The sequence below is a fragment of the Gastrolobium bilobum genome, unplaced genomic scaffold (assembly GCF_033153095.1).
Source record: "Gastrolobium bilobum isolate Gb01-03AN ecotype WA unplaced genomic scaffold, APGP_CSIRO_Gbil_v1 utg609, whole genome shotgun sequence".
Classification (NCBI taxonomy): Eukaryota; Viridiplantae; Streptophyta; class Magnoliopsida; order Fabales; family Fabaceae; genus Gastrolobium; species Gastrolobium bilobum.
Genome location: NW_026899102.1, coordinates 2,295 through 73,647, shown reverse-complemented (window position 1 = coordinate 73,647; position 71,353 = coordinate 2,295). Strand labels below are relative to the sequence as shown.

The 71,353-nt window shown below is 34.4% G+C and overlaps 7 protein-coding genes across 11 annotated transcripts; 3 read left to right on the top strand and 4 right to left on the bottom strand.

The window, feature by feature from the left end:
- The first annotated feature begins 26,210 nt into the window (after nt 1-26,210).
- LOC133287225 (glycosyltransferase BC10-like) lies at nt 26,211-32,897 on the top strand. Of its 3 annotated transcripts, none has more exons than XM_061484790.1 (11): nt 26,211-26,281; nt 26,439-26,712; nt 26,793-26,909; nt 27,557-27,657; nt 27,832-27,903; nt 28,049-28,130; nt 29,493-29,573; nt 29,790-29,831; nt 31,193-31,252; nt 31,468-31,614; nt 32,328-32,897. In XM_061484790.1, the coding sequence occupies exons 2-11, from the start codon at nt 26,464-26,466 to the stop codon at nt 32,388-32,390; spliced, it is 1,014 nt and encodes a 337-aa protein (XP_061340774.1). In that variant the 5' UTR covers nt 26,211-26,281; nt 26,439-26,463; the 3' UTR covers nt 32,391-32,897. The 3 variants fall into 3 exon arrangements, with proteins under 3 accessions (XP_061340774.1, XP_061340772.1, XP_061340773.1); XM_061484788.1 differs by having other exon boundaries at nt 32,302-32,897; XM_061484789.1 differs by having other exon boundaries at nt 26,261-26,712; nt 32,302-32,897.
- A 1,055-nt stretch (nt 32,898-33,952) lies between these two features.
- On the bottom strand, nt 33,953-35,868 carry LOC133287233 (uncharacterized). The gene is made up of 3 exons (XM_061484799.1): nt 35,663-35,868; nt 34,765-34,788; nt 33,953-34,278 (listed from the first exon to the last, which is right to left on the bottom strand). Exons 1-3 carry the CDS (start codon nt 35,844-35,846, stop codon nt 33,953-33,955), a joined length of 534 nt encoding a protein of 177 aa, XP_061340783.1. The 5' UTR covers nt 35,847-35,868.
- Nucleotides 35,869-37,396: 1,528 nt separating this feature from the next.
- On the bottom strand, nt 37,397-39,864 carry LOC133287232 (pentatricopeptide repeat-containing protein At4g04370). Its single transcript, XM_061484797.1, has one exon. It carries the CDS (start codon nt 39,862-39,864, stop codon nt 37,561-37,563), a length of 2,304 nt encoding a protein of 767 aa, XP_061340781.1. The 3' UTR covers nt 37,397-37,560.
- Nucleotides 39,865-40,111: 247 nt separating this feature from the next.
- LOC133287257 (uncharacterized) lies at nt 40,112-43,552 on the bottom strand. 3 transcript variants are annotated; one of them, XM_061484823.1, is made up of 7 exons: nt 43,169-43,552; nt 43,007-43,073; nt 42,827-42,873; nt 41,699-41,786; nt 40,855-41,014; nt 40,682-40,787; nt 40,112-40,578 (listed from the first exon to the last, which is right to left on the bottom strand). In XM_061484823.1, exons 1-7 carry the CDS (start codon nt 43,391-43,393, stop codon nt 40,477-40,479), a joined length of 795 nt encoding a protein of 264 aa, XP_061340807.1. In that variant the 5' UTR covers nt 43,394-43,552; the 3' UTR covers nt 40,112-40,476. The 3 variants fall into 3 exon arrangements, with proteins under 3 accessions (XP_061340807.1, XP_061340808.1, XP_061340809.1); XM_061484824.1 differs by having other exon boundaries at nt 40,682-40,780; nt 40,884-41,014; XM_061484825.1 differs by having other exon boundaries at nt 40,112-40,590; nt 40,688-40,780; nt 40,884-41,014.
- A 3,809-nt stretch (nt 43,553-47,361) lies between these two features.
- Nucleotides 47,362-47,811, top strand: LOC133287252 (stigma-specific STIG1-like protein 1). Its single transcript, XM_061484817.1, has one exon. It carries the CDS (start codon nt 47,362-47,364, stop codon nt 47,809-47,811), a length of 450 nt encoding a protein of 149 aa, XP_061340801.1.
- A 1,097-nt stretch (nt 47,812-48,908) lies between these two features.
- On the top strand, nt 48,909-51,567 carry LOC133287231 (putative pectate lyase 2). The gene is made up of 4 exons (XM_061484796.1): nt 48,909-49,577; nt 50,879-50,982; nt 51,083-51,221; nt 51,349-51,567. The coding sequence occupies exons 1-4, from the start codon at nt 48,909-48,911 to the stop codon at nt 51,565-51,567; spliced, it is 1,131 nt and encodes a 376-aa protein (XP_061340780.1).
- A 10,080-nt stretch (nt 51,568-61,647) lies between these two features.
- Nucleotides 61,648-62,928, bottom strand: LOC133287215 (LEAF RUST 10 DISEASE-RESISTANCE LOCUS RECEPTOR-LIKE PROTEIN KINASE-like 2.7). Its single transcript, XM_061484775.1, has 3 exons — nt 62,145-62,928; nt 61,923-61,967; nt 61,648-61,819 (listed from the first exon to the last, which is right to left on the bottom strand). Exons 1-3 carry the CDS (start codon nt 62,926-62,928, stop codon nt 61,692-61,694), a joined length of 957 nt encoding a protein of 318 aa, XP_061340759.1. The 3' UTR covers nt 61,648-61,691.
- Between the last annotated feature and the right edge of the window lie 8,425 nt (nt 62,929-71,353).

Here is a 71,353-nt window from a genome sequence, read left to right as displayed (position 1 = left end):
ATGTTCATCAAAACGACGTTGTTTTGGGGTTGAAAAATTAAAAAATTAAAATGATAAAGACTATTATAACCCTGAAATAAATTAAAATTACAAAAACACCATGATTTTCGTCCCAAAACGACGTCGTTTTGATGAACATTAGATAAAGTTATCTAAAATAACTTTAGAAAACACAAACCCATATTATATTGTTGTGACTTGTGACGTCGGTGCCCGTGGGGTGTTGGAGAGGATGCATTATCTTAATTTCTTATTATATTATCCCGATTCTCTTTCTTAACAGTGGTTAAAAAGCCGGCATGTCTACATCATTTTTATGATTTAGCAATAAAGTGTCAACACTGAATTATATTATGGTTTTTCAGAAATTGCGTTTTTGCTTTATAGTATAGTTAGGTTGCTTTGAAGCAGTATTTCCTGTTTCATGCTTATGAATGCGGTAGTGATGAACTTATGCTGGTAGTATGTACAGGTTTATGAATTGATATTCCATACTGACAGTTAATAAATCGATAATCTATATTATAATATCAGGATTTATGTAATTTGATCTATCTGGTGAATAGAGATTTACAGTCAATGACTTATATATTGATCATGGATCTAAGTATTCTCTCAGACTTGTTGTTAAAATCGCGAGCAAAATCGAAGGGCTGTTCGTTCCAGCAATCTGAAATGCACATGGAATCGTTCTGCTCTAGGATCGACTAGCATTGCTTTGCACCCGTAGTTGAGCTTGAACGGAGTTTCTCCCGTTGTGGATTGGGTAGTCATCCTGTATCCCTATAGGACAAAGTGTAGTTATTGGATCCAATTTCCTTTGGCATCATCCAACCACTTTCAGAGGCCGTCTACAATTACCTTATTTGCAGCTTTAGCTTGACCATTTGACTATGGATGCTCCACTCAAGCAAAACGGTGTTTAATCTAAAAGTTGGCCATTATCACGAGTTGCAGATAATAATGAAGCAATGCTTCCAAACCAAAAGCCTATGGCAAAATGAAAACCAAATCTCGGGAGTTAAGCAAAACTTGTAAAACAAAAAACTATTTCCACGATTTGACATATGTATAAAATATAAATTGTGTTATGTTTGATGAATACATCGTATTGAAACACACCTTTCGAAACATATTGAATCTTTTGATCAAATATGCGATAGATTAATTGACGAATACATATATGCAATTCAATTATTTTCACATAACAATCAATTCAAAAATTGGAAACCCACAGTTCTTGTTCTTTTATCTCCAATGGTCAAAATACAACATTCTTTCAAATTTTAAAATTTCTTTTAAAGTAAAAAAAAAACTATAAAAGTCACAAAATTAGACCCAAGAACTTTTTTTTCATTCAAATAAAAAATTGCCGATAACAAATCATGCGATTTGGATTATGAGATCAAGAAATCATTGATTACCATACATGGAAAACCATAAATTTCCAAACACAAACTTTGATACCATATGTTTGTATAAATTTGTGTCCTCTACTTTAGGTTCATCATACACGAACACAATTGAATGTTAGAAATTCATTATTTGATATTTATAAAAATTAGGAATGCTAACCTTATAAATGATTCTTGTAAATTTTAATGGGTTCGCTTTTTCTGCAGTCACTGCAGATAAGTTATCTGTAGTAAACCCAATACGACGTCGTTTTGGGACGAAAATCATGGTGTTTTTGTAAATTTAATTTATTTCAGGGTTATTATAGTCTTTATAATTATAATTTTTTAATCTGTCAATCCCAAAACGACATCATCTTGGGAGTAAATGCAGATAACTTATCTGCGGTAACTGCAAAAATATTTTTCTCAATTTTAATTGCACAGGGTCTTTTCAACTCTGCCTTTAGTTTGACCTATTCCAAAAATGGTTCATAGGACATAATCCCAATATAAATAGAATAGAGAGGGACCTAACTAGATACCCAAGAAGGAATTTGTGTTCTCTAGGTGTGCATGACAATCATTCTGTTTTCCAGCACTGTTTCTGAGATGAAAATAGTTTTTTCTGATTCTATGCTTTGGAAGAGTTCTGAGAATCAGAAGAATTACGTTTCTTAACATTTTTTTATTCCGAAAATCAGAATTACGTTTGATAACACAATACAAATCTATTTCTTTATTTTTGTTACAAATTTCATCAACTGCATAAAAATAACAAATTGCAATAAATTTTAACCAAAATACCAACATTTCATATTTTACAAAAATTATCTAAGAAATTATACTATTTTATTGTGTAATTTTTTTTTACAATAAATGCTAAAATATAGTCTTAATCATTATTATATAGAAAAGTTTAGGGTTTAGGGCTAATATAAATAACAATTTTATATTATATCTCTTTGATTATTAGTCTTTTGTTACGTAATTCATACACTGCTGCTAAAGTAGGCCTGACATAGAAAGAGAAAAAAAAACAATTTTAATATTATAACTATGTATTCCCAAGATTACATAGTTATAGTGGATGATATAAGATAACTTTTTTCAGCAACATGAGAAAAAATGGTCTCCATAAATTTGAAAAAGAAAAAATCATGTAAAAAAGCATGTCCATAGATGTATATATCATGTGTTTTGTTAAGTTATCTAGTTCACATACATTTGATGAGAAAACCTAATATAAAAAGTATATCCATAACATTTCATTAGTTTTTAATTTAAAAAATCCATATTGCTAAAATATTTATCAATAAGGTATTGGAGGAAAATTAATATTTTTGAACGATGACATATTTTTAACCTTGCAGTCATGCACACAAGTTGATGCAAACTTTGGGGTGAAGAAAATGTCCAAATAATTGTTAAGCAGTAGGTTGCTGTTTACCGTTGTGAAATCTAAGCATTCTGCAAGCTCTAGCTGTAGTTCCTGATCCGTTGATGGCTTGTGTTCTATCGGAGCTAAGATTATTACAGTCTTCGACAAAGGAGTAGAGGCAGAAATTGCATCTTCACTGAATTTTTAAGGGATCACATTTTTTAAGAATTAAAATTATAGAGGAACAAAAAAATAAATTTTTTTGTAAAAGACAAAATTGAGAATTGTTTTTATGTTAAGGACCAAAAAAGACTTTACTCTATATTTTAAGATATCAATTTTATTTCTTTTACAAAACCAGCATCAATTTTGATGAGCAACATAATATAGCACCACGGAAACGTTGAAGACAGACTACAATTATCAGCCATCAAGGCTGAATATTTTCTACAGTTCAGAACATGATGACCAAGAGGGTAAATTAAATGAACCTATTACATCATCAATCAATTTACTCGTTATATGAGATTAATGGGGTAAATTAAATGCACCTATTACATTACGATTAAAATTAAGGGTAATTTATTATTTTCCTCTCATTTTTAAAAAATAACCCACGTCAAGGTTTTTTTTTTTACCATTTAATTCTTTAACTTAAATCAAGCAACCAATGAGGCTGTGTTATGTATCCCAAATGTCCTTGCTCCTGGTTCATATAAATTTTTTTTGAAAATTGTTCCAATGGTATCCCTAGCTAGTTGAAAGTCATGGACTAATCCTTTCAAGACAAAAAAATCACACGATCGTGAGTACATGTACAACCTCTTCCAGTGAAGCCTTAAATTAGTACTTGCCTCATTAAATCATCAAATTAAACACAGCTCTTCTAAATTGAACCGTTTACCTGAACTTGGTTTGAAAAATATTCCACAATATTAAAGATCTCTGCTTGAGAATCTTCGTTGCCCATCATGTTAATAGCCGCGGCAATATCATTTTGCCCAAAATATCAAATGTGAAGATAGCCTTGGCAAAGTCCTTTGACCCTGGAAAGTTTTTTTCTGTATGAATTTTTATTTGCTGCAAATCACATACACATAACTAAGTGACTATAAAAAGATAATAATATAAAAACGTTAGTAATATATTGGTATCAAATATTTTATTATCTTACTGAAATTATTGAAATTAACCGGTGCATAAACGGAAGTGTTCCTTTTTTGCCCCCTCATAAACGGTGCATGTGTCTTTCATATATAATACCAATATATGGAATACGTGGGTTCTTGTTAATATTCATGCACAAAATCACATGAGATTGGTTATTATATTTGGATCCTTATTATATATACTCAGTATGCAATACTATGTTTTTTTATTAAATGAAAGAAAACTTTTCTCCATTTATCTAGGACATATAACATACAACGATTGATAATTCATATGCAAATAACATGATAGTATAAGACCTAATAGTATAATGTCTAATTGGATAAGATTTGATTAAATTTTGATACTATCTAGTATTTGACATAGTATTGTATAAGATAATATATTATATAAGATAATATCACATAGTATTTGATAATGCACTATATAATACCAGATAGAATAAAAATAAATATTTTTGAAAAATATACCTTTTAATAAAGAGTTTATATAATTTTTTCAAATATGTCATATGATATTAATTTTTATAAAAATCTATTGATTAATGTGTTCAAAATATATATTAATTTATATAAAAATTAAAATCTCGAATATTTTAAAAATTATATATTGAAAATTTATTTTTTATTTTAATATATTAATATTAAAATAATATAATAATTATTGAGAATTACACTGGTTAATACATCAATTCCTTATCAGGCCTAATTTCATCTCCGTAGGCCTGATTAAGTTATATATCAGTTTGATGTATAAAGAGATCCTGTTGTATAAGCTTATATTATACGATGATCAAACTAATACGATGATCAAAATTGTTATAACATATAATATAAACTTACTATTTGATTTGCCTTCGGATTTGACTTAGGAAGTAAAGCGTCTTTTCCAAAAAGAAGACAATGTGTCTTTTCCTTTTGTTGATATTAGAAGTGAACAATAAAAATAGATATATTGGATCTCGCCTAATTTAGGCGAGACTGTTCACCAAAATGGGCGAGAGTGTTTCCGCTTAAATTGGACGAAACTAAATGTAATAGATTATATTTTCATAATAATTATATGTTCATAATTTTTATTAAAATAATAATATATATATTTTTGCCCGTACCCACACACAAAAAAAAGAAGAAGAGAAAGAGGTGCCTATTAAACCAAACTAATAACTAATTCAAACTCCTTTATTAAACCAAACAAATAACTAATTCATGAGATTTCATTTATATGTTCAAGCTCCTTTATTAAACCAAACAAAAAACTAATAACTAATTCAAACACCTTTATTAAACCAAACAAATAGCTAATTCATGAGATTTCATTTATATGTTCAAAATCCTTTATTAAACCAAACAAACAACTAATTCAAGCCATGTTCCTGTGCTTGATAAGATTCAACCATCAGCGTTATCATTCGCTAAGATACATAGCGCAAATTATCAATCTGGTTTTTCATTTTATTTTATTTTTTTATATAATGAGAGGGAGGCAAGTCTCATGCAAGGCCACCAAAATCATATATTACATACTAAATAGATAACCCAATCAGTATCTATTTATATTAACTTATTTTGTAATAATTTCCAAAAAAAAAAAAACTTATTTTGTATTTAAAATTACTTGTCATTAAAATCTCACGGCATGGAGCTTTGGAAATTAAAAATAAAAATAAAATTAAATGACTCAAAATCAAACATGTACTTAATGCTTAATACTATCTGGGTAAAAAGTAGATTTATTCAAACTTTATATATAGAGTAAATACTTTTTTTTCGTCCCTGACAATTTTCACGAAGTCCCTTTTGGTCCCCAACAATAAAAAAGGCTCATTTTGGTCCTTAATTTTACAAAAATAGGGCCATGTTTGTCCTTCCGTTAGTTGGCATCCAACGGCTCAACTAACGGAGCACACGTAGAACGTTAGTTTGCTGAGTCATCGTTAAGTATGCCAGCGTGGAAGTAATACGACGCCGTTTTGAATATGTCTTATGTCTTCTTGGAGTTTTGGAATGCTGACCCTAGCATCGAAGGCCCTATTTGGTCCCTGACAAATTTATCGAGACCCTATTTGGTCTTTACTACTAAAAAAATAGACATGAACACTGAAATTGCAAGGCATATTGCAGCGAACCACCAACCACAAACCTTTCAAACCACCAACCACAAACCTTTCAAACCACCATTGCAGCAATCCAATGGCCCTATTAATTTGAATCTCACCAACAGGCAACAAAGATTTGGTCAAATCAACTACATATTCTTATGAATTTCATAGGTAACCTATTATACACACCTCTACTGCATGTGAAGCAATTCAACATTGTATAACTGGTAACGCCAAAAAATAAAAAAGTCAACTTATAGTAACCCGAGAGAATCATTGAAAGGTGTCAAAAGCACAGCATCTTCTTGAGACTGAAATTTCTATGTCCGAGTCCTCAAAGAGTGAGTGAACTTTCTATCAAGTGCGTGACATGCAACTTGGTAAGATGTATAGTGAGTCTTCATATATGACCACAAATGTACAACGAGAAACAACATTATGTGAATGTGCTCCACCCCTGAGGCAGTCTCCATTTCTTATGCCAATAGATAGAAACTCTTGACCAAAATGGGAATCCAAAATCGTACTCAGGTTACTTGGATTCCATCTATCTGCCATGAAAATAAATGAACCTGGGATTCTGGGAACCTAGGTAAGGGAAGCACAAAAGTTCTCTGAGCAAGGAAGGTAGCAAGTCTAAACATTTTGTTTCCTCCAATGCATGGATTTCCCATAGTTTTCCAAGGCCCCAAGATTGAATCAGCTACATGAATCAGTGCCTCATTTGGGGGCCATCCCTTGCATCCTGATGTGATCATGTAATGGTTAGTTGAAAAAGATTATTACAGTAGGGCATAGGCTCAAATTAGAATGTTGCCACAGGATGTTCACAAGACGACTTTTAGGACTCATGAGGGGCATTATGAGTTTCTTGTGATGCCATTTGGTTTAACAAATGCTCCCGCAACATTTCAAGCTGCCATGAATGATATCTTTCGCCCTTTCTTGAGGAAATTTGTCATTATTTTCTTTGATGACATTCTTATATATAGTGCCACATTTCCTGATCATATTCATCACTTGGAACTAACACTTTTATGTTTGCAGCAACACATTTTTTTTGTTAAACTTAGCAAATGTGCATTTGGGGTGCCTGAGATTTCTTATCTGGGCCATATTGTGTGTGCTGAGGGAGTAAAGGTTGATCCCAAAAAGATTGTTGCAATGGTAGACTGGCCTCAACCTCACTCGATCAAATAGCTACGTGCCTTTCTTGGGTTGACTAGTTATTACAGGAAATTTGTGAACCACTATGCTGCTATTGCTCAGCCTCTTACAGATATGTTGAAATCCGAGAAGCTCTTATGGTCACCTGAGCAAAGGCTGCTTTTTTGGCACTAAAATTAACTATGAGTTCCACTCCAATTTTGGGATTACCTGATTTTTCTACCTCTTTTATTGTGGAATCTGATGCATCTCAGTTGGGGATTGGTGCTGTTTTAATTCAGAATGGCAGGCCCATCTCATTTTTCAGCAAAAAGTTGGGTTTCCGAATGTCGAAGGCATCTACTTATGTTCGGGAATTGTATGCTATAACGGAGGCGGTGAAGAAATGGAGGCATTATCTTCTAGGGGCTCATTTTATAGTCCGAACTGACCACCAAAGTATTCGCAAACTGCTATCCCGGACTATTCAAACTCCTGAACAACACCGGTATGTCCATAAACTTTTGGGCTATTCATTTTCAATTGAATATAAACCTGGCACCTCTAATGTTGTGGCTGATGCCTTGTCGAGACAATTTGATGATAATGATGCTGGCTCTTTAATGGCCTTGTTGTCTGAGCCAAAGTTTGAGCTTATTGACAGCATAAAGGCAGAAAATGGGTCTGATCCAGAGTTGCTATCCTTGCACAAGAAATTATCAGAAGGTCTCTTACTGGATTCTTGTTTTACCTGTAAGGATGGTATCATTTATCACAAAGGGCGATTCTATTTAGGTTCTCAATCCCTTTTGAAGACAACACTCATGGAGGAAGCTCATTGTAGTCCATTGGGTGGACATGCTGACTCCCTTAGAACATTTCTCCGCTTATCTGCTTCTTTTTATTGGCAGCATATGCGCAGAGATGTAACTCTTTTTGTTCAAGAATGCATCATTAGCCAACAAATAAAAACATCTACTTCAGCTTCTTTGGGTTTACTTCACCCATTGCCAATTCTGGAAGCTATTTTTGAGAATTTAACACTGGATTTCATCACTAGTTTGCCTCATTCGAATGGCCTTTCTACAATTTTAGTGGTGGTGGACCGTTTGTCCAAGTATGCTCACTTTGTTGGTCTTCCACAATCATTTACAGCAGCGGTTGTGGCTCGCGTTTTTTGTGAGCAGATCATCAGGTTACATGGCTTCCCTCGTTCCATTGTTTCTGATCGCGATCCGGTCTTTATGAGTAAATTCTGGCAGAAGCTCTTCTCTTTGAGTGGTACCAAGCTCTAGTTACCACCCCCAGACTGATGATCAATCGGAAGTGACCAATAGATATTTAGAGCAATATTTGAGGGCATTTTGCTCTGAGCAACATCACTGTTGGTCCTCATTTCTTTGCTGGGCAGAATTGCACTACAATTCCTCAGTGCATTCGGCAATTGGCATGTCTCCATTTCAAGCAGTTTATGGGTGTCTTCCTCCTATGATACCACATTACCCTCGTGGCCTAGTTTCCATTGAAGCTTTAGATACACTCCTTTGTCAACGAAATGAAGTGTTGCCTGGTCTGAAGAGTAACTTGCTGCGAGCTCAAAATCGCATGAAGAACCAAGCTGATAGGCATCGCCGAGATATCACTTTTTCTGAAGGAGACTTAATACTGGTTAAATTACAACCATACCATCAACTTTCTGTGATACGTAGATCCAATCAAAAGCTTGCTAAACGCTTCTACGGCCCCTTCGCTATTAAGAAGGTTATTAGCCCGGTGGCTTATCAGTTGGACTTGCCTGCCTCTTCAAAGATTCATCCCACATTCCATGTTTCTTGCCTGAAGCCATTTCGTGGTCAGATAGATGTTCAAGTTGCTCCTCTACCTCCCCACGCTGCTGACAACAGACCTGTGCAGCTCCCCATTGCAATCTTGGCAACCCGTACTATTCCAGTTGGAGGTAAGGACCAGAAACAATTTTTGGTCCAATGGTCGGATACAGTTCCGGAAGATGCAAGCTGGGAGTCAAGTGAAGATTTTGTTGCAGCATATCCACACATAGACCTTGAGGACAAGGTCTCTCAAGAGGGAGGGGTAGTAGTTACAAGCCCAAAGGAGGTTGGCCCAAGTAGGCCCATCAGAAGAAGGGTGAAGCCAGCATGGTTAAGAGACTTCAAGTGAAGACAACTAGAATAGTTAAAGGCTGACATGTGTAATAGGGCTTAGGTTGCTGGTATACACGTGTGGTCAATAGTTGTACATGTATTACTTACCTGTTGATATATAAACTGAATGTTGTATTGATTGGAAAGCATCTTGAGAATAATACAGAAACTTCTTTTACCCATTTTCTTTGATTTCTCTATTCCTTCCTCTTCTCTTCGATACTGTGTGTATCAACTAGTTGTTACAAGCCCAAAGGAGGTTGGCCCAAGTAGGCCCATCAGAACAAGGGTGAAGCCAGTATGGTTAAGAGACTTCAAGTGAAGACAACTAGAATAGTTAAAGGCTGACATGTGTAATAGGGATTAGGTTGTTGGTATACACGTGTGGTCAATAGCTGTACATGTATTACTTACCTGTTGATATATAAACTGAATGTTGTATTGATTGGAAAGCATCTTGAGAATAATACAGAAACTTCTTTTACCCATTTTCTTTGATTTCTCTGTTCCTTCCTCTTCTCTTCGATACTGTGTGTATCAACTGGTGCTTCCATTTTCGAACTCTACATCACTATGAGACTCCAAGAAGTGGCCGAGGAATTGCGCTCTGAGTTCCAATCAGAACTTCAATCCACTCGTTCGGATCTGAACCAGAAACTTGATCAACTAACGGAATCTGTTCTTGGCCTTGATTCTCGTTTGCGAAAATTCATGTCCAAAACCCATAATTCTACCCCGCTGAGTTCTAAACACCAGAGCTCTAATTCAGATTCAAATGGCCCCAATTTCGTCCACCAGAAACACCTGAACAACAAGTCTTGAAGTCGATCAAAGTGGAGATTCCCCAATTCCATGGATCTGATCCCAACAACTGGATCTTCAAAGCTGAGATGTTCTTTCAGATGCAGCAGGTTCCTCCATGCATGAAGGTTCAACTTGCTGGTTTGAAGATGGAGGGTCAAGCCTTTCCATGGTTTCAGTGGATGTATAACACGGGACTGATCAATCAATGGGATGATTTTACACGTGCATTGCGACAGAGATTTGGAGCTTCAGCTTTCATCGATCTCAAGAGGGCTCTTTCGAAACTCTCCCAATCTGGTACGTTGAGGGAATACATTAGGGAATTTGAGGTATTGCTGAACCAAGTGCCTGGGTTCAGCGATGATGTGTTGATGGGTTTTTTTGTCTCTGGACTCCATCCTAATTTAAAAGGCGCAATCCAACTTCAATGGCCAACTTCTCTCCACCATGCAGTGCAACTAGCCTATGCTCTTGACACACATCATGAACAGTTGCGTGCTTCCCTGACAAATAACTAGAAGAAACCTTCCTTCAATTCTTCGCAAGTAGCAAACCCTTCTAAAACAACCACATACAACCAACCCTCAAACTCAACTACCTTGACTAACCAATCTTCTACCCTTGCCAATTATCAACAAAAACCAATTCCTTTGTCGTCAACTCTTCCAGTAAAAAAATTATCACCTGAAGAAATTCAGAGACGCAGAGACATGGGAATATGCTTTACCTGTGAGGAAAAGTGGAACTCCAGACATAGATGTAAAGAAAAAATGCTTTTTTGGTGGGAGATTTGGAGGAGGAACAAGAAACAGAAGAGGAAATTCTCTGGTCACCGGAAATTAAGGAAGTGTCCTTAGAAGCCACAATGCACTCCTTATCAGGTTCAGTTTAAGAAACATTTTTGCATGTTTAAGTCAATTAAATTGTCATAGCTGAATTTTAATACCTTGAAGACCTGTTTTTCCATCGCTTCTCCTCTTGCCAAATTCTGAAGTTGATTCAAAGCATGGCTCCATTGATCAATGCCCTTTACCCCTTTCATGCTTCTAGCCATTACGCTGATTCCAAGCGGTAAACCTTCACATTTCTTTGCAACAGATTTTGCAATCTCTTCAACTTCAGAAGGAAGCGTTGCAGGCGTTCCATTGTATCCAAGTTTTAGCAAAAATAACTCCCAAGCTTCATCATCAAAGAGAGGTTCCATGCTTATCATATTATTCGGAGGGCAATCCATCTGTTGACACACATGTTTCAATCGACTTGTTAAAATCAATTTAACTCCATTCACTCTGAAAGGAATTCCCACTTCGTATAGATCAATATAATGCCAAACATCATCCAAAATAAGCAAGCATTTTCCTCTTTCCTCCAACGCAGATGACAACATTTCTGCTCTTATTATCTCATCATCTTCATCAAGCTTTATGCCTATTCGCTTGGCAATGTCAATTTGCAATTTAAAAATGCTAAAATTTTGGCATACAGTGACCCAAAAGACATGCTTAAAGTTAAAAGTACCCAATTTCCTTGTTATTTCGTACTTGATATTCCCCACTCCTCCCATTCCATGTATGCCAATTATGAAGACTTTGTCATCCCGTAGGAGTTTCAACACCCTCTTAAAATTTTCCTCAACTTTCACAACCAATTCATTTCACAACACCAAAGGCTTTTCTGCTGTATGATACCGCAATGCATCGATCAAATTCTTCATTTCCTCTTCCGGGAATGTCAACGTACCCTTACCCAGTAACTCAATAATTTGACGAGCTCTTTCTTTCAAATCCCCAGCTTTTTGTAACCAATAATCATCATCAAAATCAACAACCAATTTTGTTATTTCACTGCGCTCCCTCTCAAAAGCGTTATTGCCACTACCAATCACATGCTCCATCGGTGCCAAACCTGTTTCATTTATACAAATAAATTAAAAATTGGCATGCACTTAATTTGCTTCTTTATGATAGTTAAATTACAAGAGATAAGAATATAATAGTACGGGTCAAAATTGAAAAGTATTTTTTTCCTAAATTCAGATCCATCAATAAGGAGTTTTATTGGTTCAAATTTAGTTAACAATATTACTTTTAATGCTTTTTTACAACCGACCAATAGTGTATTTAATGATCACATTTAATATGTTATAATGAAAGTTGATGTATGAACCATATCAAACTTTTTAAAGGCATCTTTGATTTGTCAAAAACAAGGTAAAACAAATTAGAAAAACAATTATAATTTGTTTAATTTATAAAATAGTATAACTATTAGATAAAATAGTATAACAATTATCATCATATAACATTAATGAGTGCTGAAAGCTAGGTGGGAAAAACATTATAGCATGGCATACTTAGTCACGAGGAAGAAAGAATGAAATCTGATTATTTGGAACTCAGAATGTCAATAATACAGTGCAAGAGCACAAGAAATCTGGATCATTTCAACTCAAAGCTTAATCCTCAAACCAATCTCTCACTTCTGCGGACTTAATTCATGAATGAAGCTATTTCCCACTATAAAAATATTAATGTATGTTTATGATTAAGTTTTTACCTCCATTCTTGGAGTTGTATCAGGGTAGAGGCATATACATAAAATAACAACTCTAGAGGTACTTTACATGGCTTCATTACGAAATTTACGTTTAATTCCATATGTGCTTTACTTTGTAGGTGATTAAGCAGTGTCTCTGGCCCTGAATATGACACTATCAGTACCTATCATGAAATTAACAAAATGAAATGTACAAAAGGCCACAAATAAAAAAGAAATTAAAAAAAGGGAAAAAAACCTTAAATGAAACAAAACAATTACGCTTTTGTCTTTTGTAGGACCGTGGGGTGAGGAATGAGCTATGCACGTGCAAAAGTAAAACAAGGTATCATAAATCTGAAAGAACACCCAAAAGGAAGGAGGTGATGAACTTGGATATGGCACTTCATTTGATACACTTAATTCAACACCGAACACAAAAAATTAAAATTGTGGGAAACACATGCCTTGGGAAATTGCCACAAAAGCAAGTCATGCAAGTATATCATCAACCGATTAAGAACCCAGAACACAAAATTAACGATCTGGACCAACACATATCCCAATTCCCACACTCAAAAATCGAAACTTCAATGAGAAAATCCAATAACCCAGATACACACACACACAAAAAAACCCCAAAGAACACAGAGAAAAAAAATTCATAGGCACAAGAAGTTCAGTGTCGTAAGGGAAATATAAGCACAGCGAACCAAAACACAAATTGAAGGAAAAAACGAAAAAAAAATACCCAGATGAAATTACACACATGAAAGGTTGAAGCCATTTTTATCAACGACCACATAAATAAGGAGCGACATCGATTACCTCAATGAGTCACACGTTGCGACAAAGACAAAGAAAAAAACACATAAAGCTATTGAGGAGAAAAAAACATTTGTGAAAAAAGCATACCTCTGTAAAGAAGAAGAAGAACAAGGAGAAGAAATCAGAAGAGCTATCGAACGAGCCTAGCCTATGTGAAGAAGAAGATATCGGAACAGCTACAGAGATGGTGAAGAAGAAGAACGATGAGAAAAAAGAGAACTCAGGGTTTTGATAAAAAAAAAAATTGGGTAGCCAAAGCCCGTTTCGAGATTTAAAAAAAGAAAGAATATTGAGTGATCCTCTCGCCATGTATTGAGATTTAAAAAAATATTGAGATTTAAAAAAAATATTGATCCTCTCGCCGTTTTGATAAAAAATATCGAGATTTAAAAAAAGAAAAAATATTGAGAAAAAATTGATTAGGATTTTAAAAGATTTTCTTAAAATAAAAAATCTCATTGATTTTAAAGACTATTTAGAATTCGAAATACTTTTTTAAAAGATTGTTTTACAATCAAGATTTTGTAAGATTGAATTTTAAAGGATTTTAATAGAATTTATAAGATTTAAAAGGATAATACCTTTCTAAGGTGTTTAAAGCCTTAATCCTAGACCCGCCCCGAATCGGATTAGTTGCGAAGCGATGAACCGATTGAAATATTTCCAAAAAAAAAGACAATATGGATTTATAAGATTTTAAAAAATAATATAAACTTTTAACAAACATTCAAAATTACAAGAGTCAATAAAAAAACAAAGAAATACAATGAAATTAATAAAAAAAGTAAAACCTAATATAATTTTCTCAATTAGTAAAATATAATATAATTTTTAACAAACATTCAAAATTACTAAGTAATAGCTCTTTACATATCTAAAGTTATACTAGTCCTCACGTATTAACATTTTCTCGTTCATGCTCTTGGGTTTGATCAATGAGTTAAAAATTATTTTCTTCATTTGATATCAAAGCTAAGCACATATGATTATAAGACCCAATTTTTTTCAATTATTAAAATAATTATAAAATTGCATATAGAACTTAAAGTTCATGATAAATTTTAATTTGAAATTTTTTACAATTGATCTTGAAAACCTTGAGGTTTTTGTTCTACGTGATAAAAGTTTTCTAACCTTATGGGCATGTTTGGTGCATAGTATAGGATAAACCTGATAGTATAAGACCTGATAGTATAAGGGCCTGTTTGGTGTGACGTATAAGGCATGATAGTATAAGTTTATACTATATGTTATGACATTTTCAGCTGTTTGGTGTGACCATCGTATAGTATAAGCTTATACAACATAATCCCTTAATACATCAAAATGATGTATAACTTAATCCGGCCTAAGGGTGAGGGATAAGGCCTGATAAGAGATTGATGTATTAATATCGTTGACCAATGTAATTCTCAAAAATTAATATATTATTTTAATATTAATCTATTAAAATAAAAATTAATTTTTCAATATATTAATTTTTAAAATATTGAATATTTTTATTTTTATAAAAATTAATTTATATTTTGGACACACTGATTAATGAATTTTATAAAAATTAATATCATATGACTTTTTTGAAGAATTATATAAATTCTTTATAAAAGGATATTTTTATTAAAAATATTTATTTTTATCATATATAGTATTATATAGTGCATTACCAAATAATAGATGATATTATCTTATACAATATATTATTTTATACAATACTGTGCTAAACGCTGGATAATATTAAAATTCAATCAAGTCTTATACAATCAGGCCTTATACTATCAGGTCTTATACTATTAGGTTTTATCCTATACTATGTACCAAACATGCCCTAAGACTTGATAGTATAAGACCTGATTGTATAAGACCTGATTAAACTTTAATACTATCCAGCGTTTGGTATAGTATTGTATAAGATAATATCCTCCAATATTTTAAAAATTAATATATTAAAAAAAACTATTTTAATATATAAATATTGAAATGATATATTAGTTATTGGGAATTGTATTTGTAAGCAATATTAATACATTAATCCCTTATCAGGCCTAATCCACCACTCTTATGCCTGATTAAGTTATACATCATTTTGATGTATAAAATGATCCTGCTGTATAAGCTTATACTATACGATGGTCACATCAAACAATTGAAACTGTTATAACGTATAGTATAAGCTTATACTATCAAGCATTATACGTCACACTAAACAGACCCTATATCATATGCATATTTTCATTGAATATTTTAAGAAAAAATCGAATATGAATTTCTAGGTTTTATTATATAAAAGTTTAGAAAATTTCTCAAATTTTTTTCAATCGATACATTGAAACCTTAAATTGCTTCAGAACTTTTAAAAAATAAATTTTTAGTTATCTATTGACACACAAATTATTTGAAATTGTTTCTTATAGTGAAAGAATTTCGTTCACGAATGTATTGTTACAAAATATAGGGTTCATATAATGAAAGTTTCAATCTTTTTTTAAATTGATATTATTTTATTGATGTAAAACAAAAATTGATTTGAGGATTTTAGTTTTCATGTTATTTTTCCAATATTTTATGTTATTTTTAATACAAAAATCACACCTTTTTGTGCTAAGAAAAACCATGACCTATAGCTTGAAAAATCATTTTTTAAACTTCCAAATTTTTTCAAAATTGGCTAAAAAATATTCTGTTTTTGATATAGATTATAATAAAATCTCGTTGATTTGTTTTTTATGGATCATTTTGTGATGAAAATAGCTCAAAAATATGTTATTTTTGAGTTTTGGCGAAGCTCCCATGGCGGAACCCGATTTCGAGCGAGTCAACCTGCCAAAAGAAGAAGAAAACACTGTAATAGAGAAATTTCAAGAAATCCTAGGAGTTAGGATGAGATTGTAAGAGAGGCATCCTATTTATATTTCTTACTAAAAAGTCTAACAAAATCCAGACTAATAGAAAATCTATTAAAATCATTAGATTTTTTGATACCACAATATTGTTTTCCATTGTTTAAAATCTTGATTGAATACCAACGGATTTGGACGGACTCTAAAATAATCTTTTAAAGTCCTAATCGAATAACACATGACTTTTTTTCAATCCATTAAAATCCTAATTGAATACCAATGAATTTTTTTGTCCAAAAATAATCCATAAAAATCCTTTGAAATTCCAATCCAACACACCCTCAATTCTAATAGTATTTTAAAATCTATAAGATTTTTTATCTCAAAAAAAGTCTTTTAAAATCATAGTCCAATACACCCCAGTAGACTCTTACGAGTCGACCCACAAATCATGTTTTGCACCTCTAATATACTTCAATGGAGGCGAGTATACTACAAGGGAGTTTGAAAGTTATAGCTTTAAAATCTATAAAAAAATTTTTATCTCAAAATAGTCTTTTAAAATCCTAATACAATACATCCCCGAAATATTAATAAGAATGTAATTAAATAATTCATTAACCTAATTCTTGATGTATATTTATTAAGGTACTAGACAATTTTAAATCTACATGAAAAAATTTCAACCTGATAAGAACTTTAATCCATCTTGCGATAGTTATTCGCCATTGTTAATATATATACCTAGAGAATGCCTTTATCCGAAAATTCTTACAATTCTTGAAAAAGGAAAATTTCATTATGGAAAACTTATCTGTTACAAAGTCATTACAGATACATATATACATTGGAGGAAAAAGAAAAACGACTATAACTAACTAACTAATTCAGTTTTGAGTCTCTGCTGACGTGGCTTTATTTTGTTGATTAACTGAAGAATTAAGGTATATTAACACCCCTCATAAGTAGGACTATGGATATCCACTAGTCCGAACTTGGAAATAGCAGATCCAAAAGCAGTAGCAAGAAGTGGCTTGGTAAAAACATCAGCTAGTTGTGCAGAAGATGATACAGGGAGAAGATCAATGAGACCCACATGAACTTTTTCTCTAACAACATGACAATCAAGTTCTGCATGTTTAGTGTGTTCATTAAAGGTAGGATTGTGTGCTAAATATATTGCAGAAGCATTATCGCAGTAGACATATATTGGTTGAATTGAAGGAAGATGAAGGTCTTGAAGTAAATAGGACATCCGTTGGAGCTCACATGTTAAACTGGCCAATGCACGGTATTCAGCTTCACATGAAGATCTAGAAATAGTAGTTTGTTTCTTTGATTTCCATGAAATCAAAGCAGAACCCAAAAAAACGCAATGACCTGTGATTGATCTTCGGGTATCTGGGCAATAAGCCCAATCAGAATCTGAATAACCCGATAGTTTTAGTGAGTTATTTGATGGAAAAGAGACCAGCACTTGGAGAACGTTTGATGTATCTTAAGACTCTATAGGCAGCAAGTAAGTGAGTATCAGTTGGAGCAGAAACAAACTGACTAAGTTGTTGCACAGAAAATGCAATGTCAGGTCTTGTGGTTGTGAGGTATAAGAGTCTCCCAATGAGTGTGTGATATGAAGAAGCATCAGATAGTTTGGTTTCAGCATAACGACTGAGTTTTGAGGCTGCATCGATGTAGAAGCTGGCTTGGAAGCAAGTAGACCAGTATCAGATAGGAGTTCAAGGGCGTATTTTCTTTGGTTAAGGATGATTCCTTTCTGTGAATGAGAAATCTCAAGTCCCAGAAAGAAACGTAAAGGCCCAAGATTCTTGATTCTAAATCGATGATCTAAGAATTCTTTGACACGTTGAATTTCCTCCATATCATTACCGGCCATAACAATGTCACCACGTATATCAGGAGAGCAGTGAATTGTGATTCAGTTTTGAGAGTAAACAAAGAATGGTCAGCTGAAGATTGATGATAGCTAAGGAACTTGAGAGCTGATGTTAATTTCTGATGCCATTGTCTGCTAGCCTGTTTAAGGCCATATAAAGACTTGAGTAATGTGCACACTTGTTTGGGTCTGTCACCAACAACACCAGGAGGAAGAGTCATGTAGACTTCTTCATTCAGATCTTCGTGTAAAAATGCGTTGTTAACATCTAACTGTTAGAGGAACCACTGATTTGCAGAAGCAATGGCTGAAATGGTGCGAACTGTGGTCAATTTAGCTACTGGAGAGAAGGTTTCTAAGTAGTCAATACCTTCTACTTGTGTATAGCCTTTTGCAACCAGTCTTGCTTTGTGCCTTTCTATTGATCCATCTGCATTGAACTTTGTCTTATAAACCCATTTGCATCCGATGGGTGATTTCCCTTCTGGTAAATCAATTATATTCCATGTGTTATTTAATGCTAGGGCTGTCAGTTCTGCATTCATAGCTTCTAGCCAGCAATTATATTTGATGGCTTGAGTATAAGTCTTCGGGTCTACCTGCATTGAGACATTAAAACAAAATTTCTGGAATTTGGGTGAGCAAGAGGTATATGTAAGTACATCTTGTAAAGGATATTTGGGTTGAATGGGGTTTGTATGAACTAAGTTGCAATGAAAATCACGAAGGTAATTAGGTGGGTTTTTGAGTCTAGAGGAACAACGTGGCAACGAAGTTTGAGGATTAGATAAGGGATTGATAGTGGAAGTGATATCTTCAGTAGGTAGAGAATTAAGGATGAGTGTTTGTGTATTAGGTAAAGGGTTGGTATTTGTCATATATGGATCAGGAGTATGATGTATAGGTTGAGGTATGTGTTGGGGTATGGGCTGGTCGAAAGTATGGGTCACATCAGGTATGGGTTGGTCAGAAGCATGGTTCACATTAGAGAAAGGAAAAATTGTCTTATATTAGATAATATTTCGTGAGATAAAGAATTGCCTGGAAGTAAGGTCATAAAGAATGTAGCCTTTGGTTGTTTCAGAATGACCAAGATACACACTTTTGCGAGCTCTTGAAGAGATTTTATTTCTTTGTGAAACCAAGGTGGAAGCAAATGCTAAGCAACCAAATACTCGTAGTTGATCAAGGCATGGTGGTTTCTGATAAAGGACTGCATGTGGGGATTTTTGCTGAAGAAGAGGAGTAGGAAGACTATTTATCAACATAATCGAGTGTTGAACTGCATAACTCCAGAAAGTTTGTGGCAAATGAGCTTGAAATGCAAGGCTACGAGTGACATTCATGATGTGTTGGTGCTTCCTTTCCACCAAACCATTTTGTTGTGGAGTTTCAACACAACTGGTTTGATAAATGATTCCTCGTAGGGTATAAAATTCGGGCATCAAGAACTCTTTCCCATTATCTGATCGTATGCATTTCATGGATGTATCAAATTGTTTTTGAAGATATGAAATAAAGCTTTGTACATGCTGACATGCTTCACTTTTAAGAGTCATAAATCTGACCCAAGTAAACCGTGAGAAGTCATCAACCAATGTTAGTAAATATTTATAGCCTTGAATAGAAGGAATTGAAAAGGGGCCCCAAATGTCAATATGTAATATCTCAAAGATTTTATTTGTACGAGAAGTACTTAAAGGAAAGGGAAGCCTCTTTTGCTTAGCAAAGTGGCATACATCACATGGCTTGATGTGTATATCAGGAACAAAAGAAAACTGACTAGAAACACTTCTTAATATAGTTTATGATATATGTCCCAAACAGAGGTGCCATAACAAAGGGCTATTTTTATTACATTGAAAAGAAGTCCTAGACTTATTAAGCTGTAAATATGCATTTGATGCAGCATTTATGATGAATAAACCATTGCTCCTTTTAGCTGTACCAATCGTCTTCGATGTAGTTTTCTGCTTGATCAAACAACATGAAGCATTAAACATTAGATAGCAATCCAAGTCATCTAACAGTTTTGTCACAGAAACCAAATTAACCTTGAATTCTGGTACAAATAGCACATTCTTTAGTGTGAGGGAAGAAGTGATATTTACGATACCAAAATGAGATGCAATCACAATAGAACCATTTGGCAATGCAATGGATATGGGCTTAATCTTGTGAATTGATGAAAAGATGGAACACATATGTGTAATGTGATCCGTAGCTCCAGTGTCTAAAAACCACTGAATAAAATTGTTACCTGTAGAAATTGTAGGCTTATCCTCTGCCACGATTGCTTGTGCCATGTTAGTGGCATGTGTTGGTTTTGATCGCTCCATGTAATTCAAGAATTCTTCATACTTTTCTTTCGAAGTTGACATTTGTGAATCGAAAGCTTCCCTGCAATCAAGAAATGGAGTTATGCTACCTTCTTGTTCTTGAATCACATCGTTTGCATTGTGTTCCTGATGTTGATTCTCGGAACAATAACCTTGAGGAAAGCCATGCTTGAAATAACATGTTTCGATAGTATGATTCGTCTTCTTACAATGCGTGCAATATTTGGTTCCCGAGCCTTGTCCTCGTCCAAAACTTGAACGTCCACGGCCTCTGTATGAAACTCCACGTCCTCGATAACCTTAAGAGGAACTAGAAAAGATCTTGCTCTCAATTACATTGCCATGATTTTCAGTTTGAAACTGCCTTTCTTGCTGGACAACTAAGGAAAAGGTTTTGTTGATATTTGGAAAGGGACTCATTAGCATGATTTGCGAACGAACATGGCTATACTTTTCATTGAGACCTCTCAAGAATCTTATTACTCGATCATTCTCTCTGTATTCATGCATCTGAACCAACATACCACATGTACAAGCTGGTAGTGGTCGCATATTGTTTAGTTCATCCCATACTGACTTTAAATTTGTGAAGTAATCAGTCACTGACATGTCTCCTTGATTCATTTGGTACACATATTCTTGTAGATCTGAAACGCGGAACATATCAGATTGAGAGAAACGTTCACGCAAATCATTCCAGATTTCATACGCTTTATCAATCCATAGAATGGATTGCACAATTGAATCTTCTATAGATCTATGAAGCCACGCTGAAACCATCATATTACATCTTTCCCAAGCAGAGTATGTTGGATGATCTTGCGCAGGAGCCATAATACTGCCATTCACAAATGACATCTTATTCTTGGAGGTCAATGCAACAGTCATGACACGAGACCATGCATGGTAGTTTTTCCCGTTCATCAATGGCGATACAAGAATTAGAGCAAGAGACTCACTTGGATGAAGAAAATACGGATCTGAAAGCTGATTTTGATTCTGTTCAGCCATGATTTCAAGAAGTAAGAAAGAAAATCAATGAGAAACTTTAATGGCGGAAGGTGAATGGACCAGAGCTCTTAATCGAGCTTTGATACCATCTTACAATTCTTGAAAAAGGAAAATTTCATTATGGAAAACTTATCTAATACAAAGTCATTACAGATACATATATACATTGGAGGAAAAAGAAAAACGACTATAACTAACTAACTAATTCAGTTTTGAGTCTCTGCTGACGTGGCTTTATTTTGTTGATTAACTGAAGAATTATGGTATATTAACAAAAATATTGTAGAGCTTGCTAACAGATTAAATGGCAATTCCATGCCTACTTGCCCACCATGTTCAAAGGATTTTTTTTCTTTTTTGTGAGGATATTCTCTTCCAATGTTTGTATCTCGAACTGTTGGTTCCGTGAAACATATTTCTGGTTGATATTTTTGAAACTAATTAAGGCATATAATAACATAATGATATTTGATGAACAAATTTATTTAATAAATTTAAATATGTTAATAATTTAGAACCTTGAGGTCACCACCCCAAAAACTAGCTCAAAGGGTGGGAGTGCCCAAGACCTTATAAACTCCATATTAGTTGCACATACAACCATGTGGGACTTATATATCTCAACACGCCCCCTCACACGAGAGCCCATTGGGCTTGAAGAGTGGACAATGCAATAGGCCCAGCCTACCTGTGCTAAGAAACGCCATAAGAGAAAGTGGGGGGACGGCGAGACTCTGATACCATGTTAAGAACCTTGAGGTCACCACCCCAAAAGCTAGCTCAAAGGGTGGGAGTGCCCAAGACTTTATAAACTCCACATTAGTTGCACATACAACCAATGTGGGACTATATATCTCAACACGCCCCCTCACACGAGAGCCCATTGGGCTTGAAGAGTGGACAACGCAACATGCCCAGCCTACCTGTGTTAAGAAATTCCACAAGAGAAAGTGGGGGGCAGCGATGATCGAACCCGGGACACGAGGCTCTGATACGGTGTAAAGAACCTTGGGATACACCACCCTAAAAGCTAGCTCAAAGGGTGGGAGTGCCCAAGGCCTTATAAACTCCACTCCACATTTGTTGCACATACAACCAATGTGGGACTGTATATCTCAACACGCCCCTTCACACGAAAGCCCTTTGGGCTTGAAGCGTGGACAATGCAACAGGCCCAACCTACCTGTGCTAAGAAACGCCACAAGAGAAAGTGGGGGGCGGCGAAGCTCTGATACCATGTAAAGAACCTTGGGATACACCACCCCAAAAGCTAGCTCAAAGGGTGAGAGTGTCCAAGGCATTATAAAGGCCACATTAGTTGCACATACAACCAATGTGAGACTATATATCTCAACAGATATTTTTGAAACTAATTAAGGCATATAATAACATAATGATATTTGATGAACAAATTTATTTAATAAATTTAAATATGTTAATAATTATATGAGTTATTAAACAAATTAAATAGGAAAAATTGTTTCCGCTAAAACCCAATTAAATAATGTAATAATGTCCTTAGTATGTAAGCAAAATGAAAAGATAAAAATAAAAGAAGAGCTTATAGAAAAACTGTGCACGGCCCTATTGATCAGCATTGCTAACTATCGGAACAAGAAGACCCTTGAAACCAAATCCCGTGAAAGTGAATCATATTTGACCACACAAGTTCTTACGGAAAGTATCAAGATAATAATAAAAAAAACAAAAGATGTAAGGGGTGACTCAAGTAATATCAATTAATATAAAGCAAGGAAGCAGAAATAAGCTAAGAAAATTCAAGCAAATTCAGCCGAAGTTGAGAATCAAAAGAATTGTCCGCATTGAACCTAAGCACACAATTGCTTTTTTTTTTTTTTAACTCCAAAAAAAAAAAAGACAACAAAAAGATAAAGAAAAATAGAAGACCGAATAATTGGATAACAATTAATGGAAAATATTATGTTAAGGATGCAAGTTTTGGATTTTATAACAATAGCAGGAATTCTTTATTTAAAAATTCTCATTGAAAGATGTTCTCATGGTCAGATAATCATATACAATCTCAATTATATATTACAATTATCTGTGTGCTAGACAATAATCTTGATTTTTGTGTATCTATCTAAAATAAATGCAAAGATTCAATATGAAACACAATAGAACCATATTGGCTTTTATATTCTAAATTTGTCAGCAAGATCAAATTATACTACCCCTTGAACCAAGACTTACGAGACTAATCATATTGGTTCTGCAGCTCATAGGGCCAAATCAATTCGTTCCAAAAAGAAATATTATCTTAAACACTTTTTACAAGTGGCTAGTTACACACATAGCTAAGATACACACCTTAATTTGATGTACCAACTGCAATACTAATGTCAATATATAATCTGTAAATTAGATGATGTCATCTCCATCAATGACACCATTGATAATTGATTGATGCTGATGAAATGAAAGAGTCTTTAAATAAACATGATCAAGGTGTTGTAATGTAAACACACTGCATATCACAAGTCTCTTGACAAACCCTGACATAAGTCCTAACTTCACACCATGTTTCTCAATGAAAACATTCTTGTAATCAGCATGCACCTTCATTAAATTAGTCCTAAATGGTGAATATTCCAAGCAGCTAGGGGAATATTTGAAAGAAGGTGCAGTGTAATTATGATTTTTAAAAAAGTTTATCAGTTTCAAGTGTTAAAGCAAAGTGGAGCAGCTTGAGCATTTTTCTTTCGTCAACACATCATCTACTATTCTAGTAAAAAAGAAGAAGGTTTTTTTGTCCTAAAAAAAAAAGAGAAATCATTTTATCATGTTACATAAGAATTATCTAACAGAGATAATACCACAAGCAAAACTTACAGGCAAAAGAAGAGAGAAAAAATAGATATGAGACCACCTCTGTTTTATGTGTTTCGAAACTTAGTTTCTCTCATATGAAACAAAAGAAATATAACTCCAAAAACAAATGACAAATAACTAGAGCAACTTGAAAAATAATAAAGTAAATCCCCATAGTAGTTTTGAGAAGATTTTCGGAAGGTCGAATTGATCTTTTTTGATATAGAAAATAGACCAAAAACTATATGTTGGTCCCCAATCGAGGGACTGGGATGCAAAGACCTGGTTTCAATGGCACAGTGTGTACTCTTCATTCGGAACCTATTAGTTAAAACAATACTTGAGAAAATCGTTATCAAAAGGTAAATACTTAAAATGGGTAGAAGGTGTGCGGCTTTGTTACTTAAAGTGGCACAAAAAAAACTTTGTATTCTTAACAGTGAAATGTTTTCCATGTTAAATTTTGATCTCATATTATGTAATAAGTTTCATATTAATAATTTTATATTATATATATATTTTTTAAAAATCATGATTTTTCTATAGTGGCAGCTAGTGAATGATTTATGTTCAGCTTTAAGAGGTGCATAACTTGAAATGGAAGAGGTGCAAGATGGGCTTCCATCTTTATTTGATGTTGTACATGCGTGACCAAAAATTTGTTATCATGACCAATGCAGGCGCTTGCAATGCGGTTTGTTGCCGGACAGTGACTATTTTGTCACGTTTTGGTAAAAAAATTACCAGAATGTCACCCGAACAGTAAAATTTTTCAAACTGTCACGCGGCATAATTCGCTACACAGTGTAGCGAATTATGCATGCAAATAATTCGCTACACAGTGTAGCGAAATATGCCACGTCAGAACCAAAAAGTGCCATGTGTCAAAATTATTGAAATTTGCTACCTTATGTAGCGAATTTCAACATTCTGACACATGCCACTTTTTGGTTATGTGCATTCTGATGTGGCATATTTCGCTACACTGTGTAGCAAATTACTTGCATATATAATTCACTACACTGCCGCGTGGCAGTTTGAAAATTTTTACTGTTCGTGTGACATTCTGGTAATTTTTTTGTCATAGCGTGACATTTTGATGACTCTCTTGTTTGTTGCAATGCGCGCGCATATATATATATATATGTGTGTCTGGTGACCTTGTCGATTCTAATGATAGGGGTCGCTCTTGATATTGCTCTCTTTTTTTACTGTTGCAATATTGGTGAATGACAATGATTGGGAATTGGGATGATGTCGTTTCACTTTTAGTAAACAGGCTAGCGTATCAGGTTTGATATTTACTGAGTCTTTATTTAGTTTTTTTTTTAAAGTGTACTTGATTGCTTAGTCGTCAAGTGTTATTTTAAAAATGAAAGGTAAACCATTCACATTGTCTACGGAATATCATCACATGATTGGTAAGCTGGTTTATACTCTCTCCATTATAGTTAAATCAGCTTAATACTTAGAATTGGGGCAGAATTAGAATTATTTTTAATGTTATTAGCAATTAATTAGAGCAAAAAATAACGAGGGGACTTCACTATTGAATAAAGTATAGAGTAAAGACTATTGTGTAACGTGTATTCTAAAATAGTGTTTGTTTGTTAGGTCACCAAATGATGTGAATTTGGCTGGGGCGGTGCGGTGCCGACGTGTGATTATCCCGCGTCGTAGTGGGACCCACGATAAGGAAAGGTCAAAAGACTCATGACGACGTCGTATTTGATGAGGTTGATTTGGCTCTGAGTGCAATGCTTCCAAGTGTTGAATATTTTTGATTTGAACAGGCGCAAAGCAACACTTGTCGATGGGCATGGAGAGAAAGCACGCAGGGAAATTAAGTATGGGAAAGGGTTATTTGATTATTTATCTTCTGCATGTGCATCCAATTCAAAATTCAACATATTGATTCGATGCGATGCAGATGCACCCTCTCTTATGTTTCTTTTTTTTTTTGCTTTGGTTATAAGTTGTATGACATAAAAAGGATTAACGTAGGTGGCGTTGGCGTTGGGAGTGAGGAATGGCGGCAAGAGGCATGAAGAGACGCCACGTAGTAATGAGTAGTAGGTTTAGCTGGAAGCTGTTGATCCTCTTCTCCGTTTCCCTCTCCTGCGTCGTCGTTTTAGCTCTAGCAGCTCTCTTCACGCTGCACACTAACTCACCCCCAGTTTCAATTTCTCGCGTCTTCGATGGTACTCCTAAGATCGCCTTCTTGTTCCTCGTTCGCCGCAACCTCCCTCTCGATTTTCTCTGGGGTGCTTTCTTCCAGGTTCGCACCTTTTTTTTTTTTTTTTTTTTACTTTATTAGAAATAATCGGAAATTTGGGATAATTTCAAATGTTTATGCAGAACGGCGACGTTTCGAGATTCTCGATTTATGTGCATTCGGCTCCTGGGTTTGTGTTGGATGAGTCAACCACCAGGTCGCACTTCTTCTACGGTCGTCAACTCAGTAATAGCATTCAGGTGAGTTCTCTTTGAAATTGGTTGTTGAGAAAGTGATGGATTTTTTCCCTTTTCGTAACGGAGAAGATGAAAACAAGAAAAAATATTGCTTATATAAGTTTTTCTTTCGTACCCGCCAAACCCTCGGGGATGGATTTCAGATGCAATATTGCGTGAAAAAAATTGTCCATCCCTAATTTTAAGGGATACCAAAATTGCTTTAAAAAATAAAAATTCAATTTTGTATTCTCGATCAAGGGTGAATCATTTCTAGTGGATTAGGTTAACTTGCTAATCGCTATGTTGCTTACATGATGGAGACGTGGACATAATAACTGTCTCTCTCTCTTTTTCTTTTTTTTTAAGCCCATTTCATATTTTTATTTCGATCATAGCCAAATCGCCCAAATTAAAAAACTTGCAACAAAGAATGCCAATAGGGTGATTTTATTACTCTGTTATAATCTGGTTGTCGGAAGCACAGCATGTGATATTAAAGAGTGTTACCCTCTTTTCAGACACATTTTTTGCAACGGATTTATGCTTTTAGCCTGACATGTGTATGCAGATGTGGTTCAGCATAAATTGTGAGACCGTCATGTGTTGTCTGGTATTCGAATATGTTGGTTTACTCCTTGTTTATGAGTATTCATTGTTGCATAGTTTAGGTTTCATGGGGAGAATCGAGTATGATTCAGGCCGAAAGGTTGTTACTGGCAGCAGCTTTAGAGGACCCTGCAAATCAAAGATTTGTTCTTCTCTCGGACAGGTTGGTGTTTTATAGTCAACTCTTGTATTAACATAAGTTTCCATTAGGAGGTTTCTTCTATGTTTCTTTTCCTTTGTTTTCTTCATCGGTCCTTTTTGAAGGCAGGGTCAGATTGAGTTTGCGTGAACTTACTTGCCCATTGTAAGAATCTGAGTGTCTGTTTTCCATGTGCAGCTGTGTTCCTCTGTACAACTTTTCCTATGTGTACAATTATGTCATGGTTTCTCCAAGGAGTTTCGTGGACAGGTAGAAGAAGGCTTTGGTTCTTGAGGTGCTTAGCACTAATTCTTTTTTGATTGTTCAATTATAATCAGTCCATACTATTTTTTTCCCCCTTTTATGAATTGGAGATGTTTTAAAGGTACAATGAACGACTTTGTTTATGTTGCAGCTTTCTTGATGTGAAGGAGGGCCGCTACAACCCAAAAATGTCACCTAAAATACCAAGGGAAAAATGGCGTAAAGGGTCCCAGGTTATTTCTCTTATCTTTAATTTCATTTTGTCGAACCTCAATGTTGTTCTTTCCAATCACCCAAGACCCTTTCTGCTGGTGTTTTTATCTGTAGTTTTGTTTTTTGTATGTTTCTCAAACGATGTTTAGTAGAATATTTTCTATTTTCTTCTGCAATCTGTTGAAACCTACGGGTTAGGTGTAGCTTTTTCTTATAAACACATTAGAGAGATATAATATAAAACCATTGATGGGCCTTCACTTAACAGCTTAAGCTTTTGGGTTGAATTGGTTCTTTACATAGAATCAGAGCCTCTGTGACCACGGGGTAATGAGTTTGATTTTCACCGTCCCCACTTTCTAATAGAGTTAAGTCAACACAAGGTAGAACAAAAATAAAATAAAACGAGCCTGTGAAATATCCACACGTCAAGCCCAATAGATGGTATGTTAGAGAGATATAATATAAAACCATTGATGGGCTTTCACTTAATGGTGTAAGCTTTTGGGTTGAATCGGTTCTTCACACACATAATTTTATGTGATACTAGTTGATAGAGAAGCATCAATATGGCTTGCTGAAAGAATGATGAAATATAAGGGGGTTGTTTTCGAAGCTCTAAAATCCAGCTAACTAAATACAACGGAGCTGGTTTTAAAATATTTAGTGTTAGGAAAAAGCCAATATACAGAGTCACTTTTGTTGTATTCCATTTGTATTAATGGCTCGTATTTCCCCCCCTAATTTTTTGTTTTTTCGTTTTTATTATTATCTCTTTACTTTCTCTTAAAACTGATTTAAAAGTTTCTTTATCTATGTCCTGTTTCTCTCTATATATTTAAATTTAAATTTTGGTTATGATTTCAAAATTTCAAAGCCGGAGACAAATTTTGACCAACCTAAAAATAAATTCATACTCTTTATATAATAACCTGAATTTATATGACTACTTTATCTTAAATCAACTCTAAACTAGTTTTAAGGGTTGCCAAACTGCTCCTAAGATTCCATTTCACTTTGCTCTTCAATCTTCATATTCATGTAGGTAGTTTTAAGCTGTGTTTCCTTTATGTGATAGTATAGATTCAATTAGTTAAATGGATTAATGGTTTGAAATATAGAGGCAAGGATATGCCTTCCTATTTCAAACTTGTTGGAGAACACACAGCTGACTTTGATCAGTGCTTTCTAATAAAGTCAAAGTTCTCCACTTGCCATTTTATGGGGGCAATTTCTAATTTGGGAAAGCAGAGTTTAGCTATGTATTACTTTCATAGATATCGAATGGATGTTAATTGTTACATTTAGATTACAGGATGAAATTTTCAACCAATTATTCGCAGAAATTGTCTTTATTTGATTTATTTATTTTTTATTTCCAGTGGATCACCTTAGTTCGAAACCATGCAGAAGTGATTGTAGATGATGATGTTATCTTTTCTGTCTTTAAGAAATATTGTAAGGTATGTAATTGATCACTGGTTAGTTGGTTTAACTACAATTCTACGTTGATTCCAATACTCTTGTATTTATTTATTAAAAAGTTGGTCGATATTATATGAAAGTCGTCATCTAGAATTCAAAATTTAATTCTCTATCGTTCAATACCATACAAGACTTGACCAATTGTAAGTCTGTAATGTATTAATACTAAAGAAAAACCTGTTCTCACTTGGCAGAGACGGCCGCCAATTGATACCAGAAAGGGAAAGCTGAATCTTGTAAGTGGTCTAATTTTAGTTTTCTTTGCGTTGTTACTGGAATTTATTATGTTATTTTAGGCTGATATGCATAATTGTGAACTGCGAATCACATTCTTTGCTTTTAATGGGAAATTATTAATTCAAGGCTGGAAGTTCGAGGGTATGTTGATTCTACTGGTAGTTCCAAATAATTGTAACTGGATAACGGAACCTCTGTGCACCACGGTCAAGCAAAAGCTGAGGTTGATGTAACATTAGAAAAAGGCTTCAAATTGAGAGTTCAAAATTATTTATATCTGGGAACGTTGGACTTTTCTTGGGGCATGCAATCCTGTTTTTTTGACTGAGTGAGGTATTATAAATGTTTAGTCCAGCTTTGTCAAGTTTTAAACTGGACCTCAGTTACTGTGTAGAATATGTCTTATATTAGTAGCTTGGCTCTGAAAACCGGCCTGGCCTGGCCTGGCCGGTTGAACCAGGAACCGGTCCACTGGCTGGTCTCAGAACTGCATACTGAAAACTGGCTTTGAAACTGGGCAAACTGCCCAAACCGGACTGCAGCTTAAATAGATTGGAGCTGAACCGGCTCAAAATGGTGAAAGTGGTAATTGAGCACATCTACAGCTTGTGATGAGGTGAAAATGCACATTTCCACTAAGCCAACTTGATTTGTCGGGAACATTGTTGAACTTAATATTACTTACATATGTGGTTTGAGGAGTCCATGCCAAGACAATTTTAAATGCAAAAAGGGGAATATCGTTATTTTTGTATAGAAATATAATATAAGATATATTTAATATTTAAATATATATATATATATATATATTATGGTGTAAGACGTATTTTAATTATTATAATGATATTTATTAATGATATTATAAAGAGTTCAACCAATTTATTTATTTATTTATTGAGTGCTATATTTGTTGGGATATCACCTCATTGTGTTCTTAATGTTAGTAGAATAATGTTCTATGTCTGATAAAAAAGAAGTACTTAGAATAGTAAATTCATCTATATGAAAAATAATGATATTGATAATATATAAAGTTTGGTGAGTGATTATTTAAGCATTGTGGCTGTAAGTGACGTTGCTATTTAAATTTTCTCCCTTTTCCCCCTCTATTGTCTCGCCTTTTTTTTTTTTTTTCACTGATCAGAGTATGCTCAGATGGGTTACTGTTCACACCCATGGAACAGCAATGTCTCTTTTCTTCCTTGTTAGCTTCAAACAATATACTTTCTTTATCTACTATGCTGAGATCATAATGTTGTTTATACTGAAAATATTGTGATGCTACCCGGTACTCATTTTGTAATAATAATTTTTTTTTTCTTGTTGATAATTGTTTGCTATGGTTTTGGTGTAAATGCAGAAACTTCAGAAGCAGCACAACTGTATTCCAGATGAACACTATGTGCAGACGTTGCTTGCAGTAAGATACTGAGATTTTTCCATCATTATCTATATTTGTTGATTGGGGATGTGTTCTTCAATCTTATTTGCACTAGTAATATTTCTCGCTTCTACTTTATTTACAAAGGACCTTGATCAAATAATGTGCAATAACTCTTAAAGGAATAAATGCACGGATATTGTTTGTATGTAATGTAAATCATGATACACATTTCTCTTGTGCTTTCTTTCTAGATGCATGGCCTTGAAGGTGAACTTGAACGTAGAACGGTGACCTATACCCTGTGGAACCAGTCTGCAACAAAAATGGAGAATAAAGGCTGGCATCCTATTACTTTCAGCTATGCAAATGCTGGCCCTCAAAGGATAAAGGAAATGAAGGTTATCTTCTGATGCCTCACATTTGACTTAAGCACGTATATTTCTTGCTCATTATCAGACAATCACTTATTCACAAGTCCCATGTGGGGTTAATCGTTTTCATTTCCCATGAGAGCTATTTACGGGGTGGATAAATGAGAAGGCTCAATCTCCGGTCACCCATCACGGGAAAAAATTAAGACAAAAAATTAAAGGATTCAGTTAATGAAACCTTGGTTTTTTCTTTTTCTTTTTTTTCTCTTGCACATAATGTGGTTGGAACTTGGGATGGTTGAAAACTGTCATTGACGTAAATAAAACTTTCTTGAAATTAGTCCTGGAAATGCTTGCTTGGAGGGGTATAGAATGATCCTATATCATGGTATAATTCATATTCAATAATCAAACTGCCACCTTTCTTGATAAGATTGAAGTGCCCACGTTTCTGGGTTGAAAGTGAAGAATGTTTTTGTTGGAAGAGTTGAGTAAATGTCTATTTTACTACTTTTTGCAAATGATTTCTTAGTCTTCTGTTTTCGATTTTGTGCTCTAAGTAAGATTTTATTGCTTTACATAAATAGGTCTAGCAGTCATCATAGAATTGCAGAATTATATTCAATTAGCGTAATTACATTTGTTCTTTTTTGCTAAAGTGATTACAAGTTTTTCATGCAACTATTTTCTTTATCTCATGTTAATTTTTAACAGGGCATCAACCATGTTTATTATGACAGCGAGTACCGGACGGAATGGTGTCGTACCAATTCAACACCCGTTCCGTGCTTTTTGTTTGCTAGGAAATTCTCTCAGGGAGCTGCTATGCGCTTGCTGAGCGACGAAGTTGTTGACCACTCTGAAGTTTCTGCAATGTTAGCCACTCCCTCATGACTTGTGCTTCTGATTACTCACTGACCTACTTAGACATATACTTCGGACGTCAAATGGGATTACTACAAGTTATATACAGCATACTCCACTCCACAAGAACAGATTTTGAATACAAAAGTTTGTAGCTGCGGCTGAATTAGTTAATTTATGGGTAAGGTAAAGTAGCTGCGGATCGGATGTAACGAGCTGATAGGACCATTAGGTCTTTCACATCAAACCACATTTGTAATGTAATAAGTTATAATATAAAAAAAGGGGTTTAACTTTTCCGCAGCAACTGCAACAAAGTTAAGTTTGTCTCCTTCTCTCCCAAAAAAGTAGTGGGTTCCCTGTAATAGAGTTTGTGACAAAAAAATTATATTATATATTCTTAAGGAGTATATAGTGTGTGTGGCAGATGATGTAGAAATGTTTTTTTTCCCTAAAAAAGCATTATTTTTAAAAATTCTCTGGCAATTTTATTTTGGATAGGAATGACCCTATTTTTTATTTTGTATTTAGCATTAGTTTTTCTCACTCTCTTTAAATCTACTGATTAATTATCATCAAATTATTACGTGAATAGAACTTAAAAAGATAATGAAGAAACCATTGGCGGATAAATCTTTAGGATTTACGCCTACAAGTGGACCAGGCCAGTGATTAGTTTTATTGGGTGTTAATGACATTCTTACTCCTCGTGTATTGCGATTTTCCGTACAAAAGCAATAACATGCTTAGAACAGGTACTGCAAAACTTTCACTCTGTTAGTTTACATAGTTGCATTGCTTTTCAGCATCCAAATGAGATAAGTAATCCAATTCCCTTCCCTTCTAAAGTTTCCTTCAATAAATCTGTCCTATCCTTCCCCTTATCTTTCCAATACTTGAACTGGGGGAATTGAACTAAAAAAGATCTATTATACTTGAACTGGTGAATTATGGTATAGTCTCGCGGCTCCGGATAAAACAATTCCTTTATTTTATATTAAAGAGCTTATGAGGAGGGGAAGTTATGCCATTTCATAATCAACAACATATCACAAGCCTCGATGCCTTTTCTTCAAAGAGGAATATAACTCATGTCTTGTTCAGATGACGAAGGCTCGCAGTTTAGTTGGTTACTGGGGAATAACAGGTCTTAAAGATACTGTTATGTGTCAACAGCTAATCAATGGGCTATGGGAACACAAGTTAAGGTTCAACACCACAACCTAACAAGTAATTAGTGGCATTTCCAAAACGATAGGCTGATAGCAATGAATAGTTTATAAAATATACACTGTTCACAACAAAATGAATAGTAAGAAAAGTCAATAATTCATGGGCAGACTGAATGGTTGAGCACTACATTGAGAAAAAAATGACTCAATCTAACGTGAAACAAAAAGTAATCTTGTGTATTTATTTTTCATTGTAACCACAAAATAATCAATAATCAATAAATAAAAGAATGAATAAACTACTGACAAAAAAAAGAGCTGTGTCTTATTTAAAAACGAGCTCGAGATTTCATTGCAGCACTTTTCCATCCTCTTTGACGAGCCCTAAGCTCCCACAAGGCAGTTTCTTTCATCTGATTTTCAAGTGCTTCTTCAGCTCTTTCCCTAGCCTCCTCACATGTCTCCATCCCTGAATTGCACTTGTCAGCCTCCTTTTGATACTGTGATGCTATTTTCTTAGCCTCTAAAAGTAATATATCAGCAAGCCTTTGTTTTTCCCCTGCTTCAGCTTCCTTTTGCTTTACTTCTTCGGACAAAAGATTTGTAAAACTGTTCTCCACCTGTTGACTCACCTCTGGGTCTTGCCTCATGCAATCTACAGATACACTAAATATAATTTGAAATTGTCCATAAATGAAAGTTAAAAGAATTTGAACTCTTTTATAATTGGAAGCATTATCCTCTACATATTCTATTAGTTTCCCCTACACCACACTAAAACTATTCATTTTACATTTTTTATAACATGGACATAATTAAATATAACACAACATTGTCCACACTATGACGATCATGACTGAAAAGACAATTAACTATTTTTAAGAAATCAGCTATTTGACCCCATAATCCACTATGTTAGCAGATAAGAAAAATAGCATTTGGCATTTGGGCTTGGAGAGGGTGAAATTTAGTAATAGCCACATCCTTTATCAAGTCTTCAGGATTAAAGAATAGGCTTGACCATCCCAGAATGATTCATCCTACGTCAGATAGTGTAGATACTTAAACCAAAGAATATATAATCTTCGTCTCATACCTGTTGCTTTTCTTTTAAGTGTGTAATAAAGGGAGAAGAACTAACCTAAAATGGAGTTGTTGCTAAATCCTGCAGTGAAAAACAAGCAGAGACACCACGTTAGCAATCAGCAATCAATGTCTGAGCACAAGAAACAACATATACAAATACTGTATCAACTTTCCTATTTTCCATTGCATGGACACAGAGTCATTAATTGATCACCCTGTAGGCCTAATGTACCATGCTTAACAGAATGTACAGTAAATAACCCACTTACCAGAATCAGAATGCGTTTAAAAGACCAAGGAATTAACACTTGAATATTCTTTTCTGGAAGATAAGAACTATAACATTAACATCAATAACACTTTTATCCTTATCCTTAATTAGAGGACGCGCCTTGAGCAATGGTAAAGTTACTCTTTTATGACTGAAAGTTCCCAAGTGCAAATATGGAAGCCTTTTTGTAAATACATAAGGATAAGGCAGCGTGTAATGATTGCTCCCACTATTACCTTTGGTAGTTGGGGTTTAACGGAGAGTAATTTAATTCCACCTATATATATGTATGCATGTATAGCCAGTCTCAAGTTAGAGTAAAGGAGAAGGATTGGCGCCAGGTATAGCAAGCCTACTATAAAAGAAAAAAATTATCTAGATAAGATGAATCTTACGATTTTTTTGAAATAAGAAGAAAAGAAAAATTTTCTTCCCAGATGAATTTTGCAAGCTAGTGTAACAACAGATGGTTTCGAATAACTGAGTTTCCTAAAAACCCATTAATCCAATATGGCTTAACATTTGGTGTAAAATCTATGTTTTTCTTTCGAGCACCATCAATTAGGAAAGGAAACTCATTCATAGTCATTTTCCTAAACAAACAAACAAACATAACAACAAAAATGTTATTTCATGCTAAAAATTTAAAGGGGAAATATTAAAATGGAGAAAGTAAAGGTACCTTCAGGAAGAGAAAGAAGGGGTTGAAGAGAGCAATCACAGTGGCAAGGAGGACAAGAAGAAGAGACGGAGTTGAGGGTCTCGTTGAGTTGCCAATACAATGGTTGTCCTGCAATATAACCGGCTAGACAGAGTCCCAGAATCCACATGAACAATTTGAACGCCCTTCGCTGCCTCCTGTTCATCTTTTGTTTCAGTTTCTGGATTTTCCAGTGAACTTGGGAACAGGATCTTGACTGAGAATTAGTTAAGCTTTGGTTTCAAGATTCGCGTATCTGTCTCCCTCTAAGGTTTCGGGGAAAACGGCATCAACATGTCTACGTGTGTGTTTCTCACGTACGTCTCACTCTTCTATATATATAGTTTCTCTCTCTCTCTCTCCCTTTTTTTTTATTTTTTGGTAACCAAAAAGGCTAAAAGCCCACACAAAGAAATAAAAAAAAAAAACAGAAAACAAAAACATCAAAGTATAATTCCCCTTCTCACTGATTCGTTACCTTGGTCATTCATTTTTTTTTTTAAGGTATTCTCTAGTCCAGAGTGTCGAAGACTAATCATTTTATATTAACTGACTAAACTTTTCTCAACAAAATTTTCTTCATACACATGGTCAGAAATTGAATCTCTGTCAACATATTTAAGAAACCCAACTATCTACCAACTATGCTAAACTTTATTGGTTCATTCTCTTGTTAATTAATCAATTCAATCTTGCTTATCTAACTCACAATTCCCAACCTTAGATAGATCGGGATGGTATTGTGAGCTTGTGGCAATTTTTTTTTTTTTTTGGTAACATAACTTGTGGCAATTTTATTTCATAGTAAATACCCATTTATATGGACTAACTTTTTGACACAATGACATACTTGTTATTTTTTTAATGTTTATTTTAATAATAAAAAATTTAGTAAACTGGAGTTAGGTTGTGAGCTATTTGGAGTTTTTGATCAAAATAATTTTTACATTTTTCAATGCGCTAGCTTCAAATTTAATCCTGAAAAATACAATGGATAACCATATAAGTATACCAAATAAGTTAAAAAAAAAATAGTCATTTGATTAAAGGTGTAGTTATTTCATTATGATTATTTTGAAGGTAAATATGGTTCTTCATTACATTCTAATTTGAGTTATTTTGCGTTTGAACAATTTAAATTACTCTAACAGAGACCTAGTGTTTTATAAACAATTCGTGTTACAGTGAGTGCCCAAAATTTCCTTTTTTTTTCTTTCTAATAGAAAAAAAAAGTATTTTTGAACAGCTATATGAAATCATTTATAACAGTTTTACTATAGTTAAATATTATCTAATAATTCGTTAAAAAAAGAAAAATATCTGAAGAAAATTATTCCATACTAAAAACGTTGTTAAAAATTCCTTGAATGCTTGTATCTCTTTATAAGAAGCAGACGAATCCAAAATGTAAACCATCTGCCCATTGTATATAAGACTTTGACAGAACTCTGATATCATGTGAACCAAAAAGATAAAGAGTAAATACCTTTTTTGGTCCCTAAAAAAAATACGGTCTCCACTTTAATCTCTTATAAAAAAAAATTAGTCAGTTAGTCCCTAACAAATTCAAAGTGGACCCATTTAGTTGAAATCGTGGTCCTTCACAATTTTAAAAAAGATTCATATTAATCCCTCGAAAGGACTAAAATAGGTTCACTTTGAATTTGTTAGGAACCAACTTACTAAATTTTTTTGTAAGGGACTAAAGTGGGGACCGTGTTTTTTGTTAGGAACTCAAAAGGGTATTTACTCAAAGATAAAAAAGAAAATTGCCATGGGTCAAAATCTTTGATGGATATCCAAATACATTAATGCAGCAGCATCACAGGAACTCCAAGAGTTCCAGCCATTCCTGGAAATAGTCCTGTTTAGTTAACTTTTTAGCACATAATATTGTGATGCATGTGGCTGCTTTCAGGGGTAATGCCCACTTCCTCCATTTTGGCCATTGCCTTTCTCAAAATTTTTAGCGTATACACTATTTCTTGAAACTGAGGGTGTGAATTGTGATCTGTGAAAAAAGTAGTGATGGTCCCATGTATGTCAATAAAGCTCCAGCCAGGAATTTTTCTCAAGCCAAGAGATCTCATATGGGTCCATGCCTCACCCACTTCTTCCCACTTGTTTGTTGAAGCATAGCAGTGTGCTAGTTGTACGTAATTTCCAGCATTCATAGGCCTCAGCATGAGAATATCATTGGCAATTGTATCACCAAGTTCATTATTACCATTTGCTCGACAAGCATCAAGGAGTATGCCTAGAACATCAATTACAGGATCTGAGAACATTTTCTTGTACAAGTTATATGCCTCTTCTACCCTCCCAGCACGACTGAGGAGATCTACCACACAAGCATGGTGTTCAAGATTTGGTGCAATCCCAAAATCTTTAGTCATTGATTCATATATGGTCAAGCCCTGGTTTATGAGTCCATTATGACTACAAGAAGATAGAACTGAGAGGAAAATCACATGGTTGGGTTTAATCCCACTTTCCAGGAATTTTGAGTATAACATCAATGCAGTCTCTCCTTTGCCATGATAGCCATATCCTGCAATTATGGCACTCCATGAAACCAAATCCTGACTTGGCATCTGGTTGAAACACCTTTGAGCAGTATCCAAATCACCACATTTGCAGTACATGTCTACCAAAGAAGTGTCAACCATGATGCATGGCCTAAGGCCATTTCTTATTACAAAGCTGTGGATCCATTTACCCAAGTGGAGTTGCCCAGTGGATGCACACCCTTGGAGGAGGGAGACAATGGTTATTGAATCAGGTGTTTGATGATTAGTCCTCATTTCATCAAAAAGGAACAAGGCCTTATACACATATCCATTTTGAGCATATCCAGTAACTATCGCATTCCAGGAAACCAAATCCCTTTTGCTCATCTTATCAAACACAATGGAACTCTGATCCAAGTGACCACACTTTGCATACATTGTAACCAGAGAGTTTTCAGCAGCGATATCCAATAGCAATTCTTGCCTTAATATATAGCCATGAACCGAAGTCCCCAAATTAAAAGACCCAAGCTGTGCACAAGCTGTAATTACACTAGCCATAGTAGCAGTAGATGGCTTTATCCCAAATTTTAACATCTGACGGAAAACGGCTAATGCCTTGTCCGCAGACTCATTCTGCACAAGGCCTGAGATCATTGCTGTCCACAAAACAACATCCTTATCTGAACTCCTTTCAAACATTCTAAATGCAATGTCAATGTTCCCACCTTTTAAGTACATTACAATGAGTGATGTTTCAACATGTGCATCCAAGTCAGAACCAGCTCTTAAAATCTGGCCATGCACTGACTTTCCCAATTTAAACTCACCCCTTGACGCAGCCACAGACAACACCGACCCAAAAGTCTGTGGGTCAGGCTCCAAACCTTGTACCCTCATTGTCTTGAGAAGCAGCAAAACTTCACATAAATCCCCAATCTGGGCGTAGGTTGATATCAAGGAATTCCATGAAACCAGGTCCCTATGGTCCATGTAATCAAACAATTTCCTAGAATCCTCAATGTCTCCACATTTCCCATATACATTTAGCATTGAATTTGACAAATTTGTATCAGACATAAACCCATACAAAATTGAACAACCATGCAAACACTGCACATGAGCAAGCTCTGATACTCCAAACAGCAAGCTCAACATGGTAACGCTACTGGGTTGAATTCCCTGGCGACGCATTTCATCAAACAAAGAAAAGGCCTCAAGAAAGTGACGCATGCGAGAATAGCACCCAATAATGTTAGTCCAAGGTACAACGTTCCTCTCGGGCATAAAGTCGAACACTTTGCGAGCAACATTAGCGAACCCAAATTTAACGTAGAAATTAATCAAAGAAGAAGCAACGTAGGCATCAATGGAGAACCCATTAACGAGGATGCGTTGATGGAGGGAAAGACCGAGCGAAAAGAGGTTGAGAGAGGAGCAAGCTTTGAGAAGACTGGGAAAAGTGTAGGCGTCAGAAGGAACGTGGGTGTTGAGCATTGAGGCATAGGTGTTAAGAACTTGACGGTGAGCACCTTGGGATGAATGGTGATTGATTATGGCATTGAATGAGTGGGTGGTGACTGAAGCTGAAGATGGGTGTGGCAGTGACGCCACCCACCGATTTAAGCCAATCAGACTCGGTAGTAATTGCAGCTTAGGCTTGTATGTCAACATGACCCATTCCTTAGGATGCAGCTAAGCTCGAATATGAATGACTCGGCATAAACGGTTTAATCAAATTCCTTTATGTAAACGGTTTAACCATAATAGTACTGCTTGTGAAATTTTTATTTCAAAATGTAATCAATTCTTATTTTCTAACTCTTCTAAAACGAAATATCAATTATATATTAAATTAATTGTCAAAGTAAGTGATTTCCATACCCCAAAAAATTGCGATTCAAACCAAAATAACTCTCACTGCTTTACTTTTCTAGTGTCATTGAAAAATATTTATTTCCCTGAGAACAGGGATACCCCATGTCATGTGGGCAACATAAAATGACAAACCAAGCCACAAGGTTTAAATTTCTAAGAATATTTTGGTTCAGCTTCATTTGAATAGGCTGGCTTTTACATTAGACAGATAAGCAGCAATGCATATAACGTTCAGTCTAGAAGATTATTCTGAATTCAGAGCTCTCTCGTAGCTTGTTGACTACTACTCTTGTGCTCTCGCTGTATTTACTTCCAGCTTTAATAATTTGTTCATGCTGCTCTACGACTTTGGCATGTGAGTCTAAGCAACACAATACCGACACAAACAAGACTGCAAAATGAAGACAGCTACTGCTCATCTTTCAGTGAATACTCTCTGGGATTCACTGGATACTCTCTGGGCCCAAATATGGCTGTTCCAACCCTAACATTTGTACTTCCCATTTCAATCTGCAAAATAAGAGAATTAGCTGGTTAGAAAATATTATGACAATGTCACAATACTTGTCCCTTGAGTGTAATCCATGCATTTTCCAAGAAAAAGATTCCTTACAGCTTGTTCAAAGTCTGCAGTCATGCCCATTGACAACTCACATTGCTCTTCTGATATTCCAAGTGCCGCACAAACTTCACTTCTACAATTGGATAACGTCTGGAGAGTACCAAGGAAAATTTAGTTTTGAAAATTATGTAGAAGACTAGATAGGAAGTCCCAAAAAAACCAATAAATCGTGTCCAAAATGTAAAGCCGCCACCTTAAAATTTTCGGGGGTGGATGAATAATCCAGCATGCCAATTGTCATTAGGCCATTAAACTCAAGGTTTGGGCAGTTTTTAATATGTTTTACAAGGTCCACACACCGAGCTGGTTCAACACCATATTTTGCTGCAAAAAATAGCAGTCAAATGTCATTCTTGAGATTGAGAATAAACTGAAAAATTGGCAACAATGTTTTTTATCATGGAACAGAAACGAAAAACAAAGATGTGGTGCAAAGATTGTAAACCAGCAACCTCCTAAGACAAGCACTCCATTCTAATAAGTAATAAATATAGGTTACATATTTACATTTCTACTTAGAGATCTATGCTGTTAGAATCAGTGATTTGCTAAGCATAATTTCAATAAAAGAATCAGAAACAATGCTCTGTTTGATTAGTGTTTTTAAAAACAGTTTTTTAATTTTCAGAACAAAAAAACAAAAAAACTCGTTTGGTAAGATCTGTTTTGTAAAAAATGTTTTGAAAACTATAACTGTTTTTTTGTTTTTAGAATCAAATTTTGAGAATATGTCTGAGGTGTTTTTGTTTTGGTTTTTAACTTTCAAAAAGAAAAAAATATAGAAAACAACTGTTTTCATAACTGGTTTACAAAACAGTTTTAAGAACAAAAAAATCAGAACACAATCAAACAGACCCAATATCTTCTCGTGATTTTGATGCTATTTTCATATTAATCTTTTAGAAACAATGTAAAATAATTTGGGTTAATAAAATTCTAATACAAGCAAGTCAACTTAAGATACTCTACATATTGAATTGGTTGGCAAATCTGTCAAGTGTAACTTACACGTTTCTCCACTTGTATTCACTTCAACAAAAACTTTCAACGGTTTCCTGCCCATGTTTGCTATAGCACGATCAAGAAGATTTGCTATCTGCCAGCAAAGAAAAAAAAAAGCATAAAGATCGAAAAACAAATGATAAGTGCACCATTTGCAAATGAAGATGAAATGATACTAAGATCATGCATATATCAAATCTTTTTTAGAGAACATTTTAGATACACTATTTTCTATAACATTTTAAATTAAAATTTACTGCATACAACACAATTCAAAAGAAAGTGATATGAAACATTAACAACAGTTAATGGGACAAAAATGAAATTAAGATTAGATCTAAGATAATTTTCCTTGCACAACTCTCGAAATTCATTGGCCAAATGGCAGCGCTGTTGTTACTTCTAGTCAGCGAGGTGCGCAATTAATGTAAGGCCCATCTGCAAAGTTACCATTGAGATGCATACTACACTAAAGACTACTTTCAAGTTTCAACATCATATATATAAACAATCATTTCAGCTTTTAATGCTGAAAGAGATTTCTGACACACACACACAGTGTCTTTCAGGGAAAGGAGATCATCTTGTATGCGGCAGTAGTGCGTGCGTCTGCATTTAAGAAATTGACAAGTGGATTAAAAGTTACTTTTTTCCTTGATCCGTATTGACAACACAGCTACTGCTCCATTTTCATTGGATTGCCGCACCCAATCAATGGTGCGGCATTAGCACAATAGAAATTTCGCAGGGAAGGGAATACATTGGCAAATGACTTTTGTTTTTTGTTTTTTAGGCTTGCATTGATGGTCTCACTTTTTTTAAAAAAGGAATGTCAGGCATTACTTCTCTGCCACAACTGCAGAAAAGTAATGCCCATTAACAATTTACCATCCAAGAGAAATCCCAAAATGTTTGGATGAAACTGGTCATCATAATACAACTATTTCCAAGTCCTATGTATTTTCCACTCCCCCCAAATTTATTTATTTTTTTGCAAAATTCACATTCTTATATATACTCAGACTCGAACGCACATGAAAATATATTTACCTTCTCTGCCAAAACAAATTATGAAGAAACACAAACATTTACCTCTTTTTGATATCCCAAAAAAATTAAAAATTAAAAAATTACCTTCTCATCATCTATAGTCTCCACACAAGCAATGTTGGGAACAGCAGCTGTTGAATATCAATAGTGAACCGAAATTATGAATGTGGCAAAGATGAACTTATCTCCACAAATTGAAAGCAAAGTAATAAAAACGTTTGTAAGTATAGGAATAAGGTTACAGATAGGATGCGTGTAACATACTGAGAAGAGTCTTGACTTTATTGCTCTGCAAATTGCCGATGAAATGCCACTCGATATCATCTGGAAGCTGCAATTCGGAAACGAAATCAAACAGCATTGAGTAGTGAGGATAAATGAGGAATCCAAGGGATTAATTGAATTGAATTGAACCAAGCAACCAACCTGGGGGACTTTCTGAACGAGTTCCTGAACGTAGTTCTCACCGAAGCATCGATGGCCAGCATCGTATACCTCACGGAGAACAGAAACTGCTTTCGTCTTGCTCGCTGCCACCAATCGAATCTGTTTCACATCACGCCCCGACCGCTCGGCTGCCTGTTCCACGCGCTGGATCACCGCCTTCAGCGACGCTGCTGCCCCGCCCTCCGTGGCGGCTGACGATGCCATTTAGCAATTGCCAGGTCACCCACCAACTTATCGACGTATATAAAGGACGATGCATCATCTACGATACGGAATCGCCGTATCGGAAAATATTGCAGTGGGCCCGGGGGTCTCATCACGTCTTCCTCGTTTTTCTTTTATTTTTTTATTTTTTTTGGGTTCATTCCATGCCTTCCTGACCTGTTGAGTGAAACCGTAAAATAAGCTACTTATTTTTTTGAACCAAAATAAAACCGTCTATTTTTTCAGATCTCAAGTTTGGGCCGAATTTGATTCACTCTAAGCCCAATATTTTTATTGGGTCAAATTGTCAGATTTGATTTGGATTCAAAATAGATATATTATTGGGCTCACATTGACTGAAGAAATGTGAAGTCAAATTCCTATCCGTCTACTATAAAAAAACAAAGGTCAAACTATGAGGCTACTGGAATGGTATGGTGGTCCAGTAACCGTTTTCTGGTTTCCATAGAATGTATATAAACGACTATTTGGTTTTCTTAACTTATAATTAAAACAATTATTATTTAAGCATATATCGTATTAGTATAGTTGTTTTATTGGTATATATATCTTCGACATAATATATATTAGGAGTTGTAGTTTGTCTTTTAACATGACACAACAAAATTTTCTACACACACAACATTTTGTGGACCCCGCACTTTTTAAAGTAAAAATAAAATAAAAAAATTAAGGCACGCAAAACAAATCTCTATAACATTACACAATCACTTTTCCTACAACATAACTCTTATAAAATCCTATATATTATGTACCCTTCATTTTCAACACTTTTTGTGTGTGTGTGTGAATCGTTTTCAACTAATTAGTAAGTGAGTTTGAAGTTCTAGCCAACTAACCTAACTTCGTTTACACAATTAATTTGACCATGGATTTAGACCACCCCACTAACTAATAATAAATACGCAGGATATTAGCTCATGCATGTAATAATATAATGAAGGCTACTCTTCTATAAATACTTCGAGTTTCGACAACCCTTTATTCTTCTCAATCAAAACACCCACCCCATTACTTCATTGAACTTCTTCTGCTTCCTAACACAACACAAAAAATGAAGTCCTTGAAGACCCTCTTCCTTCTGGCCTTGCTAATGGCTTTGGCCATTACTCTCTCAGCAACAACTTCCGAAAGTGAAGAACAAAACTCTCTCGGAGGAACAAGTCGCTTCCTTTCCCATAAACATAGCAGGTTCGCATTGACATGTGACAAATACCCCAAGATTTGCTACATCAAAGGAAGCGCAGGCCCTCATTGCTGCAAGAACAAATGTGTCAATGTTTCCACAGACAGTTTCAATTGCGGGAGGTGTGGAAAGAAATGCAGCTTTGGAAAGATGTGCTGCGAAGGCAAATGCGTGAACCCTAGGACTAACCAGAAACACTGTGGGAAATGTGGCAACAAGTGTAACACCGGAGGTTCGTGTGTTTATGGAATGTGCAGCTATGCATAGAACTTGAAATGGATGTCGAGCATTCTTTGGATCAAGAGCTAGCTAGATGAGTTCTGCTAATGTTACAGAGTGTGATCAATAAAGAGTAGCCATCACCACTTGATGAGTTCTGCTAATGTTATATTAAAATTTATTCTTTGCATTGGTTTGGTGACTTTGTGTAATTTATAATATTTTTATTTTTCTTGGTATATGAATAATATTTCCTTGTTACCTCGTTGTTATTAAGCATAACTTGTAATTGGTTGTTTATGAAATAAATAGTTTTACATACTCCAGTTTTTTATAGTTTATGCTAAAATGGTTGTTCTTAGCATCGTGGACGAATTAATAATTAAAGGGTTGATGGGGAAAATATATATATAATCAAATGTTCAAAGAAAAAAAATTATAGCTTTTTTAAAACATATTACCATAATTAAAAGGTTGATAGACAAAAATTTAAAAATATAATCAAATGTTAATAATTAAAAAATTATTATTTTTTAAAAATTATAATTTGTAATATCTGATGAAAACACTAAACAACTTTTAGTGATTTAATTTATACTTTTTTTAAAATATTATTTGATTATTAAAAAGTTTTTAAAAATATTTTTAAATTAAGATTATTTTTTCTTAAAAAAAATGAGCCCTACATTTAAAAAATTCGAATCAATTGATTAAACATCTGGAATTGGGTTTTCGTTCCATCAACTAATTACATGACTCTCTAGAAGTTAAATTATCATAATATATTTAAGTTTCTTCTATTGGGTCCGCCAAAAGAACATTTTAGAATTAAGATAATACATATTTCCATAATATTACATTAACTGAATCTCATTAAGCCTCATGACATTTCATTAATTACAAGGACTAAGCCTATTTGTAGGTCATAAATCCTATGTATAGGCTCCTTAAATTTTTTATAATTGTTAAACTTCATCTTTTGATCTTTTGAATCTTGATGTACATAATGTCTTAGACATTAAATATATGGCTAGCATATATGCAGACAGTAAAAACACAAGAAATGAATAAAGAAATTAATAATAATAAAGAAATCAACCCCCACCCTTGCGCCTCTCTGACATTCATCAGTGCTTAGCATGAACAGTATACTAACATCTCTACAGCCTACAGGGGATGACTAATCAATGTCTGGAATTTAATTTAAATGATATAGTAATTGCCCGCAAAAGGCATATTAATTAAGCCAAACTTTTGTAGTCGCATTTCTTAATTTAATATGAGCTAAAGATCCACAAAACATTTGAATATTTTTTCAAAAATTAGAATCTATTTACTATCAATTTATCCTTTACTATCAATTTAGTCTTACTACTTTTACTATCTGATCGGTTACTGTTAGATCAATTTGAAATCAACAGTTGAAAAATGAGATAAATTAACTCTCGTTGATTTTAAATTGATCCGACGATAACCAATCAAGTCCTAAGAGTAATAAAACTAAATTGGTAATAATTGTCCCCATAATGTATATGTAAAACTCTAATTAAGAACCAACTCATCAGCGGCACAGCAACGCGCTATTTATCTATATTTTCATTTCAAAACTTTGAAGATACATTTATAATAATGTCTTATTCAAGGTTAACAGTTAATTTTAATTAACTTGATCTACAGTATAAATATATAAATACAGCAAGCATATGTAAGTATGCTTTTTATACTTACAATTAAAAAGCCAATATATTTTTCAAATATATGATTATGAAATTTACAATGTGTCCATAATTTTTTTGGTACAAGTAGGCATTAAATAGACACATGACATTGTCAATATGACTTTTGCGTTGACCTAGTGTTCCCCGCCAGACAGATAAATTCTTCAAATTGAAATTTTATTACTATTTAGTCTTATAAACCTCGTCTCCCCAGCTCACCAAATTATCTTAGGCACGTTGATTATTGACTAGTTGTATTCTTTTTACACCAAAAGGTCAGAGGGAATGGAAAAACAGTGCCTTTGTAACTGATTTTTTGATATATATATTCCAAGAAATAATATGTTTCCTTGATACTTTTGTACAAGCAATTAAATATTCCCTGTGGCACTTGTATGCTAATTAATCTCACTATTAAACATTATTATATATATGCCATGAAAATACAAATTGAAACTGATTGGACCTTATGAATCACGATCAATAAAACAACAAAAAAATGGCTCCATACCTAGTTAGTTACTGACCGGCACAGCTATTCCATTTCTATTAAACTTTTCCACATATTTAGAAGTCAGTTTATACTTGTAAAGAAGCCTAATTTCGTTACTTGATCACCACACATTTGGCAGTAGAATTAGACTGCTCCACTAGCACATTGTTTGCAGCTTTGAATTAAGTTCATATAAATAGCTACCGACCTCCACTTTTTCTCCATATAAATAGCTACCAAGCATCCTTCATTTTACTCCATGCAAGAAAACCATTCATATTTTCACTTCTCTCTCCAACAAACCAACACACAGAAATTACACTCAATTAATATGAAGTCCCTTCAGATACTCTTTTTTCTTACCATGCTAATGGCTTTGGTCATTGCCAATTCAGAAACACCATTCAAAGAATCACAATTCTTCAAAACCCACAATTCAACTAAAAATCCTGCAATCCCATCTTCTGAAAGTGAAGAATCAGCTTCTCTCCGTGGCACAAAAGGCCATAAATATGGGCCGGGAGTTATGACTTGTGATAAATACCCTAGAGTTTGCCATGTCGCCGGCAGCGGAGGGCCTGATTGTTGCCGGAAGAAATGTGTGAATGTGTCAACGGACAGAAACAACTGTGGTATGTGTGGAAAGAGATGCAAGTACTCGCAGATATGTTGCAAAGGTAAGTGTGTGAACCCTATGTTTAACAAGCACCATTGTGGAACATGTGACAACAAGTGCAACAAAGGGAATTCCTGCGTTTATGGTATGTGCAGCTATGCGTGAATCACACAAGACAACAACAACTCCGTATGAATGCCACTAATTAATTAAGATCGATTACTTGTTATATATTTATAGAATTATGTGTGTAATGACCAATAAAATATGATGAATTTGTTGCATTTGACTAGCTAATAAACGAGCAATTGATCATTATAGGATGCTTGATGATCTTTTGCCGCTGTATGATAATTTCATTACATTGTATATGTAACTATACTATATATAATCTATGATTATTTTTATTGGTTTTAGTGGAATTCATTAACTTAATTTGTTGTATTTATTTTGGTTGCGTTGTTACTATATATAAATTTAAATTTAATCTTCACGTCAAAAATCAGGCCAAAAGTAACGCTGCATCGCAAATTAGATTCCTTGAATCACGCTCATAAGTAAACGGAGTATTATATTCATTTTTATTTATTTAATAAATGAATCAAACCGAACTCAAATCGCGAATAGCACAATTCATTTATAAGCCCACTTATATTCTAACCAAAAGAAATAAAATTTTGTACAAAATCTGGTACTCGTGTTTTATTTAAGTAAATGCACCTAGTTTAATTAAAATCTAAAGAATTTCGCATGCCTACTTAAAATATTAGTAAAAGTCATTTCAAGTCACTTTCGCTTAAAAATTTAAGCTACTGGAAAATGCCGCTGGACAATACAAAATATAATAAAAAAATTTATTTAATAAGGAACAAAAGAGTTCTACTTATTTAAGAAGAAAAGATATTTTTATCAAAGATGTCTTGTTTAAATTTATTGCAAGGCAAGCATGTTTAATTCGAGGGTATCCACTACTATCTATAATATTTTCTTGCAATTAACTTAATCACATCCATTGGATTGTCATCTTGATTCGTGCAACCACGTCTTTGACGTTGCGTAATGTACACCAATTCTTGACGATTTACTGTGAAACAAATTCACAGCATACCCTTCATCAATCGTGTGCACCACTTTCTGTCCTCATGACCTATTTGGTATTTATATAAGTCCTCCTTCAACCGTTTGCTGTCTCAAAACCACAAACTATGGCCACTTTAACGACTCTCCTAGTGCTCTCATGCTTTCTAACTACCTTAGCTTCAATGCATGCAGGTTCAACAGAGGAGCACAACACCATGTACTCTATTCCAAACTACACGATCCCCAAGAGTCCAAAGAATGTGGTCATGAACAAAATAGACTCATGCTGGCGAGCCAAAACAAATTGGGCTTCAAACCGTCAAGCCTTGGCTGATTGTGCAATTGGCTTTGGCAAAGATGCCATTGGAGGGAAATTTGGTGAGATATATGAAGTCACTGATCCCTCTGATGACCCTGTAAACCCAAAACCAGGCACACTTCGTTATGGTGTAATCCAAACACAGCCACTTTGGATAACTTTCGCCAAGGACATGGTTATCATGCTAGAGAATGAGCTTATTGTGAATAACTACAAGACTATTGATGGTAGAGGAGCCAAAGTGGAGATTGCAAATGGACCTTGCATTACAATACAAGGTGTTAGCCATGTCATTGTGCATGGAATTAGCATTCATGATTGTAAATTAGGTAAGGCTGCCATGGTGAGGAGCACCACTGACCATGTTGGGTATCGTGAAGGCTCTGATGGAGATGCCATTTCTGTATTTGCTTCCTCCAATATCTGGATTGACCATTGCTTTTTGGCTCGTTGCACCGATGGTCTCGTTGATGTTACTCATGCCTCAACTTCTGTCACCATCTCTAACAATTACTTCACTCAGCATGACAAAGTAAGCGTAAAAAATGATGACTTTTCCCCCCTTTATCTCTGCATAATAATATATGGTTTAATGTTTCCCAACATATAATATTTGGGGTTGCATTTATCATTTAACATGACACACACAACATTACACAATTTCCTACACAGTACACACACAACATTTTGTGGGGTCCACACTTTTTGAAGCAAAAAAAAAAAAAAAAACTACCACACGCAAAACGAATCTCTATAACATTACACAATCACTTTTCCTACAACATAACTCTTATAAAACACTATAATATTACCTTAAAATGACCTTGGTTTGAGTTTGGGAAAAAAAAATTGTATCCATTAAAACTAGGGAAATCATCTTTCTCATGTGAGAAGAAAACTTTCCGCAGCTGACTTTTCCAGATGCGTGTTATATATATATTTTTTGGGATATATTTTTCTTATGTTGTAGGAAAAGAATTACCTCATGTTGTAGAAATAAAAGTATAAGTGGGACCCACATGTAAAAGGAGAGAGAAAAAAAAAGTGGTAGGACCCAACCCTTTTTGTGTGTGTAGGAGAGATGTTTATCTCATGTAAAATGAGATAAACATAACCCATATTTTTTCAAGTGAGACCTACCATAACTTTGAGTTTGTAGCATGAGATCTCTCTCTTTCTTTCAACATGAGATGTTTAAAGCCCTTAAAACTAATATAATCCTAAAACAAACCAAAATTATAACATTATATTTCCTTAACTCCAAAACAACATCATTTTAATGCTACATAATATAATTAATTTCTTGTAACAAAAGAAACATTAACCCTATAATATATTATCTATTCTATATAGTCTACGCAACTAATTTACTTCATTTCCATAATATATATATATATATATATATATATATATATATATATATATATATATATATATAGAACTTGGCGTTTGTCATTTTAAATGACATAAGTTATGTCATCATTTTAAGAGAGAGATAGACACAGAAAATAGAAATCAAGGGAGAGAGAAAGTGGGTGATTTATTTTAATTTAAAATTTAAATAAAAAAATTTATTCTGTGTCTATCTCTCTCTTAAAATGACATAACTTTATATCATTTAAAATGACAAACACTTTTCTCATATATATATATATATATATTCCAAAATTGTCTTCTCCGTCTAGTTAAGGCAAAAATTGATTTTGTGTATATGTCTCTTGACTAATCACTATTCTGGTCTGAAACAATTTGCTTACTATCCCAAAACCCAACATGTTAAGAATCATTCTTTTTAGGATAGTGTCCTAACAAAGCTAAATGTACTCCATGCAGGTGATGCTGCTAGGACACAACGATGATTACAGCACAGATAGAATAATGAAAGTAACAGTAGCTTTCAACCGCTTTGCCCGTGGCCTAATACAAAGAATGCCAAGGTATGAACGGTTTGTTAGACAGTGATTTTTTATTTTATTTTTCTTTTGAAGATTCAATAGCATAATTTTCATATTTACTTATTTGGTTGATGAGATGCAGGGTAAGATTTGGTTATGCCCACGTGGTCAACAACAGGTATGACGAGTGGCTCATGTATGCCATTGGTGGCAGTGCCGACCCTACCATTCTTAGTGAAGGGAACTACTTTGTAGCTTCAAATGATTATGTTGCAAAACAGGTAACAAAGCAATTAAAATTAAGTAATAGATTGTTTACAAATAAAAAATAAAAAATTAAGTAATAGATTTCAGAATATATATATATATATATATATTAATTATGCAAGGTTCATTCACTGATAACAGGTTACCAAGAGGGAAACTAGTGGAAACTGGAATAATTGGAAATGGAGGAGTTTTCGGGATGAATTCTTAAATGGTGCTTATTTTGTGCCATCTGGTTACGGAAGTTGTACCCCATTATATTCACCTCCTCAAGCTTTTATAGCGGCCCAAGCATCCATGGTGCCTTTATTAACTCTCAATGCAGGGCCACTGGATTGTGTCGTTAACAAAGCATGTTAATTTTGTTAGGCCCAACATTTCTATCTTTTTTGTTTGTATCTTTTTATGATTTTGTGTCTTGAGGCCCCAAATTGGCATATCTCGATCGGAGGAAGGTATATGCATGTACCAAAAGTCATGTGGGGAAAAAAATATTCTATGCCTATCCATTTTCACAGTCATTTATCTATCACCTCGGCAGAAAGTTGACAATGTCTATATATATATATATGACATGACACTTGCAGATGCATAGCTTCAAGAAATTAACTGAAATTGTTGTTAAAAGAAATGTGAAATATGGTTGCACGCTCAGCAGAGTGTATCAAAATAAGTAGAGTTCAATGAGGACACATAAATTAAAGTCCAAATACATTTTGCCGAGTTGGCTCATAAATTCTAAACAATAAGTAAAAACAGAAAATATTATTAGAATCATAAAATTTAGATTTTTATAATAAAGATTATTTTATTTATAATAATAGATAAAATAATTGCAAATGAGCCTTGCATTACAACACAAGGTGTTAGCCGTGTTTTTGCATATGGCATTCGCATCTATGATTGTAAGCCAAGCAAGGTTGCCCTTGTAACTTGCAAGGAGTAGTACCCCAGCTCATGTTGGCCATCGTCAATGCTCTGATGAGGATGGCATCATTATATTTTCTTCCTCAAATATTTGGATTGATCATTGCTTTTTGGATGGTTGTGCCGATGGCCTGATTGATAGTATTCATGCCTCAACTGCCATTACCATTTCTAACAATTACTTTACCCAGCTTGACAAAGTAAGCAAAACAAGTTCTTAATTGCCCCTTTAATTGATGCTTCAACTAGATTAAAATACCATCAACCCTTTCACTGTGTATTGAACTTGACAACTTTCATTGAATTCTCAATTATGAGGAATAAAACAAGACTTAAGTCTATATATACAAGATCAGAATAACTGAATGCTGATAAAAGAAACTAACAAAGAAGCTTAATATTTCATAACAGATTCTAACTAATTCTATCTATTAAGTCAACAGATTATCTGCATCAGTTTCTTCTCTTTGATGATTAGTTGGGTCATGTGGAGAATGAGTTGAAAATAGAACTTCACTGCTGCATGGCTTTGTTATGTGAGGCTTGTGTTCATGTGTAATACCCCCCGCAAGCTGGAGTATGGATGTTGAGCAGACCTAGCTTGGAAATAAATCCAGAAAACAATGATGGAGCTAATGGTTTAGTAAAAACATCAGCAAGTAGCAGTGAACTGGAAATAGGGAGCAAATGTAGTAAACCAGATTGAAGCTTCTCACGTGTTACGTGACAATCAATGTCAATATGCTTGGAACGTTCATGGAATGTGGGATTCTTAGCCAAGTAGATGGCAGACCGACTGTAACAAAACACTGATGCTGGACGTTGCCAAGGGATGTGAAGATCGTTGAAGAGATATTGTAACCATTGAAGCTCGCAGGTTAAGCTCGCAAGAGCTCTGTATTCCGCCTCAAAAGAAGAACGGGAAATGGTTGATTGTTTCTTCGAGCGCCATGAAATAAGAGATGCTCCAATGAGAACGCAATAACCAGTGATGGACTTTTGGGTATCAGGATAGCATGCCCAGTCTGAGTCTGCAAATGCGGATAGTGTGAGATCAGATTGAGAGGAGAAAAATAAACCAGTAGATGGAACCCCTTTCAAATATCTAAGAACTCGTTTTGTTGCTGCTAAGTGAATATCACATGGTCGAGAGACAAACTAGCTGAGCTGTTGTACGGCAAAGCAAATGTTAGGACGAGTGGTAGTGAGGTAAAGTAAGCGACCAATAAGCCTTCTATAAAGCGAGGGATCAGATAGAGGAACACCACTGTCATGAGTGAGTTTTGCAGAAGATTCCATGGGTGTGGTTGCTGGTTTTGCTGCCAGCATGCCTTCATCAGATAGAATGTCTAACGCATATTTGCGTTGATTGAGAAGAATGCCATTGTTGGAGCGTGCAACTTCAAGACCGAGAAAGAATCGAAGTTGTCCAAGATCTTTAATTTTGAACTTGCTGTCCAGAAAACATTTAACACGTTTAATCTCAGTCATGTCATTACTAGAAAGCACAATGTCGTCCACATAGATGAGAAGCACTGTGAATGAAGAACCAGCAGATAGAGTGAACATTGAGTGATCTGATTGAGCTTGAATATAACCAAGCGAGCATAATGCAGAGGTAAGTTTGGAATACCACTGTCGGCTGGCTTGTTTCAAGCCATAATGGATTTGAGGAGTTTGCAGACTTGATTGGGCCGTGGAGATAAGAGACCAGGAGGCAATTGCATATATACCTCTTCATGAAGATCTCCGTGTAATAAGGCATTATTCACGTCCAATTGTTCAAGAAACCATCCCTTGGCTGCTGCAACTGCTGACAGAGTGCGTACAGAAGTTAATTTGGCTACTGGTGAAAATGTATCCAAGTAGTCAACGCCTTCTAATTGAGTGAAGCCTTTGGCCACCAAACGCGCCTTATGTCGTTCAATTGTGCCATCCGATTTATACTTGATGCGGTACACCCATTTGCATTCGATGGGTTATTTACCGTATGGAAGATCAACTATGAACCATGTATCATTTTGATTGAGAACAAGTAATTTTGCATCCATTGCCTTTTTCCAGTTCTCAGATTTGATAGCTTGGTTATTAGTACGTGGCTCTTGATGAATAGAAACATTAAGGCAAAAAGATTTGTAGTGGGGTGCACAAGAATTATATGATAATACAGTAGATAATGGATAAGGGGTGGAGAATGAGGAAATACCTGCATGTGATTGAGTATGGTGAGCTGTAGAAAGGCCATAGTGATAGTCAACAAGATAACGTGGTGGTCCTCTTTCACGTGTGGATCTTCGAAGAGCAGGAGAATTATGATTGCTAGTATTGGTATATGGTGGTATGGGAAGGTTAATGGGTGGAGAGTTGATGTCATGTTGTGGATTTAAGGATATAGATTCGGGATTTGGGTTAGTGGGTGGTGAAGAATCAATATCATATGTGGGTGGGATTTGTGGAGAAGTGGGAATGGTATTTGTGTTTGGTGTTTTGTGGAAAGGGAATTGGTTTTCATAAAAGGTAACATTTCTGGATAAAAATAAACTGTGAGAGTTAAGGTCATATAAAAGGTAACCTTTTGTTCCTTCTTTATAGCCAATGAACACAGCTTTTCTGGCTCTTGGGGAGAATTTGGTTCGACCAGATTGAAGTGTGGATGCATAACAGAGGCATCCAAAAACTTTGAGGTGAGTTAAAGTGGGAGGAGTTCCATGTAGTAGTTCAAAGGGTGATTTCTGAGCAAGGGTGGGAGAAGGAATTTTGTTGATCAAGTGGATAGCATGAGTAACAGCATAACTCCATAAATTGCTTGGTAGGTTGGCTTGAAAATAAAACGCACGTGCTGTGTTTAGGATGTGTTGATGCTTACGTTTAATAATCCCATTTTGTTGAGGACACTCTACACACCTGGTTTGATGTAAAATGCCCTTTTGAAGATAGAAATCACGCATGAGAAATTCTTGTCCATTACCACTGTGTAATATAATAGCCCTAACCTAATTAATTAGCAAATTGCATGTAATTAAATAATTAAGCATGTATTAGTGAGTAAAATTAAGTATAAGATTTAATTAAATGAATCTGAGTCACTTTGGAGTTAAAAAGTGTACTCAGTGAAAATTAAGGGGTATAAATGGGTACTAGCGAAAGTGCCCAAAATATAAAAATAAAAATAGTAATATTCCTAGAATAATATTCCAGACTTTTGGGTAAAGTTTGGTAATTAATGGAGTTGAATAGATAGATGAACCGATACCCGCTTTTTAACCACTTAACAAAGTTAAGTGGCATAAAGTAAAAAACAACCAATTCCCCTCCCCATTTTCACGACACCAGCAGAAAGAAAAGAAGGAGAAAGAAGAAGAAGGAGAAAGAAGGAAGAGGAAAGGGAGAGAGAAAGAGAGAAAGCAAATCTCAACCAAATCCATCCGTTCAAAAGCCTAAACCACTTAGATTCTTCCCCTCTTTTATAATCCTAACTTTGTTTTGAGTGGGAGTTATTGGGGAGAGAGATATCAACCCTCCAAAATTCGCCCCTTTTGGTGAGAGTTGGGGTTTTGGGGTGATTCTCTCCATTGAAGCTTGGGGAGCGCTCATTGCATCGTTGTGTGGTCATTGGTGGTAAGTTTCCACTACTTTGCACACTAAATCCCTAGATTTTTGCATGAGTTAGGGTTTGTGAATAGTGTATTAGGGTTTTCATAGAAATGTGATTAAATTGGCTATGCTCTAGGAAGTTTGAGACTTAGTAGATGTTATGAAAAATGCTAGAAATGAGCTTAGTAGTCAAATGAGTAGGTTTGGAAAATTGCAAGAATATGACACTTGGTTATGAGTTTTCTTGCATTGTTGAACTATTGTTTGGTTGGTCATTGATTGTATCCTTGTGTTGTCTAGGATTGAGGCAATTGGATCAACCTTAATTGACCAGCCTTTGGAGCAAGCAATGGAGATGGATTAGTCCTTGAAATAGGTAAGTTCATCCTTGTGTTGTGGTATGAATAGGATAGCTTGGATTGATGATGATGAGTTATCCTTGAATGCAATATGTTAATTGCATTACCCTTGTATAGGTGTATGTTTGTAAAAGTTGATTGCTGAAACTGTTGGTGAAGAACAAAGGTCGACTGAAGCATTGAGGTAAGCCTTTGGACCTTGGGTGTAATTCCCTTGATTGTTCCACCAAGCCCTGAAAGGGTAGTGGTGATTATAGTGTATATAAATGCAATAAAATAGTGTAATGCTTTGTTATACGTATGTGTATGCATTTGGTGTGGCATAAGATGGTGTTTCCCTATGTTGGTATGTGGCATGACGATGCGTAAATCATACTTGGTAGTTAGCTGGCCAGTAGGACTATTTGCATCTGAGTTTCCTTAGGACAGCTTGAGAGCTCGAGGGATTTCTCCTGGAGATGTTATTGCACTTTGCATGGATATGTATTTACTGCATTATTATTGTTATTGCTATTACACTGATATGGAACTGTGGGGTGGAGAGATGCTCCAAGGACCCCTGGTTTACTGGATATATTCGTATATCTCACCCCGTGTTGTGGGGACCCCCTTTCAGGTAAGGATGCTGCAGGAGCCACCAGTGGCAAGTGGCCATATCTGGATTAGCATATGCATGAAGTGTTGCAATTTTTGAGATTATACATGTTGTTTTGTAGCTCACATGTATAGAATTGTAATTAATAGGCAATGATAAATTTATGATTTGTATATTGGAATGGACTTAGCCTGTGCTCATGCCTTTGGTCATCTCTTTTGTTGATGGGAGCCAAGGGAATGATCATAGTGTTTTGTAAGCTAAGTTCCATGATTTGTAATGAATATGTACTGTAAATGATGCCTACTTGAAATTCAATATATGCATGCTTTTATGTATTGAGTTATTGAATTGGTTGGGCTGAGAAATCATATTAGGTACCTAGTTCTAAATTGGGAATTGTTGAGAAAACAAGGATTATGCTGCCCAAATTTTAGTACAAGCCATGAGGAAAAGGGCATGTATGTCCCTTTAGATGTGTTTGTATTATGCAAGAACTAAGAACCAATTATGGAGAGGAATTTATATGATAGATTTGGACCGCGGTGTATGTATGGAAGTTGTAGATATTTTTCTTAGCTTTCCATAGAGACCAATATTGTGTGAATTGGACAAGTACAACTCTAGTTAGAGGTAAAATACTAAGAATTGGTGAAACCTTCAGAGCTTTGGCGCACCTGGCGCCAAACTTGGCGCACCGCACGCCATTTTGCTCGAAAGCTTCTGTTTCGTAGCGTAAATCGCGTCGGCGTTGGCGCAAATCGCGCTGGGATCACCAGCTGGCGCACCTTGCGCCAACCTTGGCGCCTCCAGCGCCATTTCGATCGGGAGCTTCTGTTTCGTTGGCGCCGGTCGCGCCGCAGATGGCGCCGGTCGCGCCGGGATCAGCAGGATTCACGCGCTCGTTTCGTAGAAAACCTATAACTTAGGCTACAGTGCTCCGATTTGAGCGCGGTTTGAACCCACGCGTAGCTAACGAAGAGATCTACAATATAGTAGAAGTTGTGAATTAAATAAGAAGTAAATTAATGGTTTAAAAATGGAATAAGTACATGATGTTAAGCTTGATTTATCTGATTCCGCAAGGTAATATGGTTATGATCACGCAATCGGATATTTGAAATTCGGCGTCGTTTTAAAAAGAAAAATTTATCCGGATTTTTAATTGAGCCAATGTGATTGTAACTGCGCTTAATATCATAATGCGATGTTAACAAACCGGTTCTAGAACGGGGTGTTACATGTAATGTCTTAAGCTTGGTGTTGAAATGGTTCTCAATGAAAATAATAAAATTCTGCAGATGCATACACTTTTCAGTTTTGCTTTTCATCAAGATAATCCAAGTAAATCGACTGAAATCATCTACTAGTGTAAGAAAGTATCTATGCCCATGAATTGAAGCTATAGAATAAGGACCCCAGATGTCAGCATGTAAAAGCTCAAAGACTTTGCTACTTTTATTGATACTTGTACAGTAAGGAAATCTCTTCTGCTTAGCTAGATGACATATATCACAAGGGTTTATATGAATACATGGTATGAAAGAAAATTGCTGAGATATAGTGCGTAAAACTTCTTCTGATATGTGACCCAATCGTTGATGCCACAGAGCAGAGTCTTCTTTATTCAACACATTGCACTTTATTTCATGAGGAGCATGGCTTTGCTAACTTTTATCAACCACATTGTTAACTATCACATAAAGACCATTTCTGAGCTCAGCAGTACCAATCATCACTTGGGTATTTATCTGCTGAATCACACAACAATTGTCAAGAAAGGTTATGGAACAGTTAAGGGAATTGGAAAGTTTTGATACAGAGATAAGGTTTACATGAAACTCAGGTGTATAGAGAACATCAGTAAGGGTTAGTGTAGATGATAACACTACCATACCAGAATAATGAGCAATTATGTGTGAACCATTAGGCAAAATTATAGCAATTGAATTAATCTTTTGCAATAAGGAAAACTGAGATTTAATATGAGTAATATGGTCAGTTGCACCTGTGTTGACAATCCATTGCACACCTGAGGATCTTGGTTGTGAAACTGTTTCTGCATTTGAAACTATGACTGAGTTCATTGCATGCACTGTTTCATTGTTCTAATTCACATTTGAATTTTGTAAAAGAACCATAATCTGCTGATATTGGCTATGCGAGAGATTGACTCCCGAGTGAGAATCTATGTTTTCTAGTGCAGTTGAATCACTTTCTTGATGAGTTACTGCATTTGCTTGGTGTGAAACATTATTTCTCGTTCTATAGTCTGGTGGAAAACCATGAACGTCGAAACAAGTATCAATTGTATGATTTCCTTTACCACAATGAGTGCACATGCGATTAGGAGCTGAGTTTCTTCCTCCGTAATTGAATCCTCTTCCACGATTAACATATCCTCCTCTGCCTGATCGACCACCATTGCTGAATCCTCCTCGATTAGCCGCAGTAAAATTACGATCCCTAGTCACATTCAAAATTTGAGTACTGACAGAATCATTGTATGATTTTCAGCCATGTATTGCCTTTCTTGTTGCACAATCATAGAAAAGACTTTGTTTACGTTTGGTAAAGGATCTATCAGCATAATTTGCGATCGGACTTGAGCATATTGCTCATTCAATCCTTTCAAGAATCTGATGGCATGATCACGCTCACGATAATCTCGCATTTTGGTGATTTCTCCACATACACAAGGAATTGGATAGCTACATGTTGGTAATGGCTTGAGATTCTCAAGCTCATCCCACATAGTTTTTAGCTCAGTAAAGAATTCAGTAACGTTTTTGGATCCTTGATGTAGTTTGTACATTTCTTCTTGAAGATCTGAGGTACGAAACAAATCAGATTGAGAAAAGCGTTCTTGCAGATCTTACCATGCTTCACGAGCACGTTCAATCCAGATTATGGATCTTTCTATCGATTCCGAGATGGAAGGATGTATCCACGCCATAACCATATTGTTACAGCACTGCCAAACTGGAAAATTTGGATCTTCTGCATTTGGAACTTCAATGCTTCCATCAATGAATCCAAGCTTATTGTTTGAGATTAAAGCTAATTTCATACCTCGCGCCCAGGTATGATAATTGGCTCCTGTTAACGGAGGAGAAACCAACACCAATGAAGGACTTTCATTTGAATGCATAAAGAAAGGACTTGATGAATCTATGGCTTGATTTGCCATTGTTAACAAAGAAGAAAGGAAATTTCCAAGAAAGAAGGAAGAAAGAAAGATCGAAAGGAAAATTTTTGAGATGAAATACCAGAGCTCTGATACCATATTGAACTTGACAACTTTCATTGAATTCTCAATTATGAGGAATAAAACAAGACTTAAGTCTATATATACAAGATCAGAATAACTGAATGCTGATAAAAGAAACTAACAAAGAAGCTTAATATTCCATAACAGATTCTAACTAATTCTATCTATTAAGACAACAGATTAACTGCATCAGTTTCTTCTCTTTGATGATTAGTTGGGCCACGTGGAGAATGAGTTGAAAATAGAACTTCACTGTTGAATGGCTTTGTTATGTGAGGGCTTGTGTTCATGTGTAATACTGTGGGTTATCCTTTTCATATATACTTATTGACTAAAAAATCACCATGATATGACGACCATAACAGGTAAGCCAAAATCCTATTTGGACGCATTCATCTTGTTAATGGCCACTTGATTGAGTTGTGAATGGCCTAATCGAAAGGATGCCAAGGTTAGTGATTTTTATAGACTGAATTTTCGTTGAGTTGTTGGTAAAGAATATATCAACTTGTTTGATAAACATGCAGGGTAAGATTTTGTTAAAGAATATAATATAAATCATTAAAAAGGCCCTCACCCAAAGTCTTAAAGTTTTGGGTTGAATTGATTCTTTAACAGATTTGAATATGCCTATGTGATCAACGACAAATACCAAGATCTTCTAAGGATGCAATCCTAACGGTGCTTATTTTGTTCTATCTGGGTACGAAAGTTGCCCCGAATTATTCACGAGGAGAAAAGGCGTGTAGCAAAAATGTGAGATATATATTCAGTGACAGCTAGAAAGTAACAAATCGTAAAAGTTTGTACCTTAGGTTTAACTCCATTTCATATGTGAGTTACCTATAGTATAGGAGAGCATTTTCACTACGACAGATACAGATCATTGTGTGCGACAGGAGATTTTGTATTGTGCATTCTCGTGAATATATAAATTAAAATATTATAGGTGCGACAGGAGATTTTGTATTGTGCGTTCCTGTGAATATAAAAATTAAAATATTAAAGTTATTTTTTTTTCCTTTCTTTAGAAAAATATCAATTGATATAACCTACTCTCATTGGTCCGTTGTAGTTAAGTGGGACTATTGGATGAGATGTGATAAGTGATCTATCCTCTGTCTTGTATTGATAGGATAAGATTATTATCCTCTCTTAGCTAATCACTTGTTGTTAGGTTGTTGTAATATGGCCCATAAGATGGGTCGAGAACACAATCTATACTGCTGCTCCAGCTTCCCTGCTGGTGGTGCAATAAATCTCAATGCAGGTCCCCTGTGTTGTGTTGTTGGGAAACCATGTTAGTATGTCTTAACATTTGCATCTCTCTCTATTTTCATGTTCTGGCTGATTCCTGATGCCCCATTTTGGTGGCATGTACCAGAGTAGGAATAAGGATATGACTGTATCCCAACCAATTTACTGCTATGCAGAAATGTGACACTTTAATTTCCAGATTCATTTCTTAAGGAAATCACAGAGGTCGTTGTCAAAAGAAGTGAGAAAGAAATGATTCTCCAGCGGAGTGCTTTCTTCCTAATAAACTTTACATAAAATACAACCCGACATTAATGAAGATGACAATTGGAAACTCGGAAAAATTGGGAAGCAACTCCATGATTATGACAGCAATATCAAGGCCTGTATAATTGTTGTATAAATAAATAAACATAATAGCTAAGGTGAGTAAAGGAACAAAAGGAATATGTGTTTTATGGTTCACATTATTAGGTCGTCTTCAGAATAGTCTATTATCGTTGCTTTGAACTCCACATGTGACTGGTGCTTTAGCTCTCACTTTCTTCAAGTACCAAATACCAGCGCCAATTCCAAACGCGCCTGCAGCTGAAACTGCCGTAACTGTCCCTGCAGCCACAATTCCAACGCACACAACACAACCACAAACATTAGCCTAATGTTCCACTTTCAAAACTTAACATCGTTGTGAATGTTAGTTTATTTCTGTCACCTGCGATTACATGGACCCTCCTATTGTGCTGTTCAATATCATGATCTGCCAAACAAACAATAGCCAATTAATTTACTTCATCACTCAACTTAAGGAACTCCAAAATACAAAATTACACTTGAAATTACTGGTGGCATAGGGACCAAATCCATTGTTTTTCTAAGTCACCTATCTACAATTATACACATGATAAAATAGAAGAATGTTTTGACTTGAACATACCTTTACAATGGGTAGTTGAGTTTCCATCGTTACATAGGCACATGAAACTCTGAGTCTGCGTGTCAAATCCACAAGTTCCACCTCCTTTCAATGGATCCTGGCACTGAAGGCATCGTGTGGTTACTGGGATATCAAAATCAACCCTGATCCCATATTCAGGGACTTGATCATAAGGCTGAGGAGCACCAACGTTCCTCCAATAAACGCTGGCATAACTAGCACAATACTTGAGCATCAACCTTAAAGATTCAGTGGCTTTTGGATAGTAAGAGCAACAAGAACTACGGCTCAAAGCAAAGGAGCACCCTGGTATGTGCCTGCAGAGATAGCTTGCACTGTCACACGATGAATCACAGTGTTCAGGGAAATGCTCACAAAACATGGGCTTTGGCTGAATGATCACGTTGTCTTCACTGCAATTGAAGAACATGTACTCATTTTGTGGAGAAAGCTTGAAATGGGTGCTGGTGTCCAAACTGAAAGGCCTTGTGGGACGAAAGTTCTCACCATCCTCACAGCTCCACATGAAGGGATCAGTGACCACAATGTGCGGATCACTATAGCTCAAGTTGCGAACTGGGTATCTCCCAGAAGGGGTTCTGAGTTCAAGCTTTCCTGAGTCAGAACAAACAAGGATGTGTCTATAGTATGGGCTTCCACATCCATCGTCAATGCCAAAGGGGTATTTGATGGAAATGTCACCACAAGATGTTCTGCAGATGCTGGATTGAGATCTTGTGAGGGTGAGAAATGAGAGAATGAGTTGAATAACTAGTAGTGACATTGTATGAATGTGTTTTTTGATAGCATAGAGAACTAGATGGTTTCTGAATCAGAAGTTGTAAATTAACTATAGCAGAGTCTCGAAGAAAGAAGGAATATAGCTGAAGTGTTGCTATTATAGTCTTCTTTTGCTTTTATTCCCTTTTGGTTTCTTTAATCTATTCCTTTGTTCTCTTTACTTGTTGCTTTACCTTTCTGCGTTGTTAAGCTGGGGACAGAATATGGAGAGAATAGATCATTAGTGTACAGAGTAATGATTAATGTGTCTCTGTGGTTTTTCTGCAATGAGTGTTTTGGTGAAGATTGAAGATGCAGTACAAATTTAAGTAATATTCCTTAAAGAATTTTTTTTTAATGTATATATGATAATACATGAAGAGTCTGGCATTTTAACAATTTAAAAATGCATAAATTCAAAACATACACACAATAGTTTGATTGAGTCCATAACAGATATAAAATTTTGGCGTAATGGCAAGTAAACTGTATTTTATAGGAAAAACTAAAGTTTAAATTAACCTAACAAACAGTATTAAGAGGGTGTCCTGATTAGTAATTAGTCGTAACCGTGTTAGCGAGGTTAGCCCCTCAACAATATATATTATATATGTTAGATTCTGTACTTAGAATTCACATGGATTTGAACGTAGTCAATTGGACTCACTCAAATTTGTCTATTTATACAAAAGAGAATGGTCCTTGCTTGCTGTGGAACATAGGTTTTTGTCTCTACTGTTCAAAGCTGTTTGAAAAGTTTTTTATTATTTTCAAACACTGATTAGAAACATTTTGTAGATACACCATGCTTGGTTCAGCAAGAGGGTGTGAAGAAAACTTCTAAGTCTCAAATCTACAACCACTTAGACATACACATTCCCAACTGATGACTGATAAATTGAATTTTTGAGAATTTTCGTTATAGTTCAATACCAAAAGTTACAGACCATACTGGCATACTCCCAAACTTTTGACATAATTATTTAGGTAACGAAGCAACACGAAATCAATGACTGAGAAACTGCTTTGAGAAGAATTCAATTTATCAATTGGAGACAAGCAGCTTTCAAATCTATTAGCTAGGACTAAGACCTTCAAAATAATGTCATAGAGTTGATTGCATTGCATTACATTAATTAATAAATGATAATCGCGACACATCGTTAGAGTCATACACAGTTTTAAATCAACATCAACAACATCTTTTCAAGTTCTAGTGAAGAGAATAATTTATAAAAATGGGAAAAGTTATATTTACAAAATTTTTATTTACAAACTCTTACAAATTACATTATATCTGACGACTGGTCATACTTTAACCAAGAGTGTATGACCGATTATATTTAGTGTGATGTGTAAAAAAAGATTATAAACGGATCATTCCCCTATAAAAATATATCGATATAAATTGACTCCCCCAAGAATATATTACCTTCAAGTAATCAAGAAACAACAAATAACAATATCAAATTTTCTATATTTCAATGATGCTGATGAAAAGACACAGAATACCATAATAAACACACCTATAATTTTGTTTTCTCAATGGAAAGAATAAACTGGAATGGTGATGGATTTGATATAAAGTCCACGCTGCAATAGTAAGGCCACTATAAGCTGAGGGAAGTAAATGGGCTTTCAATGATTTTAAACGGCCCAGATTGAAGTCCCAACCCAACTCTGAGCTTCCGAAGCCTAAAAACCTAGTCGTTCGCCAGCTTGCGAGAAGCTCCAAATTCAACAGGCCTAGAGTTTCTGAGTATCTTCCCTATGATTCAGAACTGGTCTCATGCAACACAACAGGTGCAGTACAGTACCACTCTCATTTTCTCTCTAATGCTGAACCACCATGACGATGAGCAGCAGATCATACATACTACTGAGGCCGGTATTTTGCAACATCACGACCCATCACTTTAAACTCTAATTGAATACTTAATTTAGTCTCGTACTAACTTGAAAATGCATATACATAATTCCTGTATAAATCTTTATTGACATTGGTGGTCTCCCCAATTCTAAAGGGGAAATGTCTTCCCCCAATCTAAATTTTATCTATGAGAAAGAAAAATTGTTGTAAGTACAACATGTCTCGTATGTAATACATCTAAAGATGTGAGTGTAAATTTTTTTTATCCAAAAAAATTTAGATTAGGCAAAGGCAATGCCCCATTAAAATTTTTTTAAATAAAGTCCGTTTTGGATTCCTAACAAAAAATAATATTTCCACTTTATTCTCTTACAAAAAAAAAAATTAGACTCGAAGTCCCTAAGAAATTTACAGTAAACTCATTTAGTTGAAATCGTGGTCCCTTACAAATTTTAAAAAAAATTCACATTAGTCCCTCAAAATGATTAAAATGGGTCTATTTTGAATTTCATAAGGACCAGATGACTAATTTTATTTTAAGGGATTAAAGTAACGACCGTATGTTTTTGTTAGGAACCCAAAATAACTTTTATTTTTTTTAATATAGTATAAGTATACTGTATAAACACCAATTTTGTCCCCATTCTAACTTTCGCATTGGGTAAATGGTCCTTGTTTCTCCTCCCTTCTTCTTATACAAGGATTCCCTCGCCTTAATAATTATAAATGTTCAATTATTATTTTATATGCTTTATTTTATTAAAAAAAATAAAATACAAAATACCACTAAATGAAATTAAAAAAATAATTTCATCCACACAAATTTATAACTTTGATTGTATAGCTTGTCATCCTCAAATATTGTATGTTTCGTAAGAATCTTTGTAAAACAATATTATGCACTTTATGCAATATGGATTTATTTTCAAAATAAAATTATACATTTTTTTAAAATTTATATAAATCAAATAGGTTCCAATAAATTTATTCTAAAATTCTTTTAATCCACACAATAATTTACAATGTTAATTTTATAGTTTATCATCCCTAGATTGATATTGTATTTTTCGTAATAGATTTCTTATAATTATGCTATATATTGGACCCCATGTAATGTATGGGGTTCATTTTCAAAATAAAGTTATTATTCAAAAAGCTTCATTATTCAAATTCATTTATTCAAAAATTTTGTTTGTATGCTCTGTAATAGTGTATGAAGGACATTCTATGCATAAAGAAGAACAAGAAAAATATTTTGATGATGTCAAAGTTTAAGAGAGATCTCAACTTGAAGGGGCCAGTAAATTGAATGCACAGATACAAATAGGTTAAATATTTTAATTAGTACCACACATTTATATCTTGATATGTCATAATCTAAGCTCCCGTGCGTATCATACATAATATAAAAATGAAAAGTTATTTAATTGGCTAAAGGCAATTTGTTAATTTTCTCGAGAGAAATAATTTGGAAATTTTGTATATGGTGTCAGAGTGTTTTGGGTAACTCACTTTAAAATCAATTTTAGAGATAAAACAAAATTTTATTCTATTTTTTTAATACACATGGCTGCACCTTACCAAAAAGTATCTTTTCCATTGTAAAATAATCTTTATCGTATCCACCTATTATGACTCATTTTTTACCATCAACTTCTAAAAAGGAAATCACTCATTCGCTGTTCTCTCGTGAGCCTTTCTCCATTGTGTGGTTTCAAAGTGACTCTAAACAAATCTTCTTCTAAGAACTGCAAAAAAGAAAACCTCAAATCTTCGTGTGAGAGATAATTCGTGAGATAGAGTGGAAATTTCTGAAAAATGACTTCAAATTTTTTATCAATCTCTTCTCGATTTTGTGATTTTCCTTCCTCAAGAGATCATAAAGCGCAACCCAGCCTTCAAGTCTTCTCTCCTTGTGTTTGAATTGTGAAAAAAAAAATGGAGTCAGGCCATTCTTGCTTTTAAAATTTCTTGATAATTTCTAAATCTAAATTTTAAGAAATCAAGAGTTTTTTCAAGATTCTTGGAGCTTCACCGTGAAATTTCCAGGTTCTTTACTATAAATATTTTGGTGCTTTTCGTACATATTTTTTTATCTTGAATCTTTGCATTTGTCATGAGTTTCTGGAGCTTGGATTGTGCTTATTGTCAGTGGCATAGCCACATTCAAGGCACCTGCTTGTTTTATATTTTTGTTACTTATTATATATATTTATATAATTAATTATAATTAACCAAGGTTAATATTGTAATTTGGCACCACCTAAGTAGAAAATCAAATACTCAATGCAAAATAATAGTAAACCATCTAAATGCAAACAAATAATAAGGAACGTGTATAATATGATTATTTTTGTGTTTCACCTTTTTTGATTTTTTTTATCTTGTATATTTGTTTTTTTTCTCTATTTTATTCTAATCAGTTATGTTATTTCTTCTTATTCCTATTATTTTAAAAAGAAAGACTTCTAAACTTAATCACAAAAATGATTAGTGGACCTATTTCAAAAATTGGGCCCAACTAAACCAAATAAACTCATTTAAAAGTAACAGTCATGAAACCAAATGAATAACAAGTTTATAGTTATGGAATATGAATTTCTATTTAACTATTGTGTTTCGGGCTGTTGAACACATAAAGAATGGTCAAAAACCTAATTTTCAAATGTGAGAACTTTCCATCGTGCTTATGGTTTTTGCAAACAAGGGCGATGTTCTCTAACGTGTGATATTGAAAATTTAAGGAATAGAGATAATGAAAGAGGAGACGAAGGACAATGCTTATTATACATATAATTATTATATTTGTGTGTTTTTATATCATTAGGAAATGCTTGGTTCATTACTTATTACGTTGTGAGAGGAAAGTGAAATTCTTATGTTTGAAATACTTACCGGAAAGGTTAGTGCCTTTTTATATGTTTGCTTTGGTATATAATCATTAGCAATTGTTCATTTGAATTTTCAATGTTATGTGACATTATTTAGTACATAATTTAAATAACTATACTAGAATTCATAATAAATTTTTTTCCTGATAAATTTCTATAATTACACATTTTTTTTCCTGACAAATTTGTATAATTACAATAAATATTTTGATAATTTGATATGTCAAATTTTTTAGCACCACCTCAATTTTTGGCCTAGCTCTGCCATTGCTTATTGTGCTATAACTAGTGTGATAGGATATTGTAATATTGAATATATTTTTTGTAAAAATTGAATATTGTATTATGTGTTAAAGTAGTGTGCCTGTGTTTGTGAAATTTGTTTTAGGTGTGTTGGATCCAACAAGAGGGTTTGTGACCTTTTGCTTGGCTTTAGAGTGTTTCTCAAGTCCTGGAGCCTTAAGAATTCACTAGGGATTGTGAGTTCTAGTGTGTGAGGAGTTGGTGAACTCTTAAGTTCGGCTTGAGAAAATTCTTGGAGCTCTTTTGGCACTAGGATAGTCTTGGATATTTTAATTGATTGCAGGTGAGAAGCGTGCTTGTATAACATTGTTTTTTGAATCAATAAAATATCAATAGGAACTTCAGTCTGGACGTAGCATCGCATTGCACTAAGGGGTGTGAACCATGATATATCCGTGTATCTTTCTCTTTGACTTATCTTTTAAATTTTTTGGATAAAGATTGAAAATATTTTTTTTTTTTTTCGAAAGTGTTGTAGCAGTTTTCTGATAATACATTTGTCCTGTAGCACTTTTTATGTTCTAATTTGTTGTATTAAATAAGTGTTATAGCAATTTTGCGTATTAGTCTTGTTTTGTCAACAACATATTAATTCTTACCTATTGCTATTATATTAGTGTGTTCATTAAAGTAATTTTTCAAGCTACTTGATTAATAAATTTCTAATCATTAGAAGTGAATCATTTTACGATTTGTGTAAGAAAGTAAAATTGTGTTTGTACTCTATATAAAAAGGTCAAGTACGCAAGTTTTGTTATTGCATCATTCTAATTTGGGCAATAGGGACCTGAAGTAAAATAGTAGCATTGTTATATTTGTGTGATTGTTAACTAAATTGAAATAGCAAAATAAATTTAAGGATTATCAATCAAGTTAATTTGGTGTGTTTCTTGAACTTATTAGTTCAATTTTCTTAAGGCTAATCAAATTTAAAGATCTACTTATAAAAAGTTTTAGAAAAAGTTAGAACACTTATTCACCTGCTCTAGGTGTTTGGTAAACAAAAGCCACTTGCCCAACAGTGTAAATATAATCACACCATCCTATATACCCTATGCAAGTGAGGGTTAATTTTCAAAATATTTTTAAGAAATAAATAAATAAGGAATATAAAGTTAACCAAATCACAAATATTTTTTTAAAAATATAAAGTGACTTAGAATTTTCCATTGCATCATAAAATATGCTAGAGTAGGATTTTTCTTATCAAGCCAAAAAAAAAACACTTTTACAACTCCTTTTTTTATGTATATTTTTATTTATTTATTTATTTAGGAGTAAAATAAATATTTCGAAATTGATTAATAATTTAAACAATTGAATTTGAAATAGTTATTTATATATAAATGAATCTTTTTTTAAATTAAAAGTTTTTTTTATTCCATAATCAAATTCTCAAGCATGTGTTATAGAGGAGTTATAGAATTTCTTGCAACAAAAGGAAACAATCTAAAACATATTATTATTAAGCCAAACCAAAAGCATGTTCTCATTCACCCTCCAAAAAAGAAAATGGCAAAAACTTGCTATGATATTCCGCAATAGAGGCCCAAGCTTTTTAAAATTGCAATCTCCCCTTAAGTTTTAATTTGTTTTTTGGTATATCCCAACCTATTTAAATTGAGATTAATTCCCTTCCTGTAAAATTTAAAATTAACACCCCTAAAATTTTATTTTGTCCCTCAAACTTTGTATTCTAGTCTTGCCATGATTCTCTTGTTCACCTTTCTCTTTCAGACTCATCAGTCTTCAGGCTTTTTTTTGTTAATAAAAAGACTAATTAAATTTCTTTTAAAAAAATACACTTAATTAAAATGGCCAAGCATGCCGACAGTCTAATATGCTAATGTTGAAAATAGACAGTTTGTCTTGTAGAAAAGACAAAGTTTGAATACGCTTCCGGTAGCCGCTGCCTCAGTATCCAAATCCTAGAATGGGTTTGAAAGCATGTAAAAGTATGCTAGCTTGTCACAAAGACTTTATGGGTATGATTATTTGTTTCTTTCTTTTTTCGGTAAACATGGGTATGATGATTCTTTACTTCGTCTGGAAAGATGCTCTTAATGGTAGAAAATCCAGACTAGATCGATCCATAGTAATTACAACATACTTTTATTGGTTTTCTATTATAACAACCCTCAATAGTAAATTAAGAGAAATGAATTAATTAGGTGGTTAACTAGATTAAATACTTATTCAATGAAATTGTGGGAGTTAAATTAATAGACTCATATGAAAAATAGTAAGAGAATATAGTTCATGTCATACAAGTCTAATAGGACTCAAATATAATTATTAGATATAGTTAAGAACAGAAATATTTATATGGAGTAAGTTTGGGTTTACCTTGGTAATTAGGCCTAAATATAATTTAGGTTGAATAATTAATTAGTTTAGAGAAATTAGGAAGTTCAAAGTATCTTTAAATTAATTAAATGATGCTTGGATTAATTATTAAAATTAAGGAAAAGATGGATTAATTATTAAGCAATAAGATGAGTTTTGATTTGATAAAAGTCAATGTAGTGTATATAAATACACTTAGTGGTATTTCTTAGTCATAGAGATGTTGTCTCTTTTTCTCTCAAGTTACGTTGCTTTCTTTTCTTATAAAGAGATGATGAAAGTTGTTTTTTAAATAAATAAATAAAAAGGTCAAGACTTATAAATAATGGACCAATAAGAATGCTTGTTTGAAAGTCAAAAAGTTAGGAATTTTAAACTTGGTCACCAATTAATTGAATAATCGGTTTCCTTTTTTTGGTTTCATCTTACGTAAGTCCTTTCTTTAGAAGCTAACAAAGTGTATTAATAGTATAGAAAAGTATTATAAGGTTTAAAGAATGGACCAATAGGATGAGGTGTTGAAAGTCAAGGCTTGTATAAAATATAACTTATGTATTACTTGACCATCAAAATACAAGTCGTCTCTCTTTCAAGATTACCCTCTATAACTTCTTGGTTCTTTTCCTTTCCGTGAGCATCGTAGAAAAAGGGCAAGCAGAACTTGAGGAATGAGTCACCATTTCATCTAGACTCCAACATAGAAAAGGTAACTTAGCACCTCACCATCCTAACCCACAATTTATCTAACCTTGGGAAGCTTTTAATGTCTTCTTTTCCCTCTTGGGCAGCAGCGCCTGCACTAGGAATGGAAGGAGAAAATGGATTGATTCCGTAGTTCTAAGCTTAGGGAAGTCATCAATAGTTATTGGTTAGGCTATCTAAGGTATTAAACCTTCACTCCCTTGATTAAATTCTTAGAAATAATGATGATATTCATGATATAGGGCTGTTTATGATGATAATTTTGATGTTGGTTTAATGATGAATTTAAGTGGTTTTATTGATGTTTAAGTGGGTTA

What these genes read in the sequence shown, in the direction of transcription:
- LOC133287231 (XM_061484796.1), top strand. Translation starts at nt 48,909, where the DNA reads ATGCATGCAGGTTCAACAGAGGAGCACAACACCATGTACTCTATTCCA. An exon ending in ACTTCACTCAGCATGACAAA is followed by an intron (nt 49,578 to 50,878) that starts GTAAGCGTAAAA and finishes TACTCCATGCAG; the next exon opens with GTGATGCTGCTAGGACACAA. An exon ending in CTAATACAAAGAATGCCAAG is followed by an intron (nt 50,983 to 51,082) that starts GTATGAACGGTT and finishes GATGAGATGCAG; the next exon opens with GGTAAGATTTGGTTATGCCC.
- LOC133287257 (XM_061484823.1), bottom strand. Translation starts at nt 43,393, where the DNA reads ATGGCATCGTCAGCCGCCACGGAGGGCGGGGCAGCAGCGTCGCTGAAG. An exon ending in TCGTTCAGAAAGTCCCCCAG is followed by an intron (nt 43,074 to 43,168) that starts GTTGGTTGCTTG and finishes TCCGAATTGCAG; the next exon opens with CTTCCAGATGATATCGAGTG. An exon ending in TAAAGTCAAGACTCTTCTCA is followed by an intron (nt 42,874 to 43,006) that starts GTATGTTACACG and finishes GATATTCAACAG; the next exon opens with CTGCTGTTCCCAACATTGCT.
- LOC133287215 (XM_061484775.1), bottom strand. Translation starts at nt 62,928, where the DNA reads ATGTCACTACTAGTTATTCAACTCATTCTCTCATTTCTCACCCTCACA. An exon ending in CTCAACTACCCATTGTAAAG is followed by an intron (nt 61,968 to 62,144) that starts GTATGTTCAAGT and finishes TTTGTTTGGCAG; the next exon opens with ATCATGATATTGAACAGCAC. An exon ending in GAGGGTCCATGTAATCGCAG is followed by an intron (nt 61,820 to 61,922) that starts GTGACAGAAATA and finishes TTGTGGCTGCAG; the next exon opens with GGACAGTTACGGCAGTTTCA.
- LOC133287225 (XM_061484788.1), top strand. Translation starts at nt 26,464, where the DNA reads ATGGCGGCAAGAGGCATGAAGAGACGCCACGTAGTAATGAGTAGTAGG. An exon ending in AACTCAGTAATAGCATTCAG is followed by an intron (nt 26,910 to 27,556) that starts GTGAGTTCTCTT and finishes TGCATAGTTTAG; the next exon opens with GTTTCATGGGGAGAATCGAG. An exon ending in TCTTTAAGAAATATTGTAAG is followed by an intron (nt 29,574 to 29,789) that starts GTATGTAATTGA and finishes CTCACTTGGCAG; the next exon opens with AGACGGCCGCCAATTGATAC.
- LOC133287233 (XM_061484799.1), bottom strand. Translation starts at nt 35,846, where the DNA reads ATGAACAGGAGGCAGCGAAGGGCGTTCAAATTGTTCATGTGGATTCTG. An exon ending in CCTTCTTTCTCTTCCTGAAG is followed by an intron (nt 34,789 to 35,662) that starts GTACCTTTACTT and finishes TTTTCACTGCAG; the next exon opens with GATTTAGCAACAACTCCATT. An exon ending in TAGCAACAACTCCATTTTAG is followed by an intron (nt 34,279 to 34,764) that starts GTTAGTTCTTCT and finishes GTGTATCTGTAG; the next exon opens with ATTGCATGAGGCAAGACCCA.
- LOC133287252 (XM_061484817.1), top strand. Translation starts at nt 47,362, where the DNA reads ATGAAGTCCCTTCAGATACTCTTTTTTCTTACCATGCTAATGGCTTTG.
- LOC133287232 (XM_061484797.1), bottom strand. Translation starts at nt 39,864, where the DNA reads ATGTTGACATACAAGCCTAAGCTGCAATTACTACCGAGTCTGATTGGC.